Source organism: Oryzias latipes, chromosome 18 (assembly GCF_002234675.1).
Source record: "Oryzias latipes chromosome 18, ASM223467v1".
NCBI classification, from domain to species: Eukaryota; Metazoa; Chordata; class Actinopteri; order Beloniformes; family Adrianichthyidae; genus Oryzias; species Oryzias latipes.
In genome coordinates this window covers 1757000-1817947 of record NC_019876.2, presented here as the reverse complement: position 1 = coordinate 1817947, position 60948 = coordinate 1757000, and the positions used below count along the sequence as shown (strand labels likewise).

At 39.6% G+C, this 60948-nt stretch overlaps 4 protein-coding genes across 4 annotated transcripts; all 4 read left to right on the top strand.

Moving 5' to 3' along the window:
* Positions 1-226: 226 nt before the first annotated feature.
* On the top strand, positions 227-6770 carry LOC101171229 (L-amino-acid oxidase-like). The gene is made up of 6 exons (XM_023966211.1): positions 227-469; positions 672-784; positions 2220-2421; positions 2741-2809; positions 4666-4802; positions 5390-6770. The coding sequence occupies exons 1-6, from the start codon at positions 242-244 to the stop codon at positions 6189-6191; spliced, it is 1551 nt and encodes a 516-aa protein (XP_023821979.1). The 5' UTR covers positions 227-241; the 3' UTR covers positions 6192-6770.
* A 5331-nt stretch (positions 6771-12101) lies between these two features.
* Positions 12102-19482, top strand: LOC101160780 (L-amino-acid oxidase). The gene is made up of 8 exons (XM_023948951.1): positions 12102-12160; positions 12394-12434; positions 13988-14208; positions 15123-15235; positions 15311-15512; positions 16840-16908; positions 17171-17307; positions 18381-19482. Exons 2-8 carry the CDS (start codon positions 12398-12400, stop codon positions 19177-19179), a joined length of 1578 nt encoding a protein of 525 aa, XP_023804719.1. The 5' UTR covers positions 12102-12160; positions 12394-12397; the 3' UTR covers positions 19180-19482.
* A 2816-nt stretch (positions 19483-22298) lies between these two features.
* Positions 22299-28218, top strand: LOC101163441 (L-amino-acid oxidase-like). The gene is made up of 8 exons (XM_020711446.2): positions 22299-22842; positions 22979-23014; positions 23564-23784; positions 24155-24267; positions 24571-24772; positions 26839-26907; positions 26984-27120; positions 27214-28218. Exons 2-8 carry the CDS (start codon positions 22990-22992, stop codon positions 28043-28045), a joined length of 1599 nt encoding a protein of 532 aa, XP_020567105.2. The 5' UTR covers positions 22299-22842; positions 22979-22989; the 3' UTR covers positions 28046-28218.
* Positions 28219-29622: 1404 nt separating this feature from the next.
* LOC105356325 (L-amino-acid oxidase-like) lies at positions 29623-35205 on the top strand. Its single transcript, XM_023948876.1, has 8 exons — positions 29623-29669; positions 29918-29984; positions 30669-30889; positions 31282-31394; positions 32355-32556; positions 32636-32704; positions 32780-32916; positions 33666-35205. Exons 2-8 carry the CDS (start codon positions 29954-29956, stop codon positions 34468-34470), a joined length of 1578 nt encoding a protein of 525 aa, XP_023804644.1. The 5' UTR covers positions 29623-29669; positions 29918-29953; the 3' UTR covers positions 34471-35205.
* Positions 35206-60948: the final 25743 nt, after the last annotated feature.

Below are 60948 nucleotides of genomic sequence, written 5' to 3'. Positions count from 1 at the left end.
CAGGAAACCTTTCAAAATAAAACAGGAAACAGAACTCAAACATCCTAAAACCATGACACGGTCCTATAGTATTGAATCATTTTTACTTACTTTGTCAAAGTTTGATGATGAAACTGATTGGGATGTTTTTTTTTTGCAGCAAAGATGTGGAACAGAATAAGTTCAGGGAAGTTCTTCCTGTGTGAGTATCGTCATAATGTTCAATGTCTAAAATAAATTGGTTTGGCTGCCATCTTATATTATGAAATGTCCAGCTGTCATCAGTGTGCTGCTGCTCCTCCACTACTCTTCTGCTTTCAACATGAAGGATGCTCTGAGCGAGTGTCTGAAGGACGAGGACTACAATAAACTGCTGAATATAGTCAAAAATGGCCTTCCGCAGACAAAGCATCATCATCGCGTTGTAATTGTTGGAGCTGGTATGGCTGGAATGACTGCTGCCAAGTTACTGGAGGATGCAGGACACCAGGTAAGGTCGATGGGTCATCACCTTTTATTAACATCAGTATTTTCAGTGGAGACGATGCATTTTGTTTCATTAGGACCAACATAACCACTTCATTCACCCACAGGTTAAAGGAAAAGTGATCCTATTATTGACTAGAATAAAACCTAGTTTTATCTTGAGAAGTGATCATTCCTCTTTAGTCTTATCTCTGCGTTTGTACCAGGTGACCATTTTAGAGGCTAGCGGCCGCGTCGGTGGACGATTGGAAACCTACAGGAATAAAGAAGAAGGCTGGTACGCTGAACTTGGAGCCATGAGGATCCCAAGTTTTCACGAGTAAAACTGTCACACTAGTTACACTCACATTTGCGTTTGTATTATTAGGGTGTGTCTGTTTTGATTGGCAGGTGGGTAGAACTACAGTTGTACTCAATAAAATGTTCACTTTCCTTTTTTCCTGCCCACTCGCGCATTTTAAGTAGGATTTTGAGTTGGGCGGAGTAAACTCCATCCGCTTCAGACTTCAGAATCGCATCAACGATGTCTACGAATTTCAGTTCAGCGTTATAAGATTGTTTGTCCATGCTGCATTAAGGCCGTGTCACACAGCCACTACGTACATTTTGCATATTGTCCACGTAGGACATTTCGGTCTTCCTTGATAAATGCGTGATTTTCGTCATTCATAAATGTTTCTTGCGTTCGTCAGTGTGCTCAGATGTCTGTTAAGGGTTTTGGCCAACATGTCTTTCTTTGCATATAAAAATTTGGGGATTTCAACGACCGTTTCAGGTATGTCTAACAGACTCTTCACACACATACCACACTTTTATACTGTGTATATTGCGCACATATCGTATATCATGTTCAAATTACATAATTTTGGGCCAGATTTGGCTTTTATATTGATTTACGTGTTCTTTGCGTGATTTATTCGTACTTCTTCCATGGTTTTAACGTGGTTCAATCTTGATACATCTGTGGAAATTTCACGTGTTGAATTTCACGTATGAACAGTTTTCATCCACACGATATGTGCACAATGCATGGAGTTGCTGTGTGACAAGGCCTTAATGTCATTTTGGAATACCATACTTTCAAATAGCTGAACTCTTTGTCTGATCAGACCAAAACAACACAGTGTTTTGCGTCTGACATTGACTGTATCTAAGAACAGGACTGAGTGGCCCCTCCCGCTGGTGTACCCGGGAAACAGAACCCGCTGGTTCAAAAAATCCAAAATCCCATAGACTTCTAAAGAGAAATAAGCAACTGTTACAGTCATTCTATTGGTCAGAAGAACCATTCTTGCTCTGATCCTACTTTGTGTAGCATCTTCGTGATAATCTTTATTATTATTTTTCTTTTGTTGTTCAAGATATTCTAACTGACCAATCAGATGTCTCAATAAAAGTAGGTGGAGCCTCCTGGCCCCCCATGTCCGACATTCCAAAAATTTGAAAGATTTTAGACCAATCACTGCTTAATGACGGCATCCGGCTCCAAATTGGCGACGTCTATGTCTTAAAAAAAGCGGCGACTGAATAGATTTTATTTGGTTATTTGGTTTGAGCAGGAAGTAAAACATTTTACCCTGACTCACCGGATCCAGTTCTCACATACAGTTGATGGTTTTAAACCCTGTTTTCTTCTATTTGGTTAAACATATTTACATGTAATGCTCCATAAGAAATCTGACATTTAAACTGCCAAATTTAGACCTTTTTCTGTTACATGCAACATAAATGATAACTATCTCCCCCTTTAACAGAATCGTTCTCAACATCACAGAAATACTAAATGTTAGCCTAAATCCTTTCACCATGGTGGACAACAACACGTATTACTTGACAAATGGAGTAAAGGCCACCACAAAGGAAGGAACAACAAATCCGGAGGTCCTTATGTACAACGTGACAGAAAATGAAAGACATAAGTCAGCTGATGAACTCCTCCAGATGGCTTTGAAGAAGGTAGGAAATGGTCATCTATGTCCCAATATCGTTTTCCAGAATTAAAAGCTTTGGACAATACCAAGATTAAGAATATTAATTGTGCTTGACCACTTTATATTAAAAAAAATGTTGAGCAGATTAAATGATTTTTTTAAATTCCATATAGCTATAACTGGTGTGTATTTTTTCCCCCTCATTAACCTGATTAGGCCTGATGCCTTCATTGTTTTTGACCCTTTAAAGCACATCAGAGTGTAATTTGTATGTTTAGTACAAAAACCCATCTAAGTATTTGAAAAACCAAGAACAAAAAGACATTGTTCATACTTTTTCATAGGTTAAAGATGTCGCCCAAAATCATGGCTGCCAGTATCTTTTCAAAAATTATGACCATTACTCCGTAAAGGTAAGGTTTGTGTGTGTGTGAATCCACGTGTGTATGTGTGTGTGTGTGTGTGTGTGTGTGTGTGTGTGTGTGTGTGTATGCATTGACTGTTGTTCCAACAGTTGGGATGGTTTTCCCTTAAACTCGTAAATGTCATCTCACAAATCACTGAGCCTCTTCATCACAGAACATTCACTGACAAGAAATTTTTCACATTTTCTGCTGTTTATCATTTTTCCAAACTGTGGTTTTGTATTTTCACACTCAGGTAAAGCACCTGGAGGTGTAATTGCAAATTACATCAGACCTTTGCTCTTAAGAGCAGTGATTCCCATGCTTAATTTTACATTTGTTCCCCATCAACCTTATTTGTGTACCCCTACAAGTATTTTGAGGATTTTCCACGTTTTCAATTTTGGTCTGTCATGATCCATGCGTGATATACGTAATTCATAATTGTTTCTTGTGTTCGTCATTCGTTGATGTGCGCAGATGTCCGCCGAGAGTTTTGGCCAACAGGTCTTCACGTGAATTCGGTTCAAAATTTTGGCTCGGTTGAGAACTAACTATTTTTAGTGTATGAGTAATTTTTACGTAAATCTTAATAATAAATAATAATAATGGATTAGATTTATCTGTGCTTTTCAAGACACCCAAAGCGCTTACATTGTGTCCATTATTCATTCACTCCTCATTCATACTTGGAGATGGTAGCTACTGTTGTAGCCACAGCTGCCCTGGGGCAGACTGACAGAGGCGTGGCTGCCAGTTCGCGCCTACGGCCCCTCTGACCATCACCGGGACATTCATACACATGCACACACCAGTGGAGCCACACTGGAGGCAAGGAGGGTGAAGTGTCTTGCCCAAGGACACAGCGACATTTTGGCTGGTGGGAGCGGGGATCGAACCGCCAACCCTTCGATCATTGGACGACCCGCTCAACCACCTGAGCCACTGTCGCCCCATAAATCTTATGCAATTGTGAATGTTTTTTGCAAAATGCAAGTGCAAATCTGTGTCTTTCCACAACCGTTCCACATGTCTAACCGACTTTTTACGCATGAACCACTGATGTAAAACTTTTATATCATGTATATGGCACATTTTCACGTTCAAATTATGCAATTAATGCAAGAATCACTAATGAATTGCATACAAACAATACAATAATGACAAAACACTCATGTTCTACATTGATTTACGTGTACTTTGCATGGTTTATTTGTACTTCTTCTGTGGTTTTAATGCGGTTATTTCGTGATACATCTGCGAAATTTTCACCCAAAGACCACACTTTTTTCACTTTTTCCACATATATTCACGTCTGACCAATTTACATCTGAGCATTTACATAAAATGTATTTAGTGGCGGTGTGACATAGCCTAAAAGTCCATTGCAGATTTCTTATCTGCCAAAACTAGCAGACCATCAGAGGAAGCAACAGACAAATTCACTGGAATGAATGAGGAGATATTCAGTGGATTTGGTGTGACATCATCAGATCGGCCTGTGTTTTCATTAACCTTTTTTTTTTTTAAGACAACCTGAATTGGCTTTCCACATCCAGATAATCAAATTAAAATTAATTTTATTTCTATCGCACCTTTCATGTAAAAAGAACAGCTTAAGGAGATAAGAACAAACAAGAACACAAAAACACCAATCCCCACACATGCAATAAAATAATAAAGGAGTTTTAAAAATAAAACCCTCATTTAAAATACACAAAAACAAACACAAATAAAAAGAGAAATTATTGTGAAAAGCTAAAGAAGAGACAACCCAGAAACCATAAATACTAAAACTTTACTACCTGCAAAAATTGTAAGACATCCTTTGCCATTAAGCTGAAGCGGGTTTTTTTGTTTCACAGGAGTATCTGAAAGAAGAAGGAGAACTGAGTCAACAAGCCATCCGAATGATTGGAGATCTGCTAAACGAGCAGAGCCTCCTTTTTACCGCACTGACAGAAATGCTGTATGACCAGAGCGACGTCAACAATAGCATTACGTAGGAACCAGCATCTCTTATAGCTCCTTTATTGGACAAACTAATACAGTACTACCATGTGAACCACTTTGAATGTTCATTTCATTAATAGCAATAATCCTCATATCTCAGATAGAAACACTATTAACTTCATACCAACCAAAACAGGTCATCAGACATGGATGTTTTTGACATGATTGTTTAGATCAGTGTTTTTCAACCTTTTTTGAGCCATGGCACACTTTAACCCTGACAAAAATCCTGCGGCACGCCAGCATCCCAAAAAAAAAAAGGAGAAACTCATAGTCAGCCCCCCCCCCCAAAAAGGTCTTTGATAGAATCAAATAAACACAAAGAAAAAATAATTTTATCATCTTTCATATTCCTAACTACTCTGTGTTCATCCAAACAGGCCCTGATAAAACACTGAGCTGATTTCCTGGAGATGGAAAATGTTTTTAGATCAGTTAACGAGGGCAATTTCCCCACGGCACACTTGACCATCTCCCACGGTACACTAGTGTGCCGCGGCACACTGGTTGAAAACCACTGGTTTAAAGATGATCCTAAGCTCTAGTCAGGTGTTTGACTCTGTTTGCTTTCCTCAGGTACTACGAGGTGACTGGTGGGTTTGATCTTTTTTCCGAAGCTCTTCGTGATAGTCTAAAATCAACTCTTCACCTGAACTCCAAAGTTGTCCGCATAAGTCAGTCAGATAGAGGAGTGACTGTCAAGTATCAGACACCAAACGAGTCCTCGCTCAAAACTCTTCCAGCTGACTTGGTCCTGGTCACGACTACCACCAAAGCCGCTCTTTTCATAGACTTTGATCCTCCTCTGTCCATCCAAAAGATGGAGGCGATGAGGTCGGTCCACTATGACAGCGCCACCAAAATCTTTCTCACCTTCAGGGAGAAGTTTTGGGAATCAGAGGGGATCCATGGTGGAAAGAGCATCACTGACCGGCCCTCCCGCTTTATCTACTACCCCAGCCACAGTTTTCCCCAAAACCAGACCATTGGAGTCCTCCTGGCCTCCTACACTTGGTCTGATGACTCTCTTCTGTTTTTGGGGGCCAGCGATGAAGACCTCAAAGAGCTGGTTCTGAGAGATTTGGCACAGATTCACGGTGAACGGGTCCGGTCGCTGTGTACTGGTGTGATTGTCAAGAGGTGGAGCAGCGACCCCTACACCCTGGGGGCTTTCGCTCTGCTCACCCCCTACCAGCACATTGAATACTCCAAAGAACTGTTCAGGAGTGAAGGCAGGATCCACTTTGCAGGGGAACACACCGCCTTCCCTCACGCCTGGATAGAGACGGCCATGAAATCTGCCATCAGGGCAGCTGTGAACATCAACAATGAAGTTCTGCACGGTTCAGACCAGAACCCGGGAAAAGAAGAGCTCTGAGCCCAAACCCAGCCTTCTGTACGATGAAAACAGTCAAAATAAAACCTTTGTATGAATTTTGGATTTGTTTATGATTTAACTGAGAAAATTAACTTTTCAAATCTGCATCAAGGTAATTGGCCTAAAAATATAAAATTGTGTTTATTTGTATACAGATAGAGAACTTTAGATTTCTTCCATCTGTAACGGTTCTTTGCCTTTGTGTTTGGTATTTTGTTGTTTCTGTATAGGTTTGAGTTTACTTTTGTAGAGTTTCCTGTTTTGTTGTAGAAGTGAGTTTTACTTTGGGTTCCCATCTGTCCTGAGTGTTTCCACCTGTGTCTCGTTGTCTTGCATGTATTTAAGTCTTGTCTTTTCTTCCTCCTGTGCTGCTCCATATTATGTTATTCCCCGAGTTCCTTTGTGGTTGTAGATTTTGAGTTTTGCCTGCCTGTTGCAGTGGTTTTGTTTTGTAGTTTTGGTTTGTTATTAAAGCTCCCGTCTTCCCTGGAACCTTCTGCCTCCTCTCTGCACCTGGGTACACCCTCAACCTTCCCGCGTAACACCATCAGACTCCAGCACATGGTGACCGACCAGAAGACCAAATATCTTTGAAACAGAAAACAATAAAGGTGCAGAAAATCCTCATGTGATTAACCCTTGTGCTATCCTAGGCACTTTAACATTGGGAGTTGGGTCATCTAGACCCACTAGATAGTGCTCTGAACCTTTTTTCTTCAATGATTTGTGATCTTCACTGGTGATCCACCTTTGTCATGGTAGGGAGAACACCTCAATGGAAGGGGGGAGGGGTCATCTAAGATAGCACAAGGGTTAAGATGTGAGCTTGTGTGACGTTTCCAACTGCAAGCGGCTGACAGCCTGAGGTGTTTGATGATGAGCAACAAAAGCTTCAGTTCCTTTTCCTCAGAAGAGCAGCAACAACCGCTGGCACTGCTGCTGCATTTCCAGCAACACAACATTGTTGGTGTGACTCATCAAGACACATTTCAATCAAAGTGCAATGTATTTTAAGTCAAATCAGTTTTTTGGTGAATTTATTTAAACCACGTTTTGATGAACACCAATTTTTTGTAAAAAATGTTCAAACCATCCATCCATCCCTTTTTTTTAACCTGCTTATATCCCTTTTGTGGTCAATGGGCTGCCAGGGCCTAACCTGGCCACTGTTGGGCTAGGGCGGGTTACATCCTGGGCGGGTCACCAGCCTGTCACAGTGCCGAACGAATACACAATTACACCTAGCAGCAATTAAGAGTAACCAATCAAACTTTAAAGCATGTTTTTGGACTGTGGGAGAAAACCATGCATGCACTGGGAGAGCCAGAAAGATCCCCGCTGAGTTTTGAACTGGGACCCCCTCCCTGTGAGGCAAAAGCGCTAACCACTATGCTACCATGCAGCCCCTTGTTCAAAATCCTAACCATTGCATTGCACTCTGTTCAGCATTTAGCGCTTTCACATCTTTGTTCAACAGTATTTTACATCATACTCATTCACAGTTATATTTTAACAACCCCCCCAGAGAACACGAGTGCCTCTCCTCTTTGCTCATCCAAAAATGTCCTCATAAACGTGATGCTCCAGAGGCGCATGGGAGGAGCTACTGCTTCATCGTGGGATCATGACTGTATTACTCAGACACAGATGCTGTTGAGACATCAGGTTAATTAATTTTGCAGAGATCTACAAAACTACTACATTTTATTGACTATGAAATGAAAGAAACAAAAGTAAAACTGAGGTTTGGTATTCCATCTAAACAACAATCAGCATTCTACAGTATTTCAGCCAACAAATGTTGTCTGGTGTCCCTTTAGAAGGTTGTAACCCCATTTTTTTTACAGTACTTTAAATAATAGCTGAATAAATTAATGTGACACACTTTTTTTAACGACGAAGAACAAAACAGTTTAAAAGACCCAAATGTCAGGTTTTAAAGTTTGAAGCTGTTATGTCAAAAACATTTTGTTTATGTTGAATAAAACAAAAGGAAAAAAATTAAATGTTAATATAAATTTTCATTAGTGCAATAGTTTTAAATGCCAAATGTGTTGCCACAAAGTTAGTTCTTCTATGTATTAATTTGCCCACCATGTATTGACAAGCGTATAGAATCATGATGCTTTTTACACACCGGCCATGCGATGCGTTTATTAGGCAGGATGGCCAACCTATTTCATTATGCTGGACTGAAAGTCTCATGCTACGTTCACATGGGTCACGGGTTCTTGAATGCTCTTTCAGCATGAAGTCTTCAGACTGTACTGTCGCTACCCGATACTAGCGCATGTTCTCACAGTTGGAAAAAGCTTGTTGCAAAATGTTGAAACGGTGTAAATCTTGTAGGCTTTCTCTTTTCACAGCTCTATTCTGGTATATGAAAGACTCAGTGTTATATAATTCCAGCTGGGCACAAACCACAGTTATTCATTTTTCCTTCATGATCAATTTTAAAACGGTTGGTACTTCATCGTCTTGACAAGGGCGCTATTCGTACATCACTACCAAATTCTACGGAGCCCGTGTCCTGACATTAAGATGTAAAAATATGATTGGCCAATCATTGGCCAATCACCGTGTCCCTGTGACCAAGGTCTAACAACAAGACCAATGATTGGCAGCAAAGCATACTGGGAAACCTGACGTACTGCTATTATTGTTATGCTACGAGCTAAAGGTAAGTGCTTTAGGCGAAGCAGCCAGCTTAATATGATATTTTTTAGATTTTCATCGAGACAATAACAGATCGACCATTCTTGCTTTTATTTTTACCCCTATTGAATGCTCACAGAGACACGGAAGTAGCGGCAGGAAGCGGCTTTTGCAGCAAGATGACTGAGGGCGTACCAGATGATGTGAACGTGAATACGATAGATGCTTCTGTGCTTTTTAAAATAAATAAATCTGTTCTCTAAACATCCTCCGTGTCTTCAATGCAATGTAATGAGACACACACAGACAGAAATGTGAAGGTATCTGCTGTAAATCTATGACGTAAATTAATAACAGGATCAATGATCGGCTAGTCAGTTAGCATGTAGCCTAATAGCCTTCGAATGTAAAGCAACGGACTGCTAAAGTTAATAAAAGACAAGTCCTGAATATTATTATTCCTGTTCGACCCTAAACTACAATATCAGCTGTCTGTCTGTCAACCAACCAGCCAGTTGCCCAAATGCCGGCATACATCAAAGAGCTCTGCGGCGGAGCTAGTAGTAGCCTAGCAGGAGCTATCGTATGACAAAGCAGCCTAGTTATCATAAATCTTTTGATATTTTTCTTATATTCATTGAGACAGTAATAAAGTGATCATTTTTGTTTTTCATGTTCCTTTTTTAAACGAATGTGGGTCACAGAGACACAGAAGTTACCGCTGAAAGCGGCTTTTGCCGGCGTACAGAGAGCATATCCGCGTGAATGACTTATGACGTGAATACTTATTGTGTTCGAACGGATTAATCATTGCGTTCGCACGAGTTAATCATTTCGAGGGAATGGAATAGTATTTTGAGGGAACGCAATAGTATCTTGTGGGAACGGAATAGCATCTTGTGGGAACGGAATAGTATTTCGTGCGAACGAGATAATAATCTGTGGGAACATGTCAGGACATGTCAGGACACGGGCTCAGTAAAATCCGAGTCCGATTGTTTAAAGTTCAACCTGTTTCATTTCAACCCTTGTGCTATCTTAGATGACCCCCCCTTCCATTGACGTGTTCTCCCTACCATGACAAAGGTGGATAAAGGTGAAAGATTTCATGTAATCCATGGACACCAGTGAAGATCACAAATCATTGAAGAAAAAAGGTTCAGAGCACTGTCTAGTGGGTCTAGATGACCCAACCCCCAATGTTAAAGTGCCTAGGATAGCACTAGGGTTGCACGTGTGTTCAATGGTCGAGTGTTTGGTACGCAGAGCCAGAGAACGAATATAGAAGCTTGTGTAGCCCAAAATGTGTATATATGCATGTATGCACGTTTATATAGAGTTTTCATTGGAAGTGGCCGCTTGAATTGGCGTTTATGACACCAGTTTTAACTGCCCAGCCCAGCTGTTATAGAATATCTCTCCGTAGTTAATTTGTCCTGACTCCAACCTTATCAATGGTAACTATGACAGTTAGGAAGCATTATCCTTCACATTATCCTTCACTTATCAGGACAGCAGTCGGTGCAAAGTTTAGGCCTGGTGTAATGGCAGAAAGGCCCTCAATGAACATTTTCACTTAATATAGCAGATATACTGTTAAAGTCACTCTTTAAGTGAAACAGTCACATATGTCAACGCAATACCATCTACCTTTGGTGTCCACTCCAAATCCAAAATAAAGAAACCTACTGAAAAATAAGACTTTGACTGTGATCAGAGTCTTAGATTTCAGTTGTTAAAAGCATTGTGCAATCAGGCCAAGGTGCACAGATGACACAATCCAGTGTTGAAAGAATTCCCAATAACTCTGACTTGGCAACATAAACACACCTTGAGACCTCAGGAAAAGTAATTGCAACTGTTTCACGTTAACTTGTGAAGACATCACAGTGAACGTTACAGGTGAAGAAAGAGTAAAGTCACGCCTTTATCGTCCCACGAAGAACATATTTACAACATTCCAAAGGTAAAATCCTCACCAAGGACTGTAAACACTGTGGTTATGATCCTTTTGACCGGTTGTTATCTGGAAGGCGAAGAAGGTGCTTCAGGACTAAACAAACAGATTAAAAAATTACTTTCTTTGTGAGGGCAAAACCTTATTAAACTGCTCTGTGTTCATGTTGTTAACATATGCATGCATTTGTTAACATGCATATTTGTATTTGTTTATATATGTATGTAGATAGATAGATAGATAGATAGATAGGTAGATAGATAGATAGATAGATAGATAGATAGATAGATAGATAGATAGATAGATAGATAGATAGATAGATAGATAGATAGATAGATAGATAGATAGATAGATAGATAGATAGATGAACCACTTTGATTTATTATGCTTTATTTCAAGCAGTAATTATAGACAATGGAAAAATAAATCACAGATTTATCAAGCTCATCAGAAATAATGAAATGCATAGAAAAAATAAAAACACAAACTCACTTACGTCACATTTGATCTGTTAAATATTGTGATTGACCAAAATGGAGTAGAGATTGATTGGTTGCTTGATTGTGACTAGGAAGAAGCAACTTTTCTAATCCCACCCCTGCTGAGTTATTTCATCCTATAGTTTTGCATAACTTTCATAATTTTGTTCTGATCAGACAAATTGTATAAATCGAATATATATATATATATATATATATAGTGGCAATTTCATATAATCTGCTATATGCACTTCCACTTGTTTGGAGTGTTCACCATACTGTGTAAACATGACCTAAGGTGTTTAATCATGTACACATTGCTTTTGCACTAATATGGTGACGGTTTTAATTTGACCCTTGTGCTATCCTAGGCACTTTAACATTGGGAGTTGGGTCATCTAGACCCCAGAAGACAGCCCTGAACTTCACTGGTTTCCATGGATTACATGAAATCCTCTCCACCTTTGTCATGGTATGGAGAACACGTCAATGGTCATCTTGACCCCATAGGACAGCACAATGAAGGCATTCTGGGTCTGGATCTCATTCTGGTGGTCTCCACAGCTCTCGCTCCAAGCACTGCAATGAATGGCCCTTTCCTTCTGTTTCTATTACAGTACGCTCTGCAGCTTTTTAAATGAAAGTTAGTTCTTAACATTAAAAAAATAGATAGTTAAGAATACTTGTACCTTAGAATTAATAATTTACCAACCACACTGCTCAATCGTCCTGTCATCTTTCCAAATAACTAGAGGAGAAACACACCTTTTCAATGGAAAAAGATGCAATAGTTGCACCATCCAACCCACCCATTTGCTACTGCTATAAGATGCTGTGAGGACTGCTGCTGTCTGACTCATTTACAGCTTTGACACAAGGTGAGAATTTCTTTTTCCTCATTTAGATTTAGAAAACAACTTTGTCATTTCAATCATTTTTAAACGGAAAAGGTTTTTTATTTTTTTTTAACTTGAATTGTTTATTATAGCAGTCAGGTTTTTTAAAAATATTTTACTTAATCAGAATTTAGAAAAACTACACAACACTTTGTGTTTTATTGAAAGTGTTGTAGTTTACAAGCCGGATGATCATGTATTTGTCTCCATTCCAGGCCTATGAGGATGGCGTCATTTAAACTGAGGTGCCTTCTGTGTAAGTATTTGCAGACATACTGTGAATCTTTAAGAATTGATGAAACATTCAGGCTTTTGTTATTACGATTTTTTTATGCTAAAAATTAAATACTTTCCTGTAATTTTAATATTTTGTGGGACAACTATTTTTTTTTTTTTATTGAGCCTTGTTTTAATATTATTTCCCTTACTGAAGCTCATTATTAGTGTTATTGTTTATAAAGGCTGTGTTACACAGCCACTACATACATTTTGCGCATATTGCACAGTTGAAAATTGGTCATGCATGAACCTACGTGGAAAAAGGGAGAAAAGTTGTGGTCTTTACGTGAAATTTTCACAGATGTATCAGAAATTAACCACGTTAAAACTAAGGAACAAAAAACATGCAAAGAACATGTAAATTAACATGGAACATGAACCTTTTGTGATTATTGCGCTTTTTTACATGTAATTTATTAATGATTCATGCGCTCAGTAGTTTTGACGAGATATGTACGCCATGCTCGTGATATAAAATGTACACATCGGTGGTACATGCGTGAAAAGTCTGTTAGACAAACACGGAACGGTCATAGAAAGCCACAAATTTGCCCATGCATCTCACAAAAATCGCGCACAATTGCATAAAACGTTTTAAAGTTTACTGCGTAATTCTCAACCGTCCAAGTATTTTAAACAGCTCAAAATCGAATTCACGTGATGACCCGTCAGCCGAAATCTTTGAAGGTCATCTGTACACATCGATGAATGACAAACACAAGAAACACTTATCAAGAATTATGTATATCACGCTTGTGTTACAAAAGAAAAGAATTAAATATGTGGAAAATGAGTAAAATTTACGTAGTGGCTGTGTGACATGACCTTAACCCTACAGAGTTGTTTTCTCTATTTACTTAAAAAAAATGTTAAAGTTATATTTCTGTAAGTGTTTTCTAAATATTGAAATTTGGAAGGATCAGAAAGTAAACCTTGAACGAGCTTTGATTCCACGGCCACTGCAAGGTTAAAGGACGCTCAGAAAACAAAAACTCAGAAGAGATTTATAGTATTTTGCAATAATCTTAAATGTTATTTCATTAACAAAGTTCTCGAGAAACAAATAATCTTACCAGCATTAAGATGGGGGTGGGGGGGAGGGGTTCCACAAGTTCACATTAGATTCTCTACAAAGGGTTGGAGAGTCATGCTGCACTACCTGTCGTTATATTAATACATCTAAATTTGATCAACAAGCTCCAAAAGATTTTCTTATTTATTTCCTTATATTTATATATACAGTATATGTGGCGTTGCAATTAATTGACCTAATCTATGAACCGGTTTATATTCCTGCGATCCAACCCGATCTACCTGTCTGAGGCAAATAACCCTACAATGCCCAAATAGTATCTTCCAAGAACAGTTGTAAATTGATTTATGTCACTTTGAGACATAATAATATATTGGTATACATCAATTCGACAGATTTATCTGGTTGTCCAGATATCAGAAAAATAAGCACTTCATTATTCTGTTGCCATCCCCCAGAATGAAACGTGAAATATTTTTTTGATTTTGCGTCTTTAGTTACAATCTTCCTGCTGGCCTTTCTACATCTGAGCTGCAACACTGAAGTCAAGCTGAAGACGACGCTGCAAGACTGTCTGAATGACACAGACTATGAACTACTGCACGAAACTCTGGACAAAGGCCTTCCGAAAACAGCTAAAACCTATCATGTGGCCATCGTTGGAGCCGGCATGGCTGGACTGACTACAGCCAAACTCCTGGAGGATGCGGGATACAAGGTAGGGATGTGAAGAGCAGCAGCAGGATGGAAGCTTGACCAAGTTTGTAATCACTAAAAAAAGATGAAAAGAAAATGTAGAGAAGTCATTGATTTTAATAGGATTCCATTTAAACACATTTTAGGATTTAAGTATTTAGGAGCATAGGGATACTAAACAAGGTTAAATGTCTTCTCAATTAGATTAATATGAGTTTGGGACACCCCTACAAAAGTACCCTACAGCCACTGTGGGCATTACAAAGACAAGCCATCAGGAAAATTGGGTTATTATGTGCACATCAGTATTCTATTCTATGAATCAAAATTATGAAAGTTTACAGATATAATAAAATATAATACAATGCAAACAATGTTATGTCAGAACAGCATAAAACAGTCTCTGTGTTTTTGTGTGTGGGGGGGAGGTAGTGGAATAAAATGGAGGAAAGAATCAAAAATAGTTAAAATGTTACACAATAAAAAATAAAAATAAAATTGGAAACATGTAAATTAGATAATTTAAAAACCTAATGAGACAAGAAACAGACGATCATGAACTGGGGTCCTTAGATGCTTTTGTTATAGTTTGGTCATTTTCTTTTTCTTTCATTCTTTTGTGTCCATCTAAATAATAATCTATGTTGAAGCGTAAAAATGTATTTGTTTAATGTGGGACAATTGGGGATGAAAATTAATCTTTTCTTATTTTCTTCCTTTTTCAAGCAGTTTTATTATTTCTGTTTATATCTGTTTTATTTTGAATTTGAAAATCAAATCAAAATTCCAACAAACGGATGTTTTCAGGGTTTAACTTACATGCAGCTAGGTGTAGTTTTTATGTTTTACTCACACTTTATGACATCGTCTTAGCAGTCTTCAAAGATTATTCTTGCACATTTGATTAATGTGAATTTGTTTATAATGTGACCTAAGGTCACTATTCTAGAAGCTAGTGAGCGAGTTGGAGGACGAGTTCACACATACAGGAACGAAAAGGAGGGCTGGTATGTGGAACTGGGGGCCATGAGGATCCCATCAACTCACCAGTGAGTGATACACACAAATTCAACACCAACAGACCAGCGATGCCTGGGTGACTTAACATCCAAACCTTTGCACAGGATCCTTCTCTCACTTGTGAAGAAGCTGAATCTCACAACCAACAAATTCATCATGGACGATAAGGAGACCTTCTATTTCGTGAATGGAAAGAAGATTAAGAAACATTTAGTGAACAACAACCCCTGCCTCCTGAACTACAACATTCCACCTCCTAAGTGCAACAAATCTGCCCATGACATATTAACTGAATCATTGACAGCAGTATGTAACTCAATTTTACTTTTTCTTTAAATGAAAGACGAGTATAAACTGTATTGGTAGCATCTCTGAGGGTGATGTCCCCACATTACTGTGACTGTTGCGTGCCTGAGAAAGGGAACCAAAGTATTTCCTTTAATGTGCTTATATTATGCTTACATAAGGGGTAAGGTTGGGTAAGTAATGGAATTTCATTCTTTAAGGAAAGACATCAATCCCAACTCCCCCTATATGGGTGGATATGGGTTGTCTGCAGGCAAAAATGGGCAAACCTGTATGGGTCACGCAAGCTAGTAGACCGCTCAGTGAACCTATTGAAGGAAAACATTCATGAAGGTGGTTTTTCCATGAGTGTGCTGTCACCAACAGGTCATAGCAAACATCTAAACAAAATGCGATGCTACATTCATGAATGCATGTCTGACCGGAAATAAACCGCAATTATTTATTGATTTATTTGTCCTCCATGATCAATTTTCAAACAGGTGCCATCCATAAGTTATTCCCAAATTCCTGAGTTCAACTGGTTTAACTTTCAATGGCCATGTGTTTTGTACATAGAGCCCAAAAATGGTCATTGAAACTTGGGTTAATGTCCGAGTTTGAAACGCAGAAGCCCATAGCGCATATTTACGTCTGTTTATAGACCTCTAGTTAAAAGTGTTTGCTTAAGCGAGGGTTGTCAAGGTCACTGTGAACCTAGCTAAAGTGTAGATTAGAGTGAAGTATGCCTGTATGACAGGGCTGTCATACAGATTTTTTATTTTTTCAACCCTCTCGTATTGCGGTCACGTGAGTAGTTGCATCTCCTTGCGCAATGTTGCCGATCAGAGTGTAGTTTGTGTGGGTGTCCTATGGGCACCTGCAACATTTGTGTATGCGTGCAGGGGATGCAAGGACACCCTATGACAGCATCACTCATATTTACCTCACGAATACTTGTACAATGCACTTACAACATGTGTATATCTTGGGCTCCTATTTAACACGTCCTTTAGGTGGCCGTACTAGTCTTAAAGGAATTTCAAGACACTCCTGCACTCCCCTTAAGAGACGACCTCTCCATATAAACCTCTACAAACCCCAATAACTCAAAACCTACAGAACCCGTACTGATGAAACCCCATATGAGTCAAAACACACTTTATATTTTTTTCCTAATACTAAGAACGCATTTATGTCTGGTCTCAGACAGCTTTTAATTGGCAAGCCTCAATAAGTATTCAGAAAGATAAAAATGAATCATGATAAAAATAACAGATTTGGTCATTTTATGAGTTGGTTTCTTGGTAATTTTTTTTTATCTTAAGTGTCTTTTTTGCTTTTCTAGGTAAAAGACATAGTCAGTACCAAAGGATGTATGGAAGCACTGAAAATGTTCGACCACTACACTGTGAAGGTAGGAGCAGACCTGAAAGAAGTTCAGCCGAAAACAAAGACAGTCAGCTGTGCTCTTTGATCAAAACTAAGAACCATTTCCTGTCAAACTCAGATGTTTTAATCTCTTTTTCTGAAAAGTACTGAAGAGCTTGGTTGGATTCCTGTTCTTAATTTACACTTTAGAAAGGCTTAGTTTATTTATTTATGATTTATTATCTATCGACTTATTATTGACATTTAAAAGGATGACAAAAAAATAAATGTTGTGTTTTGTACCACAGGAATATTTTATCAAGGAAGCAAAGCTAGACACTGAGACCATCAGAATGCTGGGAGATGTGCTGAATGAAAACGCCATCATGTCACTGGCTCTGTCAGAGATGATCTACTTTGAGAACGATATTGGTGACGAAGTAGAGTAAGAAAAGACTTTATTCATTTGCATCTTATTCCACCGGTACATAGTGGTGAACAGCTAGACGTGTGTTGTTTAGTAGCGCATATATACGTCTGGTTATGGACTTCTAGTTAAAAGTCTTTGCTTAAGCGAGGGTTGCCAAAGTCACTGCGAACGTAGCTTAAGTGTAGATAAAAGTGAAGTATACCGGACACAGGGCTGTCATGCACATTTCTTTGTTAACTTTTTTTTTCAACCCTCTCGTAGTCTTAGTCCTTATGGGTGGAAAGCGGCTGTCTGCTAGTGAAAAATGGTCAAACCTGTACGGGTCATGCAGGTGACCCGCACAAAAAATCAAAGTGGTAGATTGTTCACTGAACCCGTAGGGAAAAAATGTTCATGCACATTTCTTTCTACTGGCATGCTGCAAGCGACACAGGCGGGTCGTACAGATTTTGTACTTATTCAACTCCGCTAAATCCTGCAGGCTTTACAAGGATATAAAAACCTACATTTGACTGTTTGCAAAATCACAAATTTTTCTGTTTAGGTTTCTTATTTTCTGGCAAAAGTAAAGTATTTAAAAATGAAAATCTAATCAACATGGGTTATAAAACAGACCTTATGTTGTTGTATCTATCAGAGGTAACCAATGTGTCATTGGAGCACATCTGCTATTAATCTTTGACGGTCTTGGTTGCGATGCCAAAATCACCAACCCACCAACCAACATTTCCCAAAATGGCTTTTTACATAGCCACTCCCATGTGTACGGAGCTCGCCGCTCCACGGCCTGGAGAAAACGCTGACCTCGCCTTTGATACATGATGAGGAGCGCTAGTGTCGTGGCAGAAATTTGAATGGCTCTGCTGTCAGTCAAAGTAATGTTCACATCTGTCACCATGTTTTTAAATGACTTATCGCGTGAGTTGGTTTGTGTTTATTCACATTATTAGGATTTAAAGGAAATAGTGTTACTGCCAAATTCAAATTGTATTTTTCCATGTTTCTAGAATTTCAATAAAACTTTTGCACATATGTGTATTGGAAAGGCATCTAATGAGTGTGGTAACTCTGGGATTTTTGTTTTACAGCTATTCAGAAGTGACTGGGGGAACAGATCTCATTCCCACTACCTTAAAGAACACGTTAACTAAGACAGAGGTCATCTTAAATGCTGCTGTCAAAGAAATAGATCAAACATCAAACGAGGTCACTTTAAAATATCAACTGAACCAAGAAATCAAGTCTCTTCAGGCTGATGCGGTCCTGGTAACCACCACAGCCAAAGCAGCTCTCCTGATGGACTTAAAGCCTCCACTCTCCACTAATAAGGTTGAGGCCATGAGATCCATCCAATATGGAAGCTCCACCAAAGTGGTCTTGACCTTCAGTGAGAAATTCTGGGAGAGAGATGGAATCAAAGGAGGAAAGAGCGTCACAGACCGAGCCTCTCGTTTCATCTACTACCCAAGCCACAGCTTCCATGACAACAACAGAACCGGCGTTCTCCTGGCCTCCTACACCTGGGCTGAAGACTCCCAGTTCCTCCTGGGCATGAACGACACTCAGTTACAAGACCTCATCATGAGAGACTTGGTGGAGATCCATGGTGATCACGTCCGGTCTCTCCTCACTGGGATGGTGGTAAAGAAGTGGAGCCTGGATTCCTACAGTTTGGGTGCATTCGCTCTGTTTGGACCCTACCAGCACGTACAGTACGCCAGTGAGCTGTTCAGAAGTGAGGGCAGAATCCACTTTGCTGGTGAACACACAGCTTTTCCTCATGCTTGGATTGAAACAGCCATGAAATCTGCAATCAGGGCAGCTACCAACATTGCTAATCAGGCAGAGTCGGTACCAAACAATGATGAAATCAGAGATGAGCTTTAAGGCCTTTGGTCTGTTTTCGGAGCCAAAATCTGCAGTTTACTATTTACTTTCAATGTTTCTATATTAATAATCCTTTTCTATATCTAGTTTTTATTTTGTTCTTCGTTCCGCTTAAATTGTCGTGTGAAGAGTTTTTTGCTACTTTTGTTTTAAGTCAGTCAATTAATGCCTTTTGTCTTTCGGTTTGGAAACTTCACATCTACCGGTATTTGTTTCTTTTCATAATAGCTGAATCGTGTTAACAATCTTTTTGTTTTTCTTTAAAGTCTTGTTTTGGGGTGGATTAAATTTGGTTGAACTGTAGTTTCTTGTGTTTTCCTTGGTTTTCCTTGGTTTCTCCAATCCCATGTACATAAGCATAAAGGTGAACAGTCCTCCAGACCATTGTCCATTCTTTGAATACAGATTTTTTAAAACATTGAAATTATACATGTTACTGATATAAAGGTTGGGAATAACTCTGGGCTGGTGACCTGTTCAGGTGTTTGGTTCCTGCCATCGCCAAACAGTAGCTGGTTCGCTTCTAGCAACCCTGTGACCCCAAAAGGGATTCAGTGGATTCTGAAGATGGATGGATAGATGGAAATGAAATACCTCTACATCAAAATATTCTGCATTTTATGTTTTTGTTTCAGATACTTTTTTTGGTGTACAAACAGCTCTACATATACTAATGTAGAGCTAAAAATAAAGAATAATCTTTATTTTTAAGAAGTAATCTTTTTCTTTAATGGACATCACCATATAACACAAATGAACCTCAAAATCATATCTTACTTTTGTATCTATAAACCTCTGAGCCATATTTGTTTCTCCCGAATTTGAAGCGCTGCTGAAATGTTGCAGTTCTTTAACCGGCCACTAGAGGCTGGTTGTAGAAAGAGGTGATTCTTCACTGATGTTCAGGTTTACAAGTACAACTTTACAACATAAATTAAATTATTTAAGGCCGATTTCAGTTTTTTTTAAAACTTATTTCAACCTGCTTTCATAATAACAAAGCTTCAAATCACGAGCGATTTGGGGTATTTTTGCTTTCATGTAGGCTGACCTGATGGTAAGAGCAACAAAACTTTGTTTTCTCCTCCTTCGTCTGGCATAACAATCACATGACGGGCGTCATCGTTTGAAAACGGATCCAAACTAGTCGTTTGTAGTCCTAATGATCCCAATTTGGGCCACATAAACGGATCTAGACCTCTATTACCCATGAAAGGGTTCTAAATTGCTTTTCGATGCCTTTTAATATGCAAAGTTTGAAAGATTGCAGGAGGATCAAAGAAGAAAAAATGTTAATTAGGTGTTACGACCTGTCATGTGCATGAACATTTTCCTTCTATGGGTTCACTGAGCCGTCCATTTTTCTCTCACAGACAGCCCATATTCACCCATAAGGACAATTGTGACTTAGTGTAGGATGGAGCGGGATTGCAGACTTTACAATCAATTCATCTGACAGACCCCATCCTGCAGATCCTCTTGGTCATAAGTGTATTTATATATATGAAAAAAACTAACTAGTTTACACCTAAACGAACGACACATGAAGATTTCCCAGAAACCATCAGATTTGCTTTGATGCTTGAGTTCCATCACAGGGATTGACTTTCCACCCAAAACTTCACTGCTTATAAATGATGAAGTTTGTGAAATCTTTCTCTCCATTTGAGTCTTTTGTCTGCACTTCTGCTTTACGTGCACTGAAGGAGTCATGTGTCAACTGAGGCTTTCAGATCTAAATTAGCTTTAGTGCTTTAATCTTGTGCAAGTATGAGTATGAACAGCAGCTGATTCCTCAAGCTTCCAGCTCCTGATGCTTCTGGGTGATGACTCTGTTGCTGGGAAATGTCACAGTGCAAACATCCAGATGTAGAGAGTCACGTCTATCTCCTTTAAAAAAAAAATGGTAAAAACCAAATCATGTGTCCATTTATCTATCCATTTTCTACAAACACTTAATCCCTCAGGGCTGCTGGAGCCTATCCCAGCCACTCCTGGGCATAGGCAGAGTAAACTCTGGCTGGTTTGCCAGTTCATCACAGGTTCACACGCTCCCACATCCACACGTAGACAGTTTAGAGTCACCAATTAACCATTGAAGCATGTTTTTAGACTGTACATGTAAGTCAGAGAAGACAAGGAGAACGTGCAAATACCACACAACCAGGGCCTCTTGTTGTGAGGGAATAGTGCTTCCATGTGGGTCACCTGTGACCCTGTGCTTTAATTTCATTTACAAAAACATGAGGTATGGTTGCACAAACTTTAAAATTAGATTTGTAAAGATGACAAGAGATGCTTTCCTAGTCAGACGCAGTGCATATTTAAGGAACGGAGGAAGTTGGTCTGCTGCCAGGAGCACAGGTGAGTCTGAAAGTCAGAAGAGCAAAAGTTAATAGTAATCTTGCTACCAAGTCTGTGGTGAAAAAGAATCACTTATGCTGGACATTTTCTGAAGCAGCAGCGGCTGGAATAATCCCGGCGAGTCGCAGTGCAGAGTGGAGGACGTCACCAGATCAAGGCTGAAGAGGTGGGGGCTGGAATTCCAGTGAGTAAAGATGAACGAGGTAGAGCAGCGTCTCCCAGCGGTTTAATGAGGCGAGAAATCCAGAACCTCCACTGTCTCCAATAAGGCGGAAGAAGAGGAGGAGAAGAAACACAGGCAGGAAACTTCCAAAGGGATGGCAGAAGCTCTTAACCAGAGTCAGAAAAAGGGCGTAAACGTAAAAAACTAGAAGACGTGAGCTGGAAACAGCTGGAACGTCAACTGGATCAAGGTACTGGCGGAAAACAAGCAAATGTAAAGGTCCTGAGTACCGTGAGTGCAGCTGGCGTGAACGAGCACTTAACCGGAACAGGTGAGTGGAGGCAGAGTGAATGAGAAACGAAGCACAGGACAGGGCATGGCAGAAACCTCTTTGTTAAAAGGTGCACTCTGAAGACAAAGCGGGGCCAAAGTCTTCCTGCTCCACACCGTTTAGATCAGACAAACAGATCCATGAACGTCTTTGTTTTCCTCTTCTGAGCTGGAATCTGGATCAGAACTGGACGGATGGATGGATCTGATGTTGCTGCTATTTCTGTTGCACCGCTAATGTTAGGTTAAAGTTGTGAGGGCTGAAAGCGATCAGGAGTGAAAACAAACAAAGGCTGGGATTTCAAAGTAGAGCTACTTTTGCGCCAACAGTCCCGCCCACAACAAATGTCTGACGAACTCCTGCCGCTCTGCAGAAAATATGTCCTAGGAAACGACACAGGTTTTTGGATTTTAGCTAAAAAAATGGCAGAACCATATTGAAAAGACCAGTGGGGACCATTTTAAAGTAGATAAAGTGTAGTCAGAGTCGTGCGTTAAAGAATAAATAGATGAGATGAAAGACTTTTGTTAAAGGAAAACAACGTTTGAGACGTTCTTACATCGACTAGAATTAATGCAGATTTCAGGTTTATTTAGATTGAACTGAAAAAACGTATTGGATCATGTGATGACTAAAGCCACAAAGGAGAATCAAATCTGATGAAGCAAAAAAAATCCAGACTGTGGCAACAGCAAAGCTCGTCAAGGGAGGAAGGAATTCCAGCAGAAGTTGAGTCTTTCCTCCAGTTTCTCTTCAGGCGCCTCGTCGACCATTTTCTACTCCAAAAACTGATTTTATCCTTATAGTAAGTTGCAAATTTGTTTTTATCAAAACCTTTTTTTTATGTAAAGACATTGTATGTGTTAATCTGAAGTTAAATTACATTTTTTAGGTCATCATGAATTAAAAACATTTTTTTGTGTTTTTTGTCAAAAAACAAGACAAAGTTGTCATGAATCTCCTGGAGGTGAAACTATGTGAGTATTTTAAATTCTAAAAGGTACTTTTTTTCTACTTGTCCTGTTTAACAGCTGAGCAAACAGATAAGAGCTGAAGGCCTCTTGTGTTGGACATGTATTACTGAAACTACAGGGGTTGTGAATCTTTTGACACACTAAGTGATAAACTAATTGAATTAACCCCCTTGTCATCATTTTTTTAAATTATTGTGCTCTTGTGTTCCTGTGTTTTACAGGGTTTTTACTATATATGAATAAAGTAGTAAGAGCTGCAGTTTTCAGTTCTTCCTTCCTCTACAATTCTTTAAACCACATGAAATATTTGGCTTCTGCTTTTTGAGGGCCGGATTTGAACCACATTTCTCTTTCACTCTTTTCAGGAAAACATGTGACAGTTTCTATTCAAGTTAGAACTTCTCCTTTTTTCGGGATTCATACCATGCAGTAGCATGGAATGGACAGTGATGTCCTCTTTGACTGTGCCATCACAAAAGCTGCCCTAACTTCAAAAGTGAAAACACCACGCATGACTGGTTGGTTTGCTTTGTGGTGATGTGTTGATTGCAGATGTTTCTTGTGTGCTGCTGCTCGCTCTGCACAGCAGCAGCTCCGCTGAGAGTCTGAAGGAGAATCTGACCGACTGTCTGGAGGACACAGACTATGACGTGCTGCTGCAGACTGTTCAGGAGGGCCTTCCAAACATCACCGCCCCTCACCATGTGGTCATCGTTGGAGCTGGCATGGCTGGACTGACGGCGGCCATGTTGTTGCAGGATGCCGGACACCAGGTTTGAGCAGGGAGACTCCTGCACAAGTTGACCTAACGACCAATCCACACAAAATATACATCCAGATTTTAGACTCAGTTTAATTCTTAGTCATGCTCAATGAAGACATCCTCTCATCCAATACCACAAACGTCAATTGTTGCGGCCTCATAAGGCCTTGAAAGGTTTGGATGGTTCAGGACACCAAAGATCTAATGTACAGTGGGAAAAGAAATACATCCCACGAGTCTGCATGAAAGTCCTAAAGAGAATTGGTTTGTACTGAAAACAATGATGTTCGAAAATCAATTCTTTCCCTTTAACAGCATTTTATTTTCTGATAACGCAAAAGTGCTGATGTGCGGTTTTGCTTTTCTGTCTGAACCATCAGGTGACCATTTTAGAGGCCAATAATCGTGTTGGAGGTCGAGTGGAAACCCACAGGAACACGGAAGAGGGCTGGTTTGCTGAACTTGGAGCCATGAGGATCCCTAGTTTTCACCAGTATGTTAACATCAAAAACACTGAAGTTAACGATTAAAACTGAAGCTAGATAACAAACCCAATCAAAATTTTACCCGCTAAACACTGGAGCTGTGGCTGGTGACAGCAAAATAACAGATGTTCTTTGAACTACTGTATCACAATTCACTTAATTCTAGTGGATTCTGAAGCAAATGTGTCAGAATGACATTATTCACATTGATTAAACAAATGTGTGAAAAAATAGAAATCAAGTTTTTATCAGTTTCTCGCCCCAAAACTGAAAAAATAAGTTATTTTTGCTTCTTCCTGTTCTGTCAACAGGATTGTGCTCTGGGTTGCCACAAAGTTGGGTGTGAAGATGAATACATTTGTCATGGATGACCCCAACACCTACTACTTGGTAAATGGAGTAAAGAAAAGAACTTATGCAGTTAAAGGAAATGCCAGTCTCCTCGGGTACAAGGTGCAACCCAGCGAGAAGGGCAAGTCAGCTGATGAACTGCTGCAACAGGCTTTGGAAAAGGTGAGAATCAGGAAATGTTGTAACTGCTCTTCAATGTAAACCTGACTGTCATCAGCGTAGAAGATTTTCTAAACTGTTTTGTGCAGCGTGACATGTATCTACTGCAGATTATGGAACCATTTACTCATGATTGAGTGGTGGAATTGTCGTAAACCTCATTCAGACTTGGTTGTGTTAATGACTGCTGACTACATGCAGTAATCCTGCAAAGTCAACGATCGCATTTGTCAGATACCCATTTTACAGTTTAAGAATCTTTGTTCTTCTCCAGAAATGTAAATGTAAATGTCAGTTCAAAACAAGATTGACCATTTACCTTTTTCCTTTCGGCATTTTTCGAATTCCATAGTTTTTTTTATAGAACATTTGAGATAGGAAAATAATTAACTCTTTAACACCAGCCATGTCACCGGGGACAGCAAAATAACTCACGCTCTATGAATTACTGTAGCTCTTTATGCAATTTGTGGCGATACTAAATTTATGTTATTAAGTGTTGCACTCAGGGCCTCCTTTATTCCATTGCAGTTTTAGCGTTTTTGCTGCTTTGTGTCTAAATTAGTTTACCACCTACTTTTTGTTCATCAGGTGGGTCCCAGTGATTCCAGCGAATGTTGCTTTCTATGTGGTCTTTACTGCCCCTTTCATTTCCATTCACACCTCTTCATAATTTTCTCTACTTCAGCTTGCTACTGCTCAGTTCAGGGTTATTTCCTGCTTTCAGCTCTGCCTCATGGACTGCAGTAAAAGCCCTTTTGAAGTTTTCCTCTGACTTCTTCCACAGACATCACCATATGTCCATAAGAGAAATGCAGTTTCCCTCTGCTTGAATTTGCTGTTCTGATTCTACTATTATCCTTGGTGGAGTAGCTTATGTTGAGTATCAAGTGATGCGTGTAGCTTCCAACTCTTGAACAAAAGGGATGGGTCACGCAACCAACGGCTATAGGCTTCACTCAAAGATCAGGTTCTATAGATGCTTTCCATCCATTTAATGACCACATTTCCAGGTGAAAACAACTTTAAACTCATATAAGAACAAGTACATCCATTTAAACCTGGTAAATAGTGAACCAATATATTTGGCATACAGCAACAGTAAATATTTATAAACAACATTATCTAGCAATAAGTATTCAAATATTTCAATAGCATTTTACAAATATTTCACAGAAACACACATTTCCAGATCTGTGATCTTTGGATGACCATGCGCCGTTTGGTTAGTACGCTGTGAATACATCAACGTCACCTAGCGCCGTGTGTTGATGGGCGGGACCTGGTAGTTCACCGCAATAGTTTTGTTTACTCTACTTCTATATTAATTTAACAGTGGATGGCATCTATTACATCAAAAATGGATCAATCTTCACTCAAACCTGACAGCAGTCATTCCTCTGTTCTGCTCATTGAAGTACTTCTTGGTTATGGTTAGTTAAAATAAGGTCTTTAAGAATTTAATACAAAAACCATCTGGTGGAGTCCATTTTAAACGTCTCTGACACTGATCAGGTTTTAAAAATGGCTGTTGGTTTTAGTTTGTGTGACGTATAAACAATAATGTTAAACTAGAAAAAAAGCCTAAAAGTAACCAATGGTGGAGACGGTTGGCCTTCACTCAAAATTTGCTTATCAAAATAAAAGCTGTACAAAAAAAACCAGACTGGTTGTCTCTCATGGGAAACAGGATTTCATCCTTGGTATGTTGAAGTTATAAAGAATTCTCATACAGACTTCACTGTGGTTGGGTTACCAGACTGCAAGAAGCTGAATCTAGTCAGTTTGGTTTTTGTTCCACATTTGGGTAGCACAGTTCAGTTTTGATTGGCAAGTCCGTTTCAGCTTCTGCTGATCCAACTTTTCCTTTGGTCCATTTTCTGCTGTTGACTGCACATTTTGGCCTTCGTCTAGAGATGGACTCCAAACCTTCTGACTGAATCCAGAGTCTATCAGAGGTCTCAGGGGAGAAAGTCCAAAAATTCAAACAGCGATACTGGTGATATTTTTCTGAACAGAAACAAACTGTGTAAGACCTCCACAAATGAACAGTTTTCCTTCTTATGCAGATAAAATCCGAAGTAAAAGCAGAGGGCTGCCAGGCTGCATTCAAGAAATATGACCATTACTCTGTGAAGGTATGTCCTATACAGGAAAAAGAATGCTGATACCTATATCGTGACGTTTCAAGATGCCCACATGTTCTATTTCTAGGAGTATCTGAAAGAGGTTGGAGGTCTGAGTTCAGAAGCCGTCAGAATGATCGGGGATCTTCTGAATGAGCAGAGCCTCATGCACACGGCACTGACAGAGATGATCTATGACCAAACTGACATCAGTGACAATAGCATGTACGGCTTACCTGCTGTCATGTAGAAACAAGCACTGACTTTCTCAACGTGATGGCCCGAGTCTTGATCACCTTTTCTTCTTTCTTTCTTCAGGTACTACGAGGTGACTGGTGGGTCGGATCATCTTCCCAGAGCTTTTCTTAATGTTCTCGATTCAACTCTTCACCTGAACTCTAAAGTTGTCCGCATAAGTCAGTCAGATGGAGGAGTGATTGTAGAGTATAAGACGGTAAACGAGTCCTCATTCAGACAGATTCAGGCTGACTTGGTCCTGGTCACGACTACCACCAAAGCCGCTCTTTTCATTGACTTTAAACCTCCTCTGTCCATCCGAAAGATGGAGGTCATGAGGTCGGTCCACTATGACAGCGCCACCAAAATCTTTCTCACCTTCAGGGAGAAGTTTTGGGAATCAGAGGGGATCCATGGTGGAAAGAGCATCACTGACCGGCCCTCCCGCTTTATCTACTACCCCAGCCACAGTTTTCCCCAAAACCAGACCATTGGAGTCCTCCTGGCCTCCTACACTTGGTCTGATGACTCTCTTCTGTTTTTGGGGGCCAGCGATGAAGACCTCAAAGAGCTGGTTCTGAGAGATTTGGCACAGATTCACGGTGAACGGGTCCGGTCGCTGTGTACTGGTGTGATCGTCAAGAGGTGGAGCAGCGACCCTTACAGCATGGGGGCTTTCGCTTTGTTCACCCCCTACCAGCACATCGAGTACTCCAAAGAACTGTTCAGGAGCGAAGGCAGGATCCACTTTGCAGGGGAACACACCGCCTTCCCTCACGCCTGGATTGAGACGGCCATGAAATCTGCCATCAGGGCAGCTGTGAACATCAACAATGAAGTTCTGCACGGTTCAGACCAGAACCCAGGAAGGTTTTATTCTGAACCACAATGCAGTTTGAATGTTGAAAGTTAATTAAAGCTTTTAATAAATGTTAAAAGGATTTACACTCATAACATCTAAGATGTTCAATAAACCTTTGTTGGTGCAGGATCAATAGTTTTTGTTCTTAGTGGGCACAGGGGTCAAACTCGTTGGTGCAACAATAGTTGAGGAAATCTTGTCCCAAAATAAACACTTAACAAACATTTTTTGTTTATTTGCTTGAACAAATTTATTTTGCTGTATAATAAATAGGATTGGCATAAATGTAAACACAATGTGAATTTTTAACCAATTTTTATGCCACTAATTACTGGTATTAATTATTAGTATGTTTTTTTTTAAATAATCTATTCACAGTCTGTAAATATGGGTGTGTTTGATAGTTCATCTCCAAAAAAACAGGCAGCCTAATTTTCTATCATCTTTCTGCTAATAAGTTGATCTCTAAAGGTATTATAATCGTTTAAAGTAGTTATTCCATGCAACAAATCTGACTTTTCCCATGTTGTACGAGAACAACATAGATGTTTCCAGAAGCATTTATACGGAACGGCATAGCAGACAGTGCCAATGTTCTGTGAGGGAAAACTAGATGCATTTTGGTCATACGTGAATATACGTGAAAAAGTGAGAAAATGATTGCAGATGTTTCCAGAATGAATCACGTTCAGACGTATGATTCATTCGTGAGTTGTGGATCAGTTACGTAATTTTAACATGATATATGCACTGTTTAAGTCATAAAAGTTATACAGCAGTGGTACATGCATGAAAAGATCTGCGGACACCCTGAAAATACTTTATGGCCTATTTATATTTTTAAAAAGTTTAAAATAAATGAATTTTCTGTTGATTCTTTAATTTAGAGTGCAAGGTTAAGAATGGCTAGTGAGTATCAACACTTTTGATAATCAATCTAAATTCCATTTTTTATCTTTATGGATTAGGCTGTTCTGAAGTTCTGTATTTTTTAATGTACAGAAAGGTAAATTATTGCCGTCTGTTTTGAACTTAACATCTCCGCAACAGAATATTGAGGTTTATCTCTATTCATCAACAGAAATAAAAGACTTTTCAACTGTGGTCGTTTAGTTGTTTCATATGGTTGCAGGTCTCATGAACTGGGATCATTTTAGGTAAAATCAAAATACATTTAAAAATGTTTTGTATTGGCTCCAACTCAGACTGCTGACTCTGTCGAGGCTTTGAACGAACTCACATTTCCCAGAGCTTTCGGCCTTTTGATGCCCGTTATAACTGTCGGGCTTCTGTTTTCTTACTGTGATGTGTGGCCTTAAACTTAACAGAAATGAAAGTAAAAATATTTGATGTATCTCCATCATGATCTTGGAAACCGCATTTTCCTGATAGATATCACAGTGAAAGGGCTTGAACTACAAGTTCAACATTTCAGTTTCTGATCATGAGATCTTTGTGTGGTTGGCTTATTGCAACATCTAAAAAAAACAAAACCAAAAGCAAAAAAAGAAGCACAACATTGCAGTTTTTTTTTTTTGTCGTTGAGGTAAAGCCCACATTTCTGGGGGGGGGAGTGTCAGGTGATAGAAAAAAAGTTGTTTTTTGCGTCACGGCTGGACCTTTAATAGCTGAGGTTTCAACGGCATCGTAGTCTGGGAGTGAAGATCCTCAGAAAGTAGGAATCTACCATTTCATCTAGTCTTCTCTACATTTGTTTGATATTTCTGATTCAGAGAATAATCTTTTTTTTTAACAATAAATAAATAATTAAAAATATTTTATACTAATTTTTTTATAGTAAACTTAGTTTTGATGCATCAATATCACATTTTAAATCATTTCATTTCTATATTTTAAAGAAGCTCAAGATAGGTGTTTAAAAACTAGTTACTCTATTTTAATATAAAATTTGCTTTTTTCTAGCATCATCTGAACTTAAGGCGAGAGGACTCAATCAGCATGGGTGTCAAGGTGTGGAAGTTTATTTTAGGTAAGTGTTTGTCATCCAATTTTTTCTCTTTTTTCATAAATTCAACATGCTTATTTTACACATATTAAAGTAAATCATGTAAAAAAGATTGACACAATAACAAAAAGGTTAAATCTTTGGAACTTTCCCTTTTTTTAACCAATATTGGAATTTATTTCTAGTACGTCATTCTGGTTTATGATGAGTCACGTGCAGCTGTATGATAGTACATCATTCAGGAGTGAAATCTTTCATAATGACACTCATACTTTCTTCTGACCCAGTGATGATCATTGGGTCAGATGATGTTTTATTAATGAAAGAGGTTTCCCTGCTTCTGCTTTTCCAGCTCATCCATTCCTGTACTTCCTCTTCTTACAACATAATAAAAACAACGTCTGCTTGTTATTTCTGTGCAGGAAATCCTGAACAGAAAACCTAAAAAAAAGGCAGTCGGACTCAAAATAGGGAACAACCCCATTGGTCTAGTCCATTATTTTCTAAAGACTAAAAAGATCCAAACAACTTGAAAAAACTACAGAACTATGCCTTGACATAGAAAGTCTGTTTGGTCCAAATTTACATAACTGCCTTTGCTTGAACACATTCACCACGATGATCTTCAGAGACATATTACTGATCAGACACTGATAGTTAAGTTGAAGTCTTTTATGTGTTTTCTATCCCTGCTTTCTGTTCCTATAGCTGCTGCTGCAGTGCTGATGCTGGGTCTTCCTCACGGTTCCACGGCTCTCAGCCTGAAGGAGAAGCTGTCTGACTGTCTGAATGACACAGACTACCAAGAACTGCTGGATATAGCAAAGCATGGCCTTCCACACACCAGCAAGCCCCAACACATCGCCATCGTTGGTGCCGGCATGGCTGGACTGACAGCTGCCAAGTTACTAGAAGACGCAGGACATAAGGTACTATGATCCTTTATGGATCTCTAGCTCATGATTGAACCATTCAATGCTCTGATTAGCCCAACAAACATGTTGAGCTGCGAAATTTCCCTGTTCAGCTGCGTGCCTCGTCTTTTCCTCGTATACACTCTGGTATGTAAAGGAGAAGACCTGGATAACCACGCAAGCCTGCCCCAACATGCATTAACATTTCAGTTTCACGTTAAAGAATGGCTGCTGTCAGAGTTGCTGCTGATCGTACAAGTTAGATAACACACCAATGCATGCTCTAACAGACCAGCTGGCACAGCACAGGAAGATGTCAGAAGGTCGTCTTTCTACCCCGTGACTCACCGTTGACAGCCCTATTTAAGTTCAAAGACATGTAGGAAGTGTGCTGCTGCCTCTGACAGGTGACCATCATCGAGGCCAGCGGTCGCGTTGGAGGCAGAGTGGAGACCTACAGGAATAAGACCGAGGGCTGGTATGCTGACCTTGGAGCAATGAGGATCCCCAATTATCATCTGTAAGTCTCTGAAATGTTACACACACAACATACTGGTGATATCCTTGTGCCACACTCTAGTCAATAGTAAAGGGGAAGTACTCGCTTCTTACTGACTGTGCATAAATACAGTGCGCACCTTTTGTGCAAGCGATATGTAAGTGCCACTCCTGTCACACCTACCTACCCCTTCCTTGTCCTAGTGTTCACTATGACCTGTCCCCCGCAGCATGCCAGTAGTAAAATTTTCTCTGTACAGGTTCCCCAAGTTGTGAGCCTTGTGATATTTTGTGTGGGCCACCTCTGTTTAGGTTTGCCTATTTCTCATCCACAGACAGCCTGTCTCCACCTGTAAGCGCAGTTGGGACTAACGCCATGTTCACACAGAGCTTAGAAAGCTTAGAAACACGGGTTCAAGCAACTACTTCCAGTGGAAAGTCGATGTAAACTGGCAAATATGCGCGTTTTGGACTTCAGCATTCAAAATTCCCTCAATCATGCATCGCTACACAACCAGTTGAGCTTTGACCAATCAGGTTCTCAGATTTGGTGTATGGGTCAATATTAAACAATTAATGGAAGAGACAACTGTTTGAAAATTGATCATGGAGGATAAATTAGTAAGTGAGGGTTGTGTTCAACTAGAATTATACGACACCAAGTCTTTCATATATTGGAAAAAAGCTGTGAAAGAGAGAGCCTTGAGCAAAATTTTCATCACATTTGCTCCTCTTCAATATTTCACTTTAAACATCTTCCAACTGTAAGAACGTGCTAGAATAAAGTATTGGCAGTCCAGTGAACACGTAGGCAAGGAACAAGTTCAAGAACCCGCATTCAGCACGTTCACATGCCTGATGTGGACGTAGTATAAGACTCAAGTAATTCTTACATTAAACAAGACAAAACCAAGAAACTAATCAACCCAACCAGATTGTTTTTGGTTCACCGATGTAAAGCTGCCCCCCTTATCTTTGGCAGCATCATTCGGCAGTTCATCCAAGACCTCGGGGTCAAGTTGCAGCATTTCATCATGGATGACATTAACACTTTCTACCTGATCCGTGGGAATCGGAATAGAACGTACGCCGTGAAGAGCAACCCCGACATCCTGCAGTATAACGTGTCCAGAAGTGAGAGGGGGAAGTCAGCGTCTGAACTACTGAACATGGCTCTGCAGAAGGTCAGTTCCAGTCGTCCCTATGAAGTGATCCTAGCAGGACTGCTTTTCTGCTGCTGACACAGAACGATCCTTTCTGCAGGTCAAGGATGAAGTGGAGGCTAATGGCTGTGAGGCGATGCTTAAGAAGTATGACCACTACTCTGTGAAGGTGAGCTGTAGGGAAGACCTCAGAATTCATCGATCATTTAAAATGTAAACTGAATAACAAAGTCCATTGTTGTAGGAGTATCTAAAGATGGAAGGTGGTCTGAGTACGGAGGCCGTGCAGATGATCGCTGACCTTCTGAATGAGCAGAGTCTCCTGCATTTTGCTCTGACTGAAATGATCTACCTCGAGAGTGACGTCAGCGACACCACCACGTACGATCAGCTGACATTTACGCAAAACGTCTCTCCACTAAGAATTTTTGTTGATAAACTGCTTCTTACTTTTCTGTTCTTACTTTTGTTTCTCAGTGAGGAACTGCTTCTATTTTTGTCAGCTAAAAATGGGTTGACAGATATCTTCCAGCTGTCGTGTATGCAAGCTTTGTTGACTTTTAGCCAATCTGCCTGTTTGTGCATTTAATGTATTTTAACAATTGGTCTACAGTTAATCCATCTATTTGTCCTTTTTTGTGTGTGTTCATCATTAATATAGATTCATGTATACATCATGTATATTTGTGTATATATATATATATGTATATATATATATATATATATATATATATATACATACATATGTATGTACAGAGAGAGAGAAACAGTTTTCCATTTTGTTAAACCAAATCCAGCATATCATTGTCTTTCATATTTTCTTCACCAAGAAAAAAGTTATTTTCAGGTTTCAGTCTTTTATCTATCGTTTCCATCTGCATTCTGTTCATATAGCTGGTGCCAAACCATCAAAATAGTTTACCTTTATGGCAAATACACCATAGGTTCTTCAATGTCATAATTAAATGAATTTTAAACTAATTTTAATCTGTATTTAGTACTTAAACCTTTTCACGTTCAGCTGTTGTGTGTTTTATTTTTTTCAGAAATTTCCTTTTTTTCCATTTATAAAACCTTCCTTGGATTGGGTTTGTCTTTTTTTTAACTTTTTTTTCTTCTCTGTTTTATAGCTACGATGAAATAAGCGGAGGGACGGATGTCCTCGCCACAGCGTTTCTGAGCAATCTTCACAGCACACTGTTCCTGAATTCCAAGGTCAAAAGAATTGATCACGCGAACAAAGGCGTGACGGTGTGGTTTTCCAGGAATCGCAGTGACTGTTTGGAGTATCTGGATGCTGACGTCGTCCTGGTGACACCAACGGCCAGAGCCACCCTCTTCATGGAGTTTGACCCTCCTTTGTCCCCCTCCAAGATGGAAGCCATGCGTGCAGCCCACTATGCCAGCTCCACCAAAATCATCCTGACCTTCAGCCGCAAGTTCTGGCTCGACGATGGCATCCGTGGAGGCAAGAGCATCACAGACAGACCCTCCCGTTACATTTATTACCCCACCCACAGCTTTCCTAAAAACGACAGCATCGGGGTCCTTCTCGCCTCCTACACCTGGTCCGATGACTCCCTTCTCTTTCATGGTGCAAGTGATGAGGAACTTAAAGACATGGCCCTGAGGGATCTGGAACACATCCACCCCGACGCCAACGTCAGGTCTCTCTGCACAGGAGTGGTGGTGAAGAGGTGGAGCATGGATCCGTACAGTTTAGGGGCCTTCACGTTGTTCACTCCCTACCAGCACTTGGAGTATTCGGCCGAGCTCTTCCAGAGCTACGGTAATGTGCACTTTGCAGGAGAACACACAGCTTTCCCTCACGGCTGGATCGAGACATCCATGAAATCTGCGATCAGGGCAGCCAGGAACATCAATGATGCTGCAAACATGCAGGCATCCAGGGTTTCACCTCGTGACGAGCTCTGAAGGCCGCAAAGAACAAGTATTTATGAGATTGTAATGATCTTCTTTTGTGCTCACACTAACTCCTCGGCTGCTAGTTTTATTTTTACTTAGCAATTGGTCGATTCATTGATGTGAAAGTAGCATTGAAGACTAGATACACTTTTAAAATCAGCTACGTTCATACCGGCCTCGGCAATGCACGTTCAAGCAACCACTTTCAATACAAAGTAAATGTGTGTATGTGCGCATTTCGGGATTCCATGTTTAAACTCTTGCATTCATACTTTGCAATCCAAGTTTCTACAACTGTTTTCAGGCTCCAAGTACAAAACGAGTGACCATTGAACGGTTGTTGAAAGTTACACAACCAGTTGGCCAATCAGGGACTCAGATTTGGTGGTGACTCATGGATGGCATCCGCTGTCAATCATGGAGAAGCCAACCATTTGAAAATTGATTCTGGAGAAGAAATTAATAATTACATAATTCTCTGACAGCAACTCCTTCATGTCTTGGAATAGAGCTGTGAAAGCAAAACCCTGGGGTGAGATTTTCATTACTTTGACAGTTTACACCATCCCTCTTTCAACTGTAAGTGAAAGTAAATAAATACCCAATGAATAAATAACCAAAGTATCATCAACACAAGAACACAGAAAGGACTAAACAAAATAAGATATTCAATGTTACTCAGTGCTCAACTGAAGCACTGGGACTGTTTCTAAACCATAACAACAATAAAAGTTCAGAAAAGTCTGTGTGGTCGTTGTGTTGCTCATTTGTACCAAATAAGGCTTTTTTCATCCTTACTAAAAACATTCAAATGCCCTCCCCCATACTGGAAACTTGGCATGTCCAAAGGCCGTCCCTTGTTCAACTTTGACCGCAAGCTCCTGTCATAAAATCATGAATATGTGGCCCCCAAAACTTTCTAAAAACTGTACGTATATTTCTTGATTTGTTCTTTTTTTCGGCATAAAGAGGCTCTACCAGATGAGACCTGCTAAAAACAGCAAGCTAACTGGGAATAAATGGGTTGTAAATTTGACAAACGCACAGGTATTTTGGTAAAAATGTATTTAGATGTATTTGATCTATGGGCAGAAATGTAAAGTGAGGAGAGGAGACTGATTACATAGTAATTTTTAAGTTATATTACTTTATTAATTGACTTAATTTTACGTTAATCAGAACTTAGAATGTTTGAGTTGAATAAAATAAAGCAATTCAACTAAATGTAAACTATAACTTTTATAACTAATAGTTTCTTACTTCACTGAAATAGCATATTTTGATTTTAATGAACTTTAATACATTACTTAATTAACTAAAATACTTTATCTCAACTCTAAATGAGTCTTTTGATGTCTAAACTAAGTCTCATTACCTCTTCTTAGTCAGAGTCATTCTTACAAAAGAAAACCTGAGGCAGAATTGCAATTGCAACTTTATTTTTAAACCACCGGCACAAGTGCATTTGAAAAACTTGTTGTAGTACAATGTGAAACCCTGCACAATTTGTGTCAAACAAAAAGTGCATCAGCCTTTAAAAACAAGCAAATGTACATCAACATTTATTTTTCCTTATAAAACTTTATTTAAAATAAATAGCATTTTAAAATTTCTTAAGAAAAACAAAACTTGTGTATCAGGCTTTTCTTAAACTTTTCCCACATAAAACGTTTTATTTGTCTTTTCTTTGGCTGCCTTTTCCCTACAAACATTAACACTTAAAATATTACCCATTCAGGAATGTCGCCTACCACAGCTCATCTTCCACAACTGCTGCACTGAGCGGACAGAAATGCACTGAACTGTACTGTTCTCATTGACAATTGTCAGAACGCCAACAGAGGTGCTGCTGATGTCTGGCTCTAGTGACTCTTTAATCTGCAAAGGAAAAAAACAGTGTAGTATTAAAGAGGGAATTGATTGTTTAAGGGAAGAAAACTTCATGCAAAAACTACAACCAGGAATTGAATGACATTTTAACAGAAGGTCAAAAATTACACATTAAGACAATTATCATATGAAATCAAAATATGACTTTATCTGTAAGACTGCTTATCATTCCATAAGGCAGCTCAAAGCACTTTACAAAAAACAAAGCTTTGTAAAACATGACAATCTGAAACCAGGATCACATTTATTCCCCCAAACCCCACCCCTAACCAGTTTTACCAACATAACCCTCAGCTTGTTCTAGATGGGCAGCACATCCTTTCAGGACATGTCCAGGAATTCCATCGGCCCAGCTGCTTACCTATATTCACCCTCAGGAACTCTTTCCTGATGTCATGCTCACACACTCGTTCCTCTCCAGCAGGTTGTGTCCTTGTTATGGGGCAGTTGTTCTCAAACGCAGCATAGAACAGCTCCATAACAATGACACAACCTGCTGGAAAGAAAGAATGTCACCTTCTTGCCAATAAAACTTATGAAGAGCAAAGGGTAGTTCATCATTCATTAGCAAAGATTCAATTCAATTCAATTTTATTTATATACCCAATAATACAACAATAGTCGTCTCATTGGGTTTTCTCACTGGTAATTTATAAGCCCATTGTAGTCATAAATAGCATGAAGTCATAGAATTCAAGAGGTAATTGCTAAGCTAAACTAAACAGACTAATTTAAACATCCCTGCCCTTAGGCCCTCCTCCTTAGTCAGGAAAAACGCCTGGAGAAAAAAAAATGATTGCGGAACAAAAAAGAAGAAGCCCACATGGAGGAGGGATCCTCTCTCAGGATGGACAGGCGATGTACCAGAACTCTTAGAGAAGAATTAGCTTATCTAAATCTACAACCACATGTTTGAATAGTCCAGCAGTCGGGCTTCATCCAGATGGAGTTGGGGGACGGCTGGGGGCGCCAGACGAGGTGCACGGTTGGGGACAGGAGCAGGAGCACAGATGTGAGGAATGATGGGCGTCAGCATTGCTGAAGAAGGCCAGCTGAGCAATATGACAAGGTCAACATGGTCCTCAGGGTTCACTGTAAAAATGTCACAAATGCCTCCAACAACAATTATTCTTTGACATAGAAAGATAAACAGACACCTGTTGAACATTTAGAGGAATGTGAAGCAGCATTCAGGACTGAAAACCTTTTTTGGCTTCCCCTTTGGTCCTCAGGTGTCCACGTTTCAGTCAAATATTTCTAATACAGGTCGGCCAGCGAGAAGACCCTGCAGAAGACCACTGCATTCGTTTTGTTGTTGGGAGTTTCAACCATGGCAGACTCCAAATCCCACAATTAAAAAAAAAAGGGCTTGCTAATATGACTAATGATTGAAACCTTTCCTCATACATTCTGGAACCCGACCATAGTCATGAACGCCATAAATGTCCCAGCAGTCGTCTAACACGATGGTAACTCTCTGTACAATCCTCCAGATCTGCAGAACAGCATCGGTCTGGAGACAAATGTTGTTGCACGTTATCTCTCCAGGACACCAAACATATATCCAAACACCCCCACACACAGAGTCCAAGCAGAATCTATGTTTGAATCATAGTTTAAATGAAAATTGTCATTTAGTTTCATGTATATTACAGTTATTCCTATAATTGGGTAAAAGAATGTTGTTTAATTCCAGTGTTGAAAGGTTTACCGTGATGTTCCCTTTAGGAATGCTGCCACATAACATTTCAGAGGAGGGACAAAAATGTACATTCTTACATTTGATCTGGTGTCTCATTGGGACAGGAAAGTTTCAGAATGAGCCATGTCATTCTTGACTGACTCGTCTGTGCAGACTGCAGCTCAGTGCACCCAGGGGGTATCCACACAAAGTTCAGACCAAGACTGTTCATGGGAAGGGTTTGTTAGAGGACTGACGCGGTGTTCACATGTTCTGTACCTTTAGGCAGAGAGACCTTTAAATATGTTAATAAAGAACTGCACGTCTTCCGTCGTGAAAAATTCAACTTTAAAACAATATCGTTACCTTAACAGCCTGCGGCCCGAGTTCTGACGAGGGCTAGGAGCACGGGTAAACATTTTAAAATCATTGCATTGGCTTCCTGTGCTTGTCAGGATTGGTTGTAAAATGATTTTAAAGGTTAATAAAGGTTTTCTATAGTCTTGGGCCTTCTTTTATCAATGAATTGCATTTAAGGTATGTGCCCTTCCCCATTCCTCTCTTTTTCCACCACAGAGGTACTGATGCTTTCATTTTTAGTGGGTTCGATTTTATTGTTACGCCTTGCTCTCTCGTTTACCCAAAACATTTTTTTGTAGGCCTGCAACAATTACAAAACTCTGTGGCACAAGTTCTGACGAAGATCAGCGGCGGAACACGTTACACCAGTTTCAGAATTGCTCCATTGCTTCCCTGTGTTTCAGGATTGATTTTAAGAATCGTTTATTTGGCTCATAAAGGTTTCTATGGTCTTGGTTCTTCTGAGGTCCTCCAGCTCTGGCCTTCAGTAGTTCCTACTCTATTCACAATAACTTATTACAAAAATAATGAGTGGATGCTGTAAACACAGTATTTGCCTCACTTTACAGATTTACAGTCTCACTGTGTTCAGTGTGTCTTAGCTATTGGAGCCAAAACCAAGAAATTCTAAAAGTAAAAATGTTTAAAAGTGTTAGTGTTGCTGGAGAAGGCGAGATGAGGTCGACGTGGTTCACTTTAAAAAGATCATAAATTGTTTCTTTAACCCTTGTGCTATCTTAGATGACCCCCCCCCCCCCTTCCATTGAGGTGTTCTCCCTACCATGACAAAGGTGGATAAAGGTGGAAAGATTTCATGTAATCCATGGACACCAGTGAAGATCACAAATCATTGAAGAAAAAAGGTTCAGAGCACTGTCTAGTGGGTCTAGATGACCCAACTCCCAACGTTGAAGTGGCTAGGATAACACAAGGGATAATAAATTGTGTGTCGGAAATAATTTCCGATGATGCATATCTAATCTAATCTAATTAAAACTTTACTAATAGAGCACTTTTCCAACAAATGTAGCTCATAGTGCTTCACATTAAAAACATTTTCCATACCAATGAACCGAATATAATTCCCCCCACACACAGTCACACACAACATAACAAAGCATAAAATGAGACAGATGGGATGTGAAATGGAAATAGAATAAAGAGAAACAGGAAAAACTGAGTTTGAAACATTAATTATATTTTAAATGAAAATTGTCATTTAGTTGTATGTATATTTGAGTTATTTCTATAATTTGGTAAAAGAGTGTTGTTTAATTCCAGTGTTGAAAAGTTTACCGTGATGTTCTCTTTAGGAATGCTGCCACATAACATTTCAGAGGAGGGCCAAAAACGTACATTCTTACATTTGATCTAGTTTCAGTTCAAATAGTAGTTTCAGAATGAGCCTCCTCATTCTGAAACTTTCCTGTCTCATTGAGACAAGGAGGTCTTCTCTTGCTGCACAGAGACATCCATAATATGGCAAATATATTTCAGATGACTGCAGACTCCTGTGGTCTGGCTCCGTTCAGTTCATCTATTCTTTCATTTTAACTTTAAATTGTACAGCTATTTCAATACATCTCATTTACATACGTTTATGGGGCAGACATTTAATCAGCTATATTTTTCTTTGGTCTCAATACTCTGTCTACCATATGCAATCTACAGTATGATACATATTAATATATCTTTAAACATGTGCATTTGCTAGAGTTACATATTTCAGAGGATTTGTTTTCATAAGAACAAACTGGAGACAAAACACTTATTTTAAAATACTTTATATTATGAAACACAAATCACAATGTGCCAAATACCATTTTTGAGTATTAAGCAAACAATACGATACAGTTATTACTTTCTCAATCCGAGCCCAATTCAGGACAAAGTCATAACTGTTGCATAACATTAATACATTAAGATAGCTTGATTTGTTTTTCTACAGCTGCCCACTTGTCTTAAATATTGCAACCATGTTGTTAAATTACAATTAAAAAACTTACCTCAGCTCGGTGGACACTCTTATTTTTTGAACTCACTTTACTAGTTTACTAAAGGAGATACTAGAACACATGTTAGTTAGCGTAAGGCAGCTAGCTCAGCCCACATGCATTCATAAGGTTACGAGAAAACGTTATTACCAAATCACAGAGTTTATGGTGAAAAGAAGTAAAACACTGACTATAGTAGCAATTCCCACTGACTAGTATGTGACTGCCACTGCCGCCTCTCTTAATCAAAGGTAGCGGTTTACCAACTTAAAATGTGCGTCAACCAACTCGGTAAGCGTAAAACCTCACCTTTACTCCAACAACTTCATTTACCACGTACAATATTGCTCTAATGACATGATACTGCAAAACATCTCAACAAATTCAAATGGAAAAAACATTTCATTCTAATTGTTGAATTCAGGACATTATTCGAAGATATTAGAAACGTGTGGAGGACATCATCGCTACAGGTGCTTCAGACCTCCGCCATCTTGAAGACTTTTCTCAGTACGTTCACGTTCACGTGCTTACAATACGACGTAACTACGTCTCTTTACTTATAAGTTTTCCAAGGTTTCATTTACCAAAAATGTTTTAGTCCAATAAAGACATAACGGAAGTCAAAGTTGAATCGGCTTATAGGTTTTAAACGGACTTGACTTGGTTGCTACTTTTGAGGTTTATGATTTTAAAACGTTTGAGCTCGTTGTACTGTTCGGGTTCACAGCGTAGTGTTACTGAAATAGTTCAAGGAATGTCAGGCCGAATGGTTGGCGCACATTTCCACCTCACTGAATCTGGTCCTCTTTGCAAAAACGTTTGGACACCCCTCATGTCATTTTCAGCAAACATGCTGACACAGGCCCAGTTACAGTTTCTGGAAAGGCTCCAGTAAATAAATAAAATGCTGTTATTTTCTTACAGTGGTCCTTCATTTATCGTGAAACTTCCATTCGAAATATAACCTGTGATTAAAGTCCAAGATTAGAGAATAAAAACAAGGATCTGATCAAGATTGAAGATTTTTATAAACGTGGTGACCTGAATGGATTATGTACAGCAGACATGACACAAAGGGGATTGGTTAACAACGGTTTACAGCCAATCAGGATGCAGCAGAGAATGCAATGTAAAATCAAATTGAAAAAATAATGCAAAATTGTTCACACTAATTAAGTTTGAGTGCTCCTCTAAAAACTAAAACAAAATAGTGTGCTTGGAAAAGTGTGGGTTGAAGAGAAATCTTCTATAATCCCACCCTTTTTTTTTTTTTTACAAAACCTGATGAGCTGCATATTTCTATTTACAGTTTTGTTCAAAACATCCTCCTCCCACAGCTGCAGTAAAAGCAGCCCCCACTCTAGTTCAGCCTGAGTACTGTGACGGCAAAACCTGCCAGAAAAGACGGTGAGTCACTTTTTTTAAGAACTACAACCCGTACAGCCTCATAGAGACGAATGCTCCTTTTATTCCATCCTCTCATCCTTTTACAGACTACAACAGCCACGATGGGACCATCGGCAGTCGTTGTGCTTTTGCTCGCCTTCCAGGCAGTTTCTGCAGGTTTGTGTGTTTCCACAATTCATAATGTTGTGATAAATCTGTAGAATATGTTTGGGAGTCAAATTTCTGTAAATATGTACACAAAACCTAAATAAACAAAACATCAAGTTTCTTTGGAATAATAGTTTTAAAAATCACGTTTTACTTTGTAACACATAAAACACAATATACTTTTTGAAAATAAACTCAGACTCTAGAACATACAAATATTACATTAACTATAGTAAATTCATTTTATAGCAAAATTTAAACAGAATTTTCAAATTAACAATAGTAAGAAAAATAAACTGAGATCTAAGAAAGTCCTTCATTTCTAAAAATAAATAAATAAATTAATTGCTGGTAACAAAATTTGGCATAAAAATGAGAAAAAAAAAGATAAACAACACCCAAAGAAAGGGAATTGTGAAAGCAATGCGCAAAACAAAATTAAGTATGATGATAATCACATTAAAATAATTATTGCCATGTTTTCCTGTGGTTTAATAACATCTAAACTTACTGGTCTGATTCTGTTTGAACAGCACCCGTGAATGAAAATGGCATTCCAGCCCAGACGGACATTACAAGTAAGTAAAACACTAACAGGCAAATCATGTTAAATTAGATTTAGTGCCATACACTTCCAGTCAGATTGTGAGTCCCAAATAACATCTATCAACCCCTTGGTTCCTCTGCAATCAGACACAGGTGGTGTTTTCACATGCTTGACATATTTCCTGACATTTTTTGACGGATTTTGAAAGATGTCAGGAAAGATGTCAGGTCTACCTGTCTAATTTTGACTCATTTTGACAATATTTTGTTTCTCTTTTATTGAGCCGCAATTGTGTCTATCCTAAAAGGATACAGTTATTTTACTATAAACTTTCTCATTTTTTGATTTGTTATTCAAATAATTTAAACACACATTAACATTTGCATTGTTTTTAGTTTAGAACGGAAATGTTTTTTCTGACTCTCTTTGCATAATAGCAAAGTTGTTATTCCATGAAATGAAAGTTTTACATTTACAAAAAAACAAATCGTTGGGCTGATTAGCAGTGTAATATTCACCCTATTTCCCTGAACTGCGAATTAAACATTTGGTTGTTGTTGCTGAAAAAAATTAAAAGCTGCATATAACATTATATTTTCATAAAGCATAATGTTTTCCTTGTATGACCCTTTCAAGCACAAATTTATGACTTTATTTCTATACACTGACATTTTATTCATAATTGTACAACTTCTTTCAAGGTTTTACAACAATTTTTTGTTACCTTTTTCTCAGAATTTTACAACTCTACGCTGTTTAATTTTTTTACTTTATGTTGGCCCTAACAGTCCGCCATAGACCTTTACACTGTAAACTAGGAAATGTCCCCGCAGGCATGAAAGTCCTGATTTTGCGAGTGCAATTTTGCTATTAGTCCTCACAAGTTCATGTAAACAGACACACACACACACACACTTCTGAGTCAAACTGAAAGTGGTTTAAATCAAGGTCAGTGAAACAAAGAGTTCGATTTCTTCTGTAAATATGTCTTTTTTTTGTCTACTAAACCTCCCACAGCATTTAATACAACCTAACACCTTTGGGACACAAGCTTCACTAAAGGTCTGCTCTGCTCACATTTCCAACGCTTTCCTTCAGGAAATTTGAGTTGATGCAGGTTATGCAGTTAGGTCAACACAAAAAATAAGGGAAATTCAAAAAGGTAACATTGATCCGTTTAGTTTTTTTAAAGGGAAATTCTCACCAATGGACAACTCAAAAATGTTAGACCTGTTTAAGCATTTTTGGGACGTCACTAATTAATCATAATGTAAAACAAAAAAAAGTTTAACAATGAGAAAATGTATCAGATTCTTTGGATGTAACCTAAAATTTCTGTTACCTAAGGAACGTTTCACATTTACCTAATGATACCACAATCTTTTAGCATGTACCTTTATACCACCTAAAACAACTAGCGTTGAAAAAAAATGGACAGACATTAGAAAAAGTACAAATAACAATATTTACCTAAATTTATTAGAATTAAGTCACTGTAAAAATTATAATGCAAAACACAGTTAGTAAAACCAAATGAATTACCATAGGGTTGAATTACATGATTTTAGGTTAGTTATAGTAGGAGTTATATTATAGGAACTGGACCTGGGTTTATCAAGTTATAGTGATCAAATGTTGCTCAATATTGGTTATGGTGAATTAGCTTCCATATTTTCAGGTGTATAAGTTAAACTACAGTCTAAGTCAGAGGAGCCAAAAAAAATACATAGTAAAGAAGAAAAAATAACATATATAAGTCACACAAGAGTATACATTGCAATAGCCCAAAAAGTTTAAGACAGAGAAAACAGTTGATGATTTTAACACCTGTCCAGGGACTGCAGATGAAAAATAGCCTTTGGGCTAATTCTGGTGCATTGTGGCAATGCTTTTAATGTGCACTGTCCCTGGTAAATAAATGAATGAACAAAATAAAACATTTTTTACTATGGTCCAGGTGAATACTTGATTCTGATTGGCTGCTGGGTGTGCATTAAAAAGTGATATTGCACAGAGATAATGTGCAGCTAAAAAAGAAGATCCGGTCACTGCTTAAATGTTCTGTATCACTTTGCTGGCTTTTCAAAACAACTTTTAGCTTCATCATCTGGACAAAAAGAAGTGGGAAGAGGTAAACTTTCTCTCTGAACTGATGCTTTATTCATAATAAATACCGCTTTCCTTTGCTGCTGCAGTTTAGGTTGGTGCCGGCTCAGCCGGCTAAGTGGAGCATTGTCACGTTACAGTGGCAATGTGAGCTAAACCGATTCTAGTTTAGCAACCTGATGGGTCAGAGTGATGTGTACTACACTCTGAAAAAGGCCAACATCGTGGCGATGACCGTTACTAGTTTACTTCTGCGTGTGAGAAAGTGTGGCTGCAACGTGCATTCTGTCACCTAAATAAAGCATCTTTATTTAAAGCACTCTCCTTCATCCTGCATGCTGCCTCATCACACTTAATGCTCCTGGAAAGAATATGTGTTTTTTCCTTTAAATTTGAAGCACCATTCAGACTCCTGAACCGTTTAAAAGTGCTGGAGAAGCTACATTACGCAATCTTGAAAATAAACAGCACTTTATTTTCCCGATCATACTTTTACAACCTTATTGGTTGAGGCACATTCATTCCATTTATTTTCTTATACTTAAATATTTGTTTTGTTGTGGAAATCAGACAATGCTGACTGTTCCCTTTCTATGTTTTAAGTTACCAAAAAAAAGCACTACAATTTTGCCTGGCTAATAGCAGTGTATATATGAGATACAGTTGCAGTGCTTACCATTGTGATCATTAAATAAATCAACTGAATTTGACCATTTTAATACAATGCAAGACATAATGAAATTAAGTTATAGTTGTAATTAAAGTCATATTTTCTTAAAAAGAAAGAACATGTGTTCCGGTACAATATCGGGATACGAATCATATCCCCACACTCTTGCCAACCCCTTAGAAAATACGGTGAATCACGTACAGGGCTTTGTAGAGGACTCTAATTTGGTGGTGCTGATGACATGACTCCTATGATTTTAACAAGCAAATATCAGTTTGAAAATACCCTTTTTGTCTTTCAGGTTCTGCGGTCAGCGTAGGCTCTATCGTCGCTCTCATCAGCGGCATTGCCATCTTCACTGTGACTGTCTTTCTCCTAATTGGAGTTACACAAAATGCAAAGAAAAAACAAAAAAGAGCAAGTGAGTACAACAGATGGTCTGATAATCAAGTCTGGTCTCTAAGATGTTTTTGTAAGTTTGAGTTGTATTTCTCAGGCAGTTTATGCCTGGGTTTTTCTGAATCTAACTCTTATTTGTGTGTGTTTTTTTTCAGATCAATGCTTGGACTGTTGTTGCTGGCTCTTTGAAAATTGTGTTGAAGGATCAGAAGAAATGGGAGGTGATGAATAAAACATGCAGAGAACATCAACGGTGAAACCGTGACACGTGATCTCATTTTAGTTTGAAAATAGTATACTTTTTCTCATCTTTGTCTTGCTTTATAATAAAACAGAAATCTACATAATTTTTTGCGAGATTTAATTGTTTTTTAACTCTTTCCTAATGTTTCTTGTATGTATTTCCCTCTTTATGCAGAGAAGACTTTAAGCAGTCTGCATTTTTTTGATGTCTTTGTTATTGTTGCCCCCTAGTGGTGTTTTTTTGGTTATGTTTTTTGGCAGGTTAGCTGTGGTCTATCCCTGATTGATCAAAGCTGCCTGCAATTATCTTGCTTCCTATTTAAGTTCTGTTCTTTCTGTCTTTTGTGTTGAAGTGTCTTCTATGCTGGATCATTTGTGTGGATTCTCAAGTAAATCTTTCAAACCTGATACACGTGTTCGAGTCTTCCTGCTTCCCAACAGTCTTTGCTTCTGCTGGAAGTAAATATTGTTAATAAATTGCTGAATGAATGAATCTTTATTTCTACAGCACTTTTTAATGTCATCAGGGTACCAAAATGCTTTACAATGATAAAAAGAAAAGAAAAGTGAGAGCAAGAATGAATAGAACAGCATTAAATTACAATGGGCAATAGTGATGGGTAGATGAGGTAAAACGTTTTAACACATTGCCCAAACTGTGTTGATAATGTGTCGATACTGCGTCACTTAGTACTGACACCTGCGGGACAAAAAACATCATTGCAGGGAACTAAGTTAAGAAACTACACTGTTATACTTATTAAATTAAATCCAAACACAATATTTGTCGTTGTAGTTCCTCATTCCCATGTGTCGCTCTATAATGCACCAGCATTGGGGAAGTGCTTTTAAGTCTGACAGTTCTGCAGAACAACCACCAAAATTTAAAAGGATTTATTTCGAATAAGTGTCTATTTGATATGGAATTGGATTCTGCTGGATTAAGCAGAAACCGAGAGGAACAGGAGAAACAAAAAGCTAAAAACACTATTAACTTTTCAAAAATTCCACGAACCTTAAGTAAAGATTCAGTAAATTAAAACGTCAAACACAGGTGGGCGGGGAAAACGGGGGCGTGCAGGCGCGAGAATCGTTCAACAGGTGGACGCTGGGCACATCTGAGGGACCAAACCCCCCTGTTAAACTCACCGCTGGACTGATTTAGCACCCAAGTGACAGTAATGTAACCGAAAGAACCCATTAATTTTTATGAAAAAAAATATCTTTAAAAATAAAAGATAGCTTAGAGACTCATAATAAAACCAACTAAACCCCCCCAAATTGAAGCGAAAACTGCCCAAAGCAAATTTTCTCTGCAAAATCAAACCCACCCAATTGGGTGGAAAACCGCATAATCTGGCAACACTGCTGGTAGACGCGCCTCCTTGTTTGGTTCATCTGTGACACACCGACTGGATTGGTCACATGACTTCTCCTAGGCGATATGCGCAGCGACACAGTTTTCACTTTATGAGCTCGACACGTGAGCCGACGCCTCGGTGTTGCCAGACCCATCACTAACGGGCAATAAACACATGAAAAGCAGATTAAAAATGAATAAAACAGGATGGCACTGATTCTTGAAAGGTACTTTTTTAGTTGATGTTTAAAACTGTTCAGGTCTGGAGGAAAATTATTCCATAACCAGAGACTGGCAAATGGAAGAGGTAGCCCAGTGTTTATGTTGTGACTTCCAACGATTGAGAGAGATACTGGTCTGCAGAACAGTTAAAATGTCTGTTAAGACCATTAAGAGCTCTAAAACAAACAGGAAAAAGTAAAACTGAACTCTAAACTTGCCATTAATGTGAGCTGAGTGAGAAAATGACTGGAAATACCTACTGGAGAGGATTTATTAACAGCAATTCCCTACTCAGTGAATAAAAGTAAAGCAAAATAAAATGTTGCAAATGTAAATATAGAATTTTTTATTTATTTATCTTCCTGGTAACAGTTAAAACATGGACATTTTTCTGGTCTCATATTCGATCATGCTGTATAACCCTGCTGATGCCAGAGAAGGTAGGGTTTGTTTGGGCTCTAGACCAGAGGTGTCACACTTCAGGCCTCGAGGGCCAGACTCCTGCCGTTTGTTCAGAAACCCTGCCTGCTGCTGATTACCTGGGTCAGGTGTGTTTAGCCAACAGGGAGCTTCAATAGCAGGTTGGTTGGAGAACATGTTGGATACCGGCACTCAAGGCCTGGATTGTGACATCACTGGAGTAGACTTTATGTAAGGCTGAGTCACACAGCCACTTTGTACATTCTGTGCATGTTGTGCGGGTGAAGATTGGTCATACATGAATATACGTGGAAAAAGTGTGGTTATGGTCGAATAAAAGAACATCAACGTAAAAGCCAAATCTGTCCTAAAATGTGTGCGTCAATTACATAATTTGAAAGTGAAATGTGTGCCATATATGCAATATAAAAGTTATACATCAGTGGTTATGCGTGTAAAGTCTGTCAGACATACTGTATGTGGAACAGTTGTGGAAAGCCACAAATTTGCATATACATCTTGCAAAAATTGCGTGAGGTTTGTGTAATAATTGCGTAGAAACTATGTAAAATATGCTTAACTATGTTATTCTAAACCAAATTCACGTAAAGACCCATCGGACGAAACCCTCAATGGACATATGTAAGGATTCAGCGGTTTGGTTTTGTTCTTGGTCATGCTTTTGGTTTTCTTTTTGTCAGTCACACAGGTTTCAGGTTCCTGGTCCACAGCTGTCTTCAGTTCAGTTAATTGTCCTCAGCCTATTGAAGTGTCTTGTATTCTGTTCATCCTCATCAGGTCATCTGCTGTGCTTTTTGTTTCTCCCTGTAGTTTTGTCATGTGTCGGTTTGGTTATTAACAATTTTTTTTTCTGTCACCAAGCCTGGTCTCCTGTATTTTGGGTCCTCCACCATCAGTTCCTGACAATCTGTGGACATCAAGGAATGACGAACACAAGAAACACTTATGAATGACGTATGTCAGGCATGTATCAAGAAAGACTGAAATGTTGTACGTGGAAAATGTGCAAAATGTCCGTATAGCTGTGTGACAGCCCTGATAAATGCATGTTCGCGTGACACACAGTTGACTAAGGCATGCAGACATGCAGGAAGAAGGGCAATGTGATCCTGTTTCATGTGAATGTGCTCGTCCCTAGGCTGTAAAAAAGTGATTGTGACGAAACAAAAGGTGCGTATCAGATGATTGCAGTTGCAGAAAGTATTTTGGACAGTTGGAAAGTATTTTGAGTTTCAGAATTACATCGACACCAAACACATACAATCTGCCTGCTGCTTATTGTTGCAGCGCACAGCAAGGGTGGATGAGTGGAATTGTTCTCTAACACACACAGCTCTGGCATGTTCTAATTGGCTAAACAAACCTGACCCAGGTAATCGGCAGAGAATGGGGTGAAATCTGGAAACCATGCACCTGCCATGCAGGTCTGTTGAGAATTCAAGTACTTTTCCAGAGTACTTTAATGAGGTATTCCTTCATTCTTTCCTTTAGTTCTCTACCTCACCATAACTGTGAAATTTCTCTTGTTCAGGATTTAGATTTAAACTGAAGACATAATGTACTTACATCTGGTCAAGTAATGCTTTGAGCTCTTTTGTCCACTTCTAAAATAAAAAAGCACACTGCTGTGATGTCTGTAGTTAGAAACACTAGAAAGCTGCTTTTTCTGCAGCTCAAGTCTGACACCTAGTGGATTGTGGTGAAGCAGCAGCACATTCTAGTCCAGATGAATCCATGTAGATTCATCCATGTCGTACAATTTAACCATAAAGTTAGATGAAAGATGAAAACAAAGGCAGGAAAACTTCTCTGTATCCTATATTTCTACATTCTTTATTTATTTCCAATATCCTCAGTTTGATTAATATTTTAGAATTACGTTTCTTACTGTGTGTTGACTTCAGATGACCACTCTATTAGTTTAAATTGTATTGTGAAGTTTTTTATGATTCTGAATTTTTAAGTACTTATCTAAAGGTTTTTAAATCATTTTTGTACTAAATTCTATTAGAAACATGATTGCAGGTTCTTTTCAACAGGGTTACTGAACTGAAGCTAAAGCCCAGTTTCTGTCTGACACAACACGTCTTGCTTTCTTTATACTTTAGTAATTTTGTGTGACACGGATCACATCATCAGCTTTAGCTTTTTATTGATACATGATCAAAAACAAAATGCTTTCATATTTAGAAGCTCCAGATTAAAAGTGATAAATCAAGCCCATCTTGCTGTGGGCCTTAAGACCATTTTATGTGACAGCTATGTGCCAATCTGGAACAAGAAGATCACGATTCATGTCTGGCTTTAATCATAAAGCGAAATGTTTCCGAAATGGGTTTATTTCAAGTTAAGAAGCCAAAATAAGATAAACAAAATAAACCAAAAAAGTAGTCATACAACATCATAAAACAGAAAAGAAGGAAAGAAAAAACAATTTGTACGAGAGTGTTAAACCCCGACGAGGTGTCCAGACCGCCGCTTACTGCCTGTTTCCAGTGCAGCAGGAAGGCAGTAACAAACTAAAAGGCAGCTCCTTGATATGACTTTTGAAATAACAGAGCAAATATAATGTGGATAACAGGATTGTCACCAAAGTAAATAAACAGTTCGACCAAAGTTTAGGAATCAGTGGATTATCTTCATTTGTTGCCCCTCTGGCAGCAGACTTGATCCTTTGCCCTGAGTAGGAACAGCACAGGTAAAACCAAACTGGTGGGAAGATTCAACCACTGTGTGCTAATTATCAGCAGACATCTTTTGTCGTACGTCATCAGATCAGAGCTTCCCACCAGAAGACCAACCAGCATCCCAACAAAATACAGCACCAGGACTCCCAGAATGCTTGTGATGGTGAAGAACGCTCTCCTTTTCACCTGGTTCTCTAGATCCCTGTCCCTGCCCACCTTCCCAGGCCCAGGACGAATCAGAACACGGATAACAGAGAGGCTGCAGTAAGAAACGCTTAATAAGGAGGCGACCAGCAGGCAGAAATACGGGATGTACGGAATCTGGGGAAGATAAAGAGTCTCTATGCCAACCCAGCCACAGGAGATGAGCCAAACACACCCAATGCAGACGTTTCTGATCCTGACTCCACACGACCGCTTCAGGTCCAGGTAGGTCACCGGGTGGACAACGGCCAGGTAGCGCTCCACGCATGTCAGAATGTGAAGCAAAACCTCTCCAACTAAAGCAAATGCAGACAGATAGATCCCAGCCAGAAGGACCTTGGAGGAACCAGTGTAGTACGCAGGGAAATAAAGGACAGCCGCTAGTGTGAAGATGAGTTCAAAGGCCACCGCGTTGTACGCTAACATGTCAGCGTGGCTCGTGGTCTTGGAGGAGCGCCGTCGCCATCGGCTCACAGCAAAGCAGAGGATGAGGACGCAGAGAGGAAGGTTGGCGAAGACCTTGGTGAGGACATATGCAAGGGAGACCAAATGCCCCAACTCAATGTCCTCACAAAGGTGTAAAAAGCTGAAATCTGTGGAAGAGGTGTTGACAGACATGCTGGCGTGTGACGGAGCTGCAGAGGAAGAAGGAAGACATTTCAGTCCAATTTACACATCCAAGAGTTCAAACAGATCCGTACAGTCTTCATGAATCCACTAAAAACATCCTCTCTTTATCTGATCAAAGCCATCAACAACAGATCACATGCTTTCTCATTGATGGTGTCTATGATTTAAATGTCTGTTTGTCTTTAAAGAGTCGATACTCTGGATGGTGGTCTACTCTAGACTTCCTAAAATAATCTTTCTCTACAGTAGCAAGGTGCAAAGCAAAAGAAATAGATTCACGAAGGTTCAGACACACTTGTTTGGTAGTGGAATTCAACTCAATTCAGTTTTCTTTATGGTAGTGTGTAAGTGAACAGAGTAACATTATTGACAGACAGAAGACGTTTGTTCATTTAAACCATAGATTACTTGCAATAAATCTTTTGAATCATTATCAATAATGTTTTTGTTCATAACAAGTTCTAAATTAGGTTCAAGTTGTGGGTTTTTTAACCACAAAAGTCCCATGTCGTATCATGAAAGCTGGGTTCTAAAAAAACAATGTTAGATGAAATCTTTTGGGTTGTCGTCTTTATTTGTCTTTATAACATGTCCGAATGTTTTAAGCCTTCATCTCCTGACGACACACTTTCTACACTTTTCTCATTTTCTACACTTTTCTCTCTGGTTTTAACTCTCAAAGTTCAAATTTTCATAGAAAAATACATCCAGGATTATGGAATGAAAACAGTTGAAGATTTATGTAACTCTGGCAAACTGAACATAATATGTGCAGGGAGGAGATTGATTGACAGCACTCTACACCTTATCAGGACGCAGAATATTTACTCAAAAAAAGTAAGATTATGCAAAATTACTTTGAAAATACATCTGCAAAACAGTGAGATACAGCGAGGGACCAGTTTATAGAGAAGGACCACTGTAAAGCCCAAAGGCATTATGGGATTAAAAGATAACATTTGTGGCATCATCATCATTGTTATTAATAACTATCATTCTCTTTATAAGTACACCGCTCACTTTGACAGATAACTCTTCTGCTCCAATGATTTATTCTAGAATTACAGTCAAACTCAGCTGCATCACAGAATAAATAGATTAGACAGAGACAAGACTTTTTTTTTCCTCATCTCTACCTTTTGATCTTCTTCTTCTTCTTCACCTCCAAGCTCACCGACTGGTATAGAGTTCATGTCAGTTCATCTGTTTTTGAATCAAAGCGTTCAGCAGCTGCAGGGCGGAGGACACGCAAATGAACTCTGGTAGGAAAAAAATGACCCTAATTTCACTTTAGAAAAAAACTCAGATGAATAAAACATTCTCTAAAAGATTGTTCAAACAAACTTCAATGCGGTTAAATCCGTCAAAATAGAAGAATTGTTGATGTACTGAATCTCTTTTTCATTTATCAAGAATGTGTGACAGCATTCAAATCCTCTGCAAACAAGACGGGAAAACTTCCACAACAACTGCCAATCATCTGTCGGAGGTGACCTCCCAAAAGTTTGACGGCAAAGACCGACCACTGGATGCTGATGAAAGAATTAAAACAACTCAAGAGCTGCTTCACAATCGCTACAAGAACATTCAACTCAAGTTTAACCAAGAAGAGATTGTTTTAAAGGCCAAAGATCACATGTTAATGCTGAAAGGATCATGAAGAAAAAATAGAAAATGTAACAAACACGGACAAGAGGGTGTTTAGCAATAGAATTAAACCCCCAAAAAATGTTTTAGAATCAATGATGAAACCCTTTCAACAAAAAATAAATAAATAAATAAACACTTCCTGACCAAGCACAGCCCTGGAAGTATGATGGTGTGGGCAACCATTACATGTGTGCCTCTGCACCGTGCTTTAGTTTGTTTGACAGGCGAAGGGATCAAAATAGAATGTAAATGTTTCCTTAAAGTCTTTTGGGTAAATGTGATGCTCAGGAGTATTTGCACCATAGTCTGTGGGAATACTCCATCCTGATTGGCTGCAGGGTGTCCATTAAAAAGTGATAATGGACACTTAAAAAATAAGTTTCAAATAGACCACTTCTAGTAAAAAATATTTAAAGGTTAAAAATAACAAGATTGAAGTAATCATTATTGGTTAAATAATTATTTCTTTGGTGTATAAGTGGAATTATGTCCTCTGAGGTGAAGATTATCAGATATTGATGGACTTTGCAGAAGCTGCAAAGGCATTGTTGGGCATTACCCTTTACATTAGAGTCTGAGAACTGCATTCCTTTCCTTTATTTGCTTTTTCTCTTTTCCTGGTCCAATATTGGTGTCACCCAGCCTCCATTTTTCGTGGAAAAGTCTAGAAAGTCCTGCATGTCTACGCAGTCCTAACAAAGGTCCTTTTTTGATGTTTCATGTCCCAAAACCCACCTGATATAAATGTATAATTTGTTTAATAAAAAAACAATTTTGTATTATTGCAGTTTTGCCTTTTATAACTCTCAAAACAAGCTGAGAACATTAATATTTTGCTTGTAGTCACGGGATTTTCAATATGCAAAAACTTCCGCCTGTTTTCCCTCCTCTGTCAGTCAGGATGATGCACAGAAACAAAAACGCGCCATCAATAAAACAGGCGTTATTGCTTTATCCAAACATCAGTCATCAGCAGATGGTAAAGCTGGAGAAGATAAAATATAAAATCTCAGTGCTGAGGTGAGGCCCGCACTCAGGTCAGGTTTTCACACGTTTATAATACTGACAAAAATAATATTTTTACAGTTGTTGTGAGAAATCTCTCAATAAATGCTGGTTTTTGAGGATTTGTGAATCCCCATTACCAGTTTTAGTCTTTGACCACGTTGACCCAGAAGTTTTCTGGGAGGGTTCCAGACAACGGGTCCTCGGGCTCTCTAGTTACTAAAGCTGTGAGGGTTTTTGTTTGTTTGTTTAGTAATATATCCTTGGTTCTTGTCAGGTTCTGTTTTCATGTTTTCCTCCTGTCAGTCACACCTAGCTTCGGTTGTCAATCATTCACAGTCTTGATTTGTGTTTCAGATCTTCTGCTTCTGTTGCTCTCCTTGGTTTTGTCACGTTAAAGTTTATGTCATGTTTATGTTTCAGCCGTTTTGGTCCTCGTCCAGCTGTTCATGTTCATGCTTTAAGGCTTATTATGTCACTGATTTTCTTCCAACCAGGTTTCAGAATTGTCATACCGCTAAACTTGAGTATTTCTGACCCATTTACAAATTAAATGGATTCAAATCAAAGAACATAAATCAAAATTCAAAAATTGTCAAGTCTGTACATTATAGTGGAACCAGTTCTTAAAATAACTGTGCAGTTTGTGGTACAAGCCAAAATGTGGCATAACTGAAGCTGATGGACCCCCGTTTCAGAAAGGCAAGTTTGCCATGAGAAAATATATAGACAATCTTCTTCTTTTCCTTTTGGCTTTTCCCGTCAGAGGTTTCGACAGCGAATGAGCTACAATCATAGATCTGATTCACATATTTGCTTTAGCAACAATTTTATGTCAGAATTCCTTCTTGACACAACCGTGTGCATTTATCTAGGCTCAGAACCGGCACAATGAGACCCTGTCTTGGGCTCCCCCATGGCCAAATTGAGAGAAATATATATATATGTGTATATATATATATATATATATATATATATATATATATATATATATATATATATATGTATCTGTTGTAGCCACTCCTCCAGCTTGGGGGTTACTGCCCCGAGTGCTCCAATTACCACAGGCACCACTGTCACCTTCATTTTCCAGGCTTTCTCCAGTTCTTCTCTGAGTCCCTGGTATTTCTCCAGTTTCTCATGTTCCTTCTTCCTGATGTTCCCATCACTTGGCACTGCCACATCCACCACAACGGCTTTCCTCTGTTCTTTATCCACCACTACAATGTCTGGTTGGTTCGCCATTACCATCCTATCAGTCTGGATCTGGAAGTCCCACAGGATCTTTGCCCTCTCATTCTCTACCACCTTCGGAGGTGTTTCCCATTTTGACCTTGGGGTTTCCAGTTCATATTCTGCACACATGTTCCTGTATATTATTCCAGCCACTTGATTGTGGCGCTCCATGTATGCTTTCCCTGCCAACATCTTACACCCTGCAGTTATGTGCTGGATTGTTTCAGGCACCTCTTTGCACAGCCTACACATTGTGTCTTGTCTGGTGTGGTAGATCTACACCTTGGGTCTTGTCTGGTGGGGTAGATCTACACCTTGGGTCTTGTCTGGTGTGGTAGATCTACACATTGGGTCTTGTCTGGTGTGGTAGATCTACACCTTGGGTCTTGTCTGGTGTGGTAGATCTACACCTTGGGTCTTGTCTGGTGTGGTAGATCTACACATTGGGTCTTGTCTGGTGTGGTAGATCTACACCTTGGGTCTTGTCTGGTGTGGTAGATCTACACCTTGGGTCTTGTCTGGTGTGGTAGATCTACACCTTGGGTCTTGTCTGGTGTGGTAGATCTACACCTTGGGTCTTGTCTGGTGTGGTAGATCTACACCTTGGGTCTTGTCTGGTGTGGTAGATCTACACCTTGGGTCTTGTTTCAGAATCAGAATCAGAATCCTTTTATTGTCATACGCACAGCTTTTACACTGACATACGATATTGTTCCAGTGCAACCCGAACAAGATCAGACATACAACAAATACACATACAGTTCGAGTTTTACTGAGGCAGCAGCAGCAAGTGCGCACCTATTTTTCTTAGGGTGGGTAAAGATGGTTACAATAGGTGGGTAGGGTGATTGGTGACAAAAAAAAGTCGTATCTCAACACTGTGATACAATGTGTAGATACAAGAAAAAAACACCGTCTACACGGAAGCACATATTCTCACGGCCACGCAGTACACAAGGATCACTGGGAAGGTTGGATAGGGGGGGTGGGGCCCCCCCCTGTGTTACACTCCGGTCGCAGCTGCTCCTCACGGGCGCTCGCGTCTCCAGGAGTGCTCACTCGGGGGCGGGGGGTGAGTTCCGAGGAATGTCGAGGTCGAGGGGGGGGTTGAGCAGCAGCATCGGCCTTCAGCACAGCGGCGGTTTTCACACTCTGAGAGCGAATTATGTTTTGGTTGGAGCCAAGGAGTCTCAGCTCAGGGGGGGGGGGTCCGATTAGATTAGATTTTCCGGCGCCAGCAGGTTGTTTGCTCTGCTGGCTGTGTCCTTGACTGGTCTTGCACTGAGAGGCAGATTTGATCCAAAATGTTGGCAATTTAGACCAGTCTAGCCTCCATTCGGGCAGAAACGCGCTCCAAGTTGGTATCCATCTTCTGCACAAGTTCAAAGATCGAGAGCATCCTGCTTAAGTGGGCAAGACAAGCACAGAGCTTTTGATCCACTTGTGAAAGTTTCTCGTACTGAGTCTCTCCTCCCCGAAGAATCCTTCCATAGAGCTCAGACGAATCGCCTCTCTCCGTCTTCTGCTCCCAGACTGCCTGATAGATCAGAAATCCTCCGATCCCAATGATGAGGAATCCAATTATCATAAATCCAAAGAGGTACACATCCTCCACGTCTTCCACAGACAGCTGGGCCAGGCACACCAGCCTCCACTTGCCCCATGGATCGTTGGTGTATCCAGCCGCGTGGGTGCCGTCTGGGCAGGAAGGGTCCGCTTTCCCGTTCCTTAGTGTTGAAAAAACTTTGTCGATCGAATTCAAAGACCAGCTGATCAGATGTTTGGTGTGGTAGATCTGAGCCTCTATCGCTCTGGTGCTCAGGGCTTGTTCCTGAGCTGCCAGGATGAGCGCTTCAGTGCTGTCCTGTAGGCCAGCCCTTTCTAGCCATTGGTAGGACTTCTAGATATCAGCCACTTCAGTTATGGTCCGGTGGTACATCCCATGCAGGGGTTTGTCCTCCCATGAGGATCTGTCCTCCAGCACTGTGTCCTCTGCTCTCTATTCCCTGAGACATTCACTGAGCACACTGTCAGTTGGGGCCTTGAGCTTGATGTACTCATGCATCTTGGATGTTTCATCCTGGATAGTGGCTTCTACACTCACTATTCCTCGGCCTCCTTCCTTGCGGCTAGCATTCGGCCTCAGGGTGCTGGATTTGGGATGGAACCCTCCATGCATGGTGAGGAGCTTTCGTGTTTTAACATCCGTGGTCTGTATTTCTTCCTTTGGCCATCTTATTATTCCTGCAGGGTATCTGATAACTGGCAGTGCCTAGCTGTTTATTGCCCGGGTCTTATTTTTGCCATTAAGCTGGCTTCTCAGGACTTGCCTTACTCGTTGGAGGTATTTAGCTGTTGCAGCTTTCCTTGTTGCCTGCTCCAGGTTGCCATTTGCCTGCGGAATTCCAAGGTACTTGTAACTGTCCTCGATGTCTGCTATTGTTCCTTCTGGGAGTTACCCAAAAAGTCTATTTCAAACTACAGCTATTGCAGAATTCAGCGGCACGAGTTCTGACGAGGACCAGAGGGCGGGAACACATTACACCGGTTTTAAAATCGCTGCATTGACTCCCTGTGCGTTTCAGGATTGATTTTAAAATTCTTTTAATGGTTTATAAATGTTTTTATGGTCTTGGGCCTTCTTATTTAAATGAAATTATTTTAAAATATGAGCCCTCGCGGACCCTGAGGTCCTCCGGTGCTAGCCTCTTAGTTATTCCTAAGGTGAGGACCAAAACTTATGGTGAGGCTTCGTTCTGCCATTATGGTCCTCATCTTTGGAACGGCCTGCTGGAGAACCTCAGGGCCGCAGAGACTGTAGAGGTTTTTAGGAATAGGCTCTATAACCCACCTTTCTGCCAGGGCTTGCCGGCTTGGTCGGTGGTTGTTGCCACGGTTGTCGCCCTTGCTGGGGCGGCTGGGGTCTAACTTTGCAGCTTCACGGCTGTGAAGTGGACCCCAGTGTTGTCCCAGTCTGGGTGGGCGCTGTGGCGATGCTCCAATAGCCGAGCTGGAGAGAAATATTTCTCAGTGATTTTCCCTGGTTTAATTAATGGGAGGTGTAAAAGTATATTGTATTTAATTTGAGATTTTCAAGTCCCCCCCTCCCGATAAAAAAGGCAATTTTACAAAAGCAAACTTGTTAAATGTCTGAGAAGCTTCATCGTTTAGAATCTATGGGTGATGTCAGATCATTGGTTTGGTGTGTTAATTATAGTTTCTTGTTAAGTTTAAGACTTTTTCCCCCCAACATTTTCACATTACCATAGAAAAAAAACTTTATAAAGAGTGTTGTGCAATTACAAATATAGCAAAGTGAATACAAATGTGTAGATGTAGGCATATAGGTATGCCTGGCTGAGTGGCGTCCCCATAGGAATTGTAAAAGTTGAGTACAAGCTCAGTAACAAAAAATGGTATCCATGAAATTAACGCTGAATTTCTATTCACAGATCCAACAATATGTCCATCAACTCCTTTAATTCCTCTAAAAATTCCCTGATCATTTGCTCTGAGTCCAGGCCTGCCATACTGGTCTTCACTGCCTTTTCTGTCACCAACATCTTCATCATTCCCCTCTTCATCCATGTCTTCTGCACGGGCTTCAGCAGATGGAGGAATCGGCGTTCTGCATCAAAAACAACCAACAACCTGGACGTCTTCACCTATAACGTGGTTGTCCTGGAGCTGTTGAGTCTCGTGGGATGTTGTTGTTACTGTTATGGCGCCTTGACGAACCTCCAAAGACTGATATCAGTGGGACACGCCATTTTTTCCTTCACCTCGCCTGGACAGTCTTATTTTCACGTCATCACATGCGTGGAGCGCTACCTGGCCGTGGTTTATCCAATCGCCTACAGAAGACTCAGACACGGCGGTGGGACCAGAACCAGGACCGTGGTGGTTGGAGGCGTCTGGCTGCTTTGTTTAGTGATTTTTGGTCTGGACAGCCTGCTCAGCCCAATGATTGTTGTCATCAGAGAATGCGGCTTTTTCGCTGTCTTCATCATCATTGTCACGTTTTGCAGCTTGTCGGTTCTTTGGATTTTAATTCACCCAAAACCAGGTGAAATGGGAGCGGAGGCCGACCATGCAGACCAATCAAAACGAAGGGCTTTGTATGTCATCACACTGATAATGGGAGTTCTGTGGCTGAGGTTTCTGGGGGTTCTGGTTGGTGGTGTGGTGTCAGATAAAGCATCCTCAGATGCTTATTGCATTTTGGGAATGTCTACATCCTTCATGACCACGCCCGGCAGTCTGGTGTTACCTCTGCTGTTTCTGAAACGGGCGGGAAAAGTGCGGTACTGTAAATGAAACATTACTCGTCATGTTTTTCAGACCATAAGGTGCAGCAGGCAGAGATATGCATATTAAATAAGAAGAAAAAAATATCATATAAGTCACACTTTTGGGAGAAAAGTCTGATGGTTTTATACAAATCCACCAAGACCGCCATAATGGTGCATTCACGTGTCTAGTACGCATCCGCTGTCCCTTTATTTAAAACACGACGACTGATGAACCAAAGCTTTTTCTTTTATACGAAATTAATGGAAAAATACTTTGATTATAAAAAACACACAGTATGAACCAATGGATTTCACAGATGGTCGACAGTTATTAAAAAAATTTAAAGGGCTGTAAAAATTATCCTTTTTTTGCTGAGAGCTTCCTGTAACCCTTGTGCTATCCTAGGCACCTTGACATTGGGAGTTGGGTCATCTAGACCCACTAGACAGTGCTCTGAACCTTTTTTCTTCAATGATTTGTGATCTTCACTGGTGTCCATGGATTACATGAAATCTTTCCACCTTTACCCACCTTTGTCATGGTAGGGAGAACACGTCAATGTAAGGGTGGGAACATAGAAAAGCACAAGGGTTAAAGGCCTGTATATATGATCCTATTGTTGCTGAGTGCTTTCTGTAAAAGAGGAGTTTTGGTTAAAATGGTTCAGATGATCGGTGTCACACTCCGACCTCCTTTCATCACTAATGCAAAGCTGGTGTTAAAGTGTGATTCATGACAATCTTGTGACCATTTAGAGTTCAGACACAAAGGAGTCGGATCAGTTCACCAAACACAAAGGGAGGTTTTACGTGGTAAGTGCTTCAATTGGTTTTTCTTTTTCCCTCCCTAAGAATTATTTATCTGTAAAGGCCAATTCGTATTGTGAAGTGTACTATACAAATGTACAGGTCAGGATCAAATTAATATCATAAGTGTCTAGTATCTATAATTTATTAAATAAAGGTGCACTGTGTGTACTCAGTTTGGAGAAATTTGCAATTGTCTTCTACATTTTATTTGGTAAATTATAAAAAAATATCTTAAACTATTTACTAAGGTACAAAGCTCTTTTTGCCATGTAAATAAATGATCTGTCTGTCTCTGTCTCTATGTATGTATCCATGTATGCGCTTTTATTTTTACGTGTATATACATAAAGTGACAATTATTTTGAATTAAATTGATGCATTTAAGTAAATATGTGAGATTGATAAAAATTTAATTTGCCGTTTTTCTTTCAACACCTTGTTGAAGGTGTGATCCGTGTGTTCATAGTTATCATCATGTCAACAACAAAAAACTTTCAACGTGG

What these genes read in the sequence shown, in the direction of transcription:
- LOC101160780 (XM_023948951.1), top strand. Translation starts at nt 12,398, where the DNA reads ATGAGGATGGCGTCATTTAAACTGAGGTGCCTTCTGT. An exon ending in TGGAGGATGCGGGATACAAG is followed by an intron (nt 14,209 to 15,122) that starts GTAGGGATGTGA and finishes ATGTGACCTAAG; the next exon opens with GTCACTATTCTAGAAGCTAG. An exon ending in GATATTGGTGACGAAGTAGA is followed by an intron (nt 17,308 to 18,380) that starts GTAAGAAAAGAC and finishes TTTGTTTTACAG; the next exon opens with CTATTCAGAAGTGACTGGGG.
- LOC101163441 (XM_020711446.2), top strand. Translation starts at nt 22,990, where the DNA reads ATGAATCTCCTGGAGGTGAAACTAT. An exon ending in TCTCCTGGAGGTGAAACTAT is followed by an intron (nt 23,015 to 23,563) that starts GTGAGTATTTTA and finishes TGTTGATTGCAG; the next exon opens with ATGTTTCTTGTGTGCTGCTG. An exon ending in TGCAGGATGCCGGACACCAG is followed by an intron (nt 23,785 to 24,154) that starts GTTTGAGCAGGG and finishes CTGAACCATCAG; the next exon opens with GTGACCATTTTAGAGGCCAA.
- LOC105356325 (XM_023948876.1), top strand. Translation starts at nt 29,954, where the DNA reads ATGGGTGTCAAGGTGTGGAAGTTTATTTTAG. An exon ending in TAGAAGACGCAGGACATAAG is followed by an intron (nt 30,890 to 31,281) that starts GTACTATGATCC and finishes TGCCTCTGACAG; the next exon opens with GTGACCATCATCGAGGCCAG. An exon ending in TGAACATGGCTCTGCAGAAG is followed by an intron (nt 32,557 to 32,635) that starts GTCAGTTCCAGT and finishes TCCTTTCTGCAG; the next exon opens with GTCAAGGATGAAGTGGAGGC.
- LOC101171229 (XM_023966211.1), top strand. Translation starts at nt 242, where the DNA reads ATGAAATGTCCAGCTGTCATCAGTGTGCTGCTGCTCCTCCACTACTCT. An exon ending in TGGAGGATGCAGGACACCAG is followed by an intron (nt 470 to 671) that starts GTAAGGTCGATG and finishes CGTTTGTACCAG; the next exon opens with GTGACCATTTTAGAGGCTAG. An exon ending in AGGATCCCAAGTTTTCACGA is followed by an intron (nt 785 to 2,219) that starts GTAAAACTGTCA and finishes CCCCTTTAACAG; the next exon opens with AATCGTTCTCAACATCACAG.